Source organism: Oncorhynchus nerka, linkage group LG21 (genome assembly GCF_034236695.1).
Source record: "Oncorhynchus nerka isolate Pitt River linkage group LG21, Oner_Uvic_2.0, whole genome shotgun sequence".
Taxonomy (NCBI): Eukaryota; Metazoa; Chordata; class Actinopteri; order Salmoniformes; family Salmonidae; genus Oncorhynchus; species Oncorhynchus nerka.
In genome coordinates this window covers 31,042,334-31,114,422 of record NC_088416.1, presented here as the reverse complement: position 1 = coordinate 31,114,422, position 72,089 = coordinate 31,042,334, and the positions used below count along the sequence as shown (strand labels likewise).

The window sequence follows — 72,089 nt, the reverse complement described above, 5'->3', positions numbered from 1 at the left end:
GGGTTGTAGAGTTGGGTCAACAGAGGCTACCTCCTCATATCTCCTCTCTGCACATCAAACAATGAGTATAGAGTACAATAGCAGTATAGAGTACATCAAATCCAAATCAAATGTTATTAGTCACGTGCCGAATACAATAGGTAGACCTTACAGTGAAATGCTTACTTACGAGCGCCTAACCGACAGTGCAGTTTAAAAAAATACAGATAAGAATAAGAGATAAAAGTAACAAGTAATTAAAGAGGAGCAGTATAAAATAACAATATATACAAGGGGGTGCCAGTACAGAGTCAATGTGCGGGGGCAGCGGTTAGTTGATGTAGTATGTACATGTACAGTAGGTAGAGTTCATTAAAGAGACTATGCATAGATGACAACAGAGAGTGTCAGTGGTGTGGAGAGGGGGGGGGGGGCAATGTGAATAGTCTGGGTAGCCATTTGACTAGATGTTCAGGAGTCTTATTTCTTGGGGGTAGAAGCTGTTTAGAAGCCTCTTGTATCTAGACTTGGTGCACCGGTACCGCTTGCCGTGTGGTAGCAGAGAGATAGGTCTATGACTAGGGTGGCTGGAGTCTTTGACAATTTTCAGGGCCTTCCTCTGACACTGCCTGGTTTAGAGGTCCTGGATGGCAGGAAGCTTGGCTCCAGTGATGTACTGGGCCGTTAGCACTACCCTCTGTAGTGCCTTGCGGTCAGAGGCCGAGCAGTTGCCATACCAGACAGTGATGCAATCAGTCAGCTCTCAATGGTGCAGCTCTAGAACCTTCTGAGGATCTAAGGACCCATGCCAAATCTTTTCAGTCTCCTGAGGGGGAATAGGTTTTGTCATGCCTGCTTTACAACTGTCATGGTGTGCTTGGAGCGTGTTAGTTTGTTGGTGATAGGGACACCAAGGAACTTGAAGCTCTCAACTTGCTCCTCTGCAAACCGGTCGATGAGAATAGGGTCATGCTCGGTCCTATTCTTCCTGTAGTCCACAATCATCTCCTTTGTCTTGATCACGTGGAGGGATAGGTTGTTGTCCTGGCACCACATGGCCAGGTCTCTGACCTCCTCCCTATAGGCTGTATCGTTGTTGTCGGTGATCAGGCCTACCACTGTTGTGTCATCGGCAAATTAAATGATTGTGTTGGAGTCGTGCCTGGCCGTGCAGTCATGAGTGAACAGGGAGTACAGGATGGGGCTGAGCACGCACCCCTGAGGGGTCCCTGTATTGAGGGTCAGCGTGGCGGATGTGTTGTTACCTACCCTTACCACCAGGGGGCGGCCCGTCAGGATGTCCAGGATCCAGTTGCAGAGGGAGGCGTTTAGTCCCAGGGTCCTTAGCTTATTGATGAGCTTTGATGGCACAATGGTGTTGAACGCTGAACTGTAGTCAATGATTAGCATTCTCACATAGGTGTTCCTTCTGTCCAGGTGGGAAAGGGCAGTGTGGAGTGCAATAGAGACTGCATCATCTGTGAATCTGTTGGGGCGGTATGCAAATTGGACCTGTCCACAACTTCAAACAGTCACACTCCAAACTCCACTATGGCCAAGAACAAAGAGCTGTCAAAGGACACCAGAAACAAAATTGTAGACCTGCACCAGGCTGGGAAGACTGAATCTGCAATAGGTAAGCAGCTTGGTTTGAAGAAATCAACTGTGGGAGCAATTATTAGGAAATGGAAGACATACAAGACCACTGATAATCTCCCTCAATCTGGGGCTCCACGCAAGATCTCACCCCATGGGGTCAAAATGATCACAAGAACGGTGAGCAAAAATCCCATAACCACACGGGGGGACCTAGCGAATGACCTGCAGAGAGCTGGGACCAAAGTAACAAAGCCTACCATCAGTAACACACTACGCCACCAGGGACTCAAATCCTGCAGTGCCAGACGTGTCCCCCTGCTTAAGCCAGTACATTTCCAGGCCCATCTGAAGTTTGCTTGAGAGCATTTGGATGATCCAGAAGAAGATTGGGAGAATGTCATATGGTCAGATGAAACCAAAATATAACTTTTTGGTAAAAACTCAACTTGTCGTGTTTTGAGGGCAAAGAATGCTGAGTTGTATCCAAAGAACACCATACCTACTGTGAAGCATGGGGGTGGAAACATCATGCTTTGGGGCTGTTTTTCTGCAAAGGGATGAGGACGACTGATCCGTGTAAAGGAAAGAATGAATGGGCCATGTATCGTGAGATTTTGAGTGAAAACCTCCTTCCATCAGCATTGAAGATTCAAGGGCATTGAAGATTAAACGTGGCTGTGTCTTTCAGCATGACAATGATCCCAAACACACCGCCCGGGCAACAAAGGAGTGGCTTCGTAAGAAGAATTTCAAGGTCCTGGAGTGGCCTAGCCAGTCTCCAGATCTCAACCCCATAGAAAATCCCAGCAACAGCCCCAAAACATCACTGCTCTAGAGGAGATCTGCATGGAGGAATGGGCCAAAATACCAGCAACAGTGTGTGAAAACCTTGTGAAGACTTACAGAAAAAGTTTGACTTCTGTCATTGCCAACAAAGGGTATTTAACAAAGTATTGAGATAAACTTTTGTTATTGACCAAATACTTATTTTCCACCATAATTTGCAAATAAATTCATAAAAAATCCTACAATGTGATTTTCTGGATTTCTTTCTCTCATTTTGTCTGTCATAGTTGAAGTATACCTATGATGACAATTACAGGCCTCTCTCATCTTTTTAAGTGGGAGAACTTGCACAATTGGTGGCTGACTAAAGACTTTTTTGCCCCACTGTATTTTTACAGTGGAGATTTCCACACATTTTTCTTTTTCTGCCTTTCTGTTTTTCTTCACACCCCACTGGTGGTAAATCTAGTGTGTGGGATATAATATTCCCTGAAACACAAAATATAAAACCACATAGATGTTATTTAAACATCATGTCTGTGAGGTTAAAATCATCTTTAATGTGTTCCCATTGTGAACATTGTGAACATCCATTTCTAACAGCAGGAATGGAGAGAGTGGGTTTTACACATAGAGATCCTAATTGTAATTCCTAATTATATGGTTCTACATACATCCCTATAGAGTAACACTACTGTAGTGTAATGTGATTTTAAGTGTATTGATGATTCATTTATATGTCGTTTAGAAGCAATCATGTTTTCATGAAGAATAGAAATCGACTCTAAGATCTGTTGAAAGGACAGGAAGAGAAAGAGACCCTAATCACCAGACATCTGAAGATGTCTCAGGCCACAATAGATAGTCTGACTCACGCCACTCCTGATCAATTGTTTTTACAGCATCATCAATCAACTGTTAGTTCAGCAGATTACCTCCTATGTTTATGTGGATCACAATTCTACATACTGCTATACCTCCTTTCTTCTCTAGAGTTCAATTCTCTCACCCCTTTGCCTCATTTTGTGCTTAAAAACAACATCAACCATAATATGTATCATTTATTTCATACATGCAATCTGATGGAAGTGGGGTTGATGGCGCCACAGGGCATCAGCGCTACAGGTGTAGGATCTTAATTTGATCACTATGTTGCAGGAGCACCTTCCTGCAATGCAGGAACTTTTAAAACTTATTTTAGGTTTAAAAAGGCATCTGTACTTTGTCATTTCCACTTTGAAATTTCAGATGACATTTTCCCTTACGAAAAAGGTATCAACCCCGACAAATATTTCCATTAATTATAATCCACATAACAATTCACATTTCCTGTTGCTGAAGGATTATTGTCCTGCTGTAGCAAACTGCAGCAAATTAAGATCCTATACCTGTCCTGTACATGTGCTATGTGGGATGATGATATTTGCAATGTTCCCTGTAGGGATGGCAGCCAATACGCTCAGATGTCGCCATTGACAAGATGTTCAGAACGCCACCCAGCATGATGCCTATTCTGGGAAAGTCCTGATTGTGAAGATTTGCTCAATTGTGTCTTCCACGCCTTTTTCCTCCAGGTCTCGTCTGCATCCACATCCATTTTAATTGCTGTCTGGGGCTCGACCACACGGGACACCATCTTTTGTTTCTAGGCTGGGCTTCTTCCTGGCTGTGATTGGAATCAATTAGGTAGTTGAGCCCCATGGTAAGCTGCAGTCTAATGAACTCCTATTGAGACATCATACAGTATCAGTGTTCCAGTTAGATGCTCTTCTCATGAGTCCATGTCTCATTACCTCAACATGCATAATTGATAGTGTTGTATTTAGCAGCTACATTTAGCTGAATGCTGCATTTCAGTGCTTAATTAAATTGCCTGTGAGCAAATTTAAATTGGGGCTGACTATGTTGTTGTCTGTAAGCACTTGTTTTGAGACATTTCACAACCCACTGGGCACAGATGTCAGTTCAATGTCTAGTTTTGATTTATGTTTGGCTGAGTTGTCAACCATTGTGAATTCAACGTGAAATCAACAAAACATGTCACTGTGTCATTGGATTTAGGTTAAAAGTTAGGTTAAAATAAATATTATATGTCCTTATGTTGATGAGTTTTTGCAAATCAATGAGTTTTCCACGTTGACTCAATGTCATCACATTGAGTTTTTGGGTTGAAATGATGTGGAAACAACGTTGATTCAACAAGTTTTTGCCCAGTGGGTAGGCTCAAATCCAATAAATATTTCTGTGGTCACTCACAGTTCGGCATGATTCAGTTGGGACTGTTCTAGTAGGGTTTATTTATGATAGATTTAATGATTTTACTAAATTCTCAACCTAACTCGCCTTTCCTTTTCCAGCCACCTTTGACCCTCATATTACCTCACCACAAAGTTACTCTCATGCGCCTGATTTATTTAATCCCCCACAGGGAAATTCCTCTGCCTCGTTACATTAAAATGTATTGGATTCATCAAGGCCCAAACAGGTTGCTGAAGATATTGAGCCAAACATGTATTCCATGGGCGTGATTCTCTTATTTATTTGACTGAGCCAAATGAGAAGAGTTGTCAGATTTCCGTCATAAAAACATTCTGACTACTGGTACGTCATATGTCGAGGTGTTCCCTGCTCTCACTGACTGACTTAGTCATACATTTGATTTAATATTGGATTAATGTCATTTGTTTGATTGACAGATCATGCCCTGTCTTCGTCTAGTTACAATGTGACATATTTGTGTGTGTTTAATCAAATGATTGAGAAACTGCAGTAACTGCAGTTCTCCCCATCTCCTGCAGAGGATAGTGGGGCCATTGAGGCAGCTGGCAGTCAAATGCAACTAAATAGAGTGAACTAATAGAAGCATTTAGTTTAAAGTAATGATTAAATATAAAAAATGATTTAAAATAACCAGGAATGGCTCAGTATGCAAAGTTGTGCCATGTACTGTATCCTTGGTTGAACTCAAATCTTTCCCTCAGGAAGGAATAAAAGTGAGAATGTATGGAACTTCTGCTAATAACAGACTACGTAAACCTTATTATTCCCTAATGGACTACTGCTACATCACAGTGACACACAGCAGGTGCCTTGGTTGAGACTTTAAACAGGACTGTACAGTTTTAAACACAGAGCGTAAAAATAAAACCAGTACAGTGGGTGATAAAATCTTCGTAAGAGTGCAGTATTTTGGGGTGTTTACTCTATGTTAACACAGAAACATTCCGCACAGATATGTAACACCCAGTCCCTCTACTCTATTACCGTAGCGGAGTCTATTCAGAGAATTTGCGTTGACATTATTCCATCCTATATAGACACTGTAGGTATCTTGATGCATGGTTAAATATAAACTCCCACATTGAAATAGAGGAATGCCAATGGTTGTGAAGTAAGAAGGAATGTGAAAACTGAATCGCTACCTGCCAGCTCATTCACCCAGAGAGATAGAAGATAGTGTTCTGTCACTCATTGTCTTGTGCATAAGACCTTTAGCCTGGTCTATTGGCTAACTGCTGACAGACAGTTGTAATTTAGGTGCAGTCATTGGCAGTCGATGGATCTGAGGAGAGGAAAATGTGTTGTACGTGAGAGATAGGGAACAACACGTGTGGACAGAATAGCCAGCCAAACTTTAAAGACCATTCAATCAAACCCGTGACTAGTCCTATTTAGATTTTCTAAATAGGAACATTTTTCCATTGAGTATTTATATCCTCTTAATTTTGTCATTGTTTTCACATGAATTCTCTTGAATCTTCAGTTACAAAATGACCCAGATGTTGGCCAATGCGTGGTTGTTGATGAATGAAGTCCATATACGGTTGCGCCGGAAAAGTATGATTCTAAATGTCTCTGTTCGTCAGTCCTCCCCCGACTCAGAACACTGTGTGGGATGCAATGTTAGCCTTCTGCTCTCTTTTTTTCCCTTCGTGTGTCGTTGCACAGAAGTCCGTCCTGAATGACACTACCCAGCTGTGTGGATTAGTAGGGCGTCTCTGACCGCTGCCTGACCACAAAAGGACAAGAGGAACACATAGTGAATGTGAGAGGTTGATCACTGCAGATTTAGAGCCAGATTTTAGTGTTATCTGTGGTCTGTTTTGGTCTATACTCATATCAGGAGATCCAAAGATATGGATATACTGTATATAATGACTCCCATGGAGGATAGTAAAGAACAGTGTGGGATTTCCCAAGCCTCCTCTCACTTGAGACTTATCTCCATCCACGACTAAAACACACACACACACACACACACACACACACACACACACACACACACACACACACACACACACACACACACCCACCCACCCAGGAGCGTTGGTGGTCACTATGAACCCATCAATCTCCAGAAAGGCTAGAAGGATGCATTGCACCCCCAAATCCAGATGGTGTCCAAACCTGCCTAATGTTGCCCATCTTTATGTCAGACTTTGTAGACACTATGTACTGTAGAGATATGGTGTATTATTTCCCTCCTCCATGCAAAAATTAGTCTACTTGCTTGCCCATTTACATTTTTTGTTCATTTTTAGTTTCTTTTAGAAGGTGTATCTATTTCAAAGCGATCATTCAATAGGTTTCAGTGCTACTGTATGCCTGAGGTAATGGACTAAAGATTCATTGTTGGCCGTTTTCACTATGACCCAGTAGTAGCCTCTGAACTCCAGATGAGCACATACTCCACTGAATAATTTGACAGGGTGATCTGGTATCATGCAATACTGAGTGAAAAGCTTTACGATGCCATGTTATTTACAAGGGACTTGGACAGCCAATCGTTGAGCTCCTGAACAGACAGGTGGAAGCCTTCCGCTCATAAATCCAAAAGTATTGAAAGCATGAAGTCATTGGGAGTCTTTCAAGTGGAAAATTCTAGTAAAGAATTTGTTTTAAAGTAATACAGAGGGCTTCTTGTGCCCTTTGAGATTTCAGATTGAGATTTCAGGTTTACATGACATAAGAGGTGGTAGGGTGACTTTTTAACAGGTTAGAATAAAACATTCTTAGCGGTTTCTTTGAAGTTGCAACCTTCACTCCCAGCCATATCCTCCACAAACTCCACTTCTACACAGACTCCCCATTCCAGGATCAGCAGGTGCGCCATTCAGAACGTGCCCAGCTTTAACGAGCACAACTCTGCGGCTGAAAACTACAATTTTTGGGGACTTAAAATGGCAACAACTGACACATTCACATTATAGTAACTAGGCAAAACAATTTACCATCATGTTCCGTCGTACCAGAAATGTGTTCCCCGTTAATAACCTTACTCTCTCTGTTCTTTTACTCAAAATAAGGAATAAAACATGTTTCCATTTAGTATTTAGCCTTTATCCAGTGCCAGTCGAGGCGCAGCTCGAGCTGTTGAGTGAAGTGTAGCCTAATGCACAGACCCCTGCTCTGTTTATCGCCATCTTTATCTCTGAACAAGGCTCCCAGGATCAGTGCTGTTATTGCTTCTGAGTGATCACATTACCTGGGTGAGAAGAAAACAACGGAATGAGCAGGTAAAGTAGGCAGTTATGTGTATACTGTAACTTAAGTGCATATTGTCTTCATATGATGTCTATTGTTTCACACTCTCATCCGTTTCCCATAAGGCCTTATGCTTACTAATGGGGTCACTGGGTTATGCAGGGTGAAGTCACATGTTCATTCATAAAGCAGGTGGGAGAGATGAGAATCAGGACGGTTGAATGGTCAACGGTTTGCATGTATTTTCAACATAATCATCAATACTGTTTTTTCCATGACTGGTTTGAACCAATTAAAGACCAATTATACATATCAGCTGGTTTCAGTGGAAGTGCATGTGTCACTGTTTAAAACTGTGTGACACTAACCAGAACTCAGCAATATGCACATTGGATTTTGTGACCTAAATCAAAACAATTTGTTTCTGATAACAGATTTAATGGACAGACACTTGTGCTCTATTGTGAGTGTGCCTGTTTGTTGAAATCAGGGGATCTGGAAGGACAGATGTGGGTCTGGTCCAGAAGCTTAGAGAACAGTCAGTCTGGCCAAAGGGGATGGGCTGCAGAACAGAGCACAAATAAAATGATTCCACCCCTCAGACTTTTGGCTGAATAAAAGGAGCTAAATCCTGCAGGAAATAGTTTGTTATTTGACTTTGTTTAGTTTACTTGATGTCATAATGATGGATGAAATCTATGGGGTCCACATCCTCAGCAGTGTCTTCCATTAGTTACAGTATATGATGTTTGTGTTGTCAGTTGGACTGTGATTTAAGGATTCATTAAGAAGTGTACTCTTTCATCAGGTTGCACTCCTATTATATAACAACAAAAATTGTTGTTAGGACATCTCCGGAACCTCACGAAATGGTCGCCAAAAGTCGTCAAGACGTTGTTTCATGGTCATGTGGAGGTTTTGTCTAGTTCCTGGTTTGTTCCGGGGACGTCCCCAAAGCTCATTTTAGAATGTTCTCAGGACGTTGTGTCATGGTCATCTGGAGGTTTTTGTACAGTACCTGGTTTGTTCCGGGGACGTTCCCAAGAATGTTAATAAGACGCACTTAGAACACTCTGTCATGGTTTTTGTCTAGTTCCCGGCTCGTTCCGTGGATGTCACCTGATGGTTGCAAAGAAAAGTTCTCCCCCCAATAAAAAAACATTCCAAACAGGACACATGTGCACTAGTTTCATTGCACATCACCCCTTGTTACTGTTGTCAAGCCCATCAAGGCCCTGCTGGTGAACCATTGATTCATTCACAGATTTCTGTCTGTTGGAAATGTTAGGGACATCCCCCTCCACACACACACTTTGCTTTTAAAATACATATTTGACACACATGATTGCATTGTTAATGTTCATTTATACACAAATTATTATTTATCATATCGTGACAAGGGATTTGAACTCATAACCTCTTGGATCACAGCATTCTGATCTTGTCACATTCTGACCTTAGTTCTTTTATTATGTCTTTGTTTTAGTATGGTCAGGGTGTGAGTTGGGTGGGTTGTCTATGTTCGTTTTTCTATGTTGTGTTTTGCGTTTGACCTGGTATGGTTCTCAATCAAAGGCAGGTGTCGTTAGTTGTCTCTGATTGAGAATCATACTTAGGTAGCCTTTTTTCACCTGTGTTTCGTGGGTGATTATTTTCTGTTCTGTGTTTAGTATTTCACCGTTCAGGACTGTTTCGTTTCGTTCTCGTTGTTTTTGTTTTGTGTTCATATACAGTGCCTTGCGAAAGTATTCGGCCCCCTTGAACTTTGCGACCTTTTGCCACATTTCAGGCTTCAAACATAAAGATATAAAACTGTATTTGTTTGTGAGGAATCAACAACAAGTGGGACACAATCATGAAGTAGAACGACATTTATTGGATATTTCAAACTTTTTTAACAAATCAAAAACTGAAAAATTGGGCGTGCAAAATTATTCAGCCCCTTTACTTTCAGTGCAGCAAACTCTCTCCAGAAGTTCAGTGAGGATCTCTGAATGAGCCAATGTTGACCTAAATGACTAATGATGATAAATACAATCCACCTGTGTGTAATCAAGTCTCCGTATAAATGCACCTGCACTGTGATAGTCTCAGAGGTCCGTTAAAAGCGCAGAGAGCATCATGAAGAACAAGGAACACACCAGGCAGGTCCGAGATACTGTTGTGAAGAAGTTTAAAGCCGGATTTGGATACAAAAAGATTTCCCAAGCTTTAAACATCCCAAGGAGCACTGTGCAAGCGATAATATTGAAATGGAAGGAGTATCAGACCACTGCAAATCTACCAAGACCTGGCCGTCCCTCTAAACTTTCAGCTCATACAAGGTGAAGACTGATCAGAGATGCAGCCAAGAGGCCCATGATCACTCTGGATGAACTGCAGAGATCTACAGCTGAGGTGGGAGACTCTGTCCATAGGACAACAATCAGTCGTATATTGCACAAATCTGGCCTTTATGGAAGAGTGGCAAGAAGAAAGCCATTTCTTAAAGATATCCATAAAAAGTGTCGTTTAAAGTTTGCCACAAGCCACCTGGGAGACATACCAAACATGTGGAAGAAGGTGCTCTGGTTAGATGAAACCAAAATGGAACTTTTTGGCAACAATGCAAAACGTTCTGTTTGGCGTAAAAGCAACACAGCTCATCACCCTGAACACACCATCCCCACTGTCAAACATGGTGGTGGCAGCATCATGGTTTGGGCCTGCTTTTCTTCAGCAGGGACAGGGAAGATGGTTCAAATTGATGGGAAGATGGATGGAGCCAAATACAGGACCATTCTGGAAGAAAACCTGATGGAGTCTGCAAAAGACCTGAGACTGGGACGGAGATTTGTCTTCCAACAAGACAATGATCCAAAACATAAAGCAAAATCTACAATGGAATGGTTCAAAAATAAACATATCCAGGTGTTAGAATGGCCAAGTCAAAGTCCAGACCTGAATCCAATCGAGAATCTGTGGAAAGAACTGAAAACTGCTGTTCACAAATGCTCTCCATCCAACCTCACTGAGCTCGAGCTGTTTTGCAAGGAGGAATGGGAAAAAATGTCAGTCTCTCGATGTGCAAAACTGATAGAGACATACCCCAAGCGACTTACAGCTGTAATCGCAGCAAAAGGTGGCGCTACAAAGTATTAACATAAGGGGGCTGAATAATTTTGCACGCCCAATTTTTCAGTTTTTGATTTGTTAAAAAAGTTTGAAATATCCAATAAATGTCGTTCCACTTCATGATTGTGTCCCACTTGTTGTTGATTCTTCACCAAAAAATACAGTTTTATATCTTTATGTTTGAAGCCTGAAATGTGGCAAAAGGTCGCAAAGTTCAAGGGGTCCGAATACTTTCGCAAGGCACTGTAATAAATACAATATGGACACTTACCACGCTGCGCATTGGTCCTCAGATCCTTCTTACTAGTCCTCCTCAGAAGAGGAGGACGAGAATCGTTACAGAATCACCCACCACCAAAGGACCAAGCAGCGTGGTAACGGGCAGCAGCAGCAGCAATCTCAGGGCTCCTGGACATGGGAGGAGATTCTGGACGTTAAGGGACCCTGGGCACAGACTGGGGAATATCGCCGCCCCAAGGCAGAGTTGGAGGCAGCGAAAGCTGAGAGGCGGTGGTATGAGGTGGCAGCACGGCAGCGCGGCTGGAAGCCTGAGAGGCAGCCCCAAAAAATTATTGGGGGGGGGGGGGACACGGGGAGTGTGGCGAAGTCAGGTAGGAGACCTGAGCCAACTCCCCGTGCTTACCATGGAGAGAGAGGGACTGGGCAGGCACTGTGTTATGCTGTGAGGCGCACGGTGTCCCCGGTGCCCCTGCTGCGCGTGCATAGCCCGGTGCTGTACATAGCAGCGCCTCGTATCGACCGGGCTAGAGTGGGCATCGAGCCAGGTGCCATGAAGCCTCAGCGCATCTGGTCTCCCGTCTGTCCTGAGCTGCCAGGGTCTCCCGTCTGTCCTGAGCTGCCAGAGTCTCCCGTCTGTTCTGAGCTGCCAGAGTCTCCCGTCTGTCCTGAGCTGCCAGAGTCTCTCGTCTGTCCTGAGCTGCCAGGGTCTCCTGTCTGTCCTGAGCTGCCAGAGTCTCCCGTCTGTCCTGAGCTGCCAGTCTCCCGTCTGTCCTGAGCTGCCAGAGTCTCCCGTCTGTCCTGAGCTGCCAGAGTCTCCCGTCTGTCCTGAGCTGCCAGTGTCCCGTCTGTCCTGAGCTGCCAGTTTCCCGTCTGTCCTGAGCTGCCAGTTTCCCGTCTGTCCTGAGCTGCCAGAGTCTCCCGTCTGTCCTGAGCTGCCAGAGTCTCCCATCTGTCCTGAGCCGCCAGAGTCTCCCGTCTGTCCTGAGCCGCCAGAGTCGCCCGTATGTCAGGAGCTGTCAGAGACGCCCGCCAGTCAGGAGCTGCCAGAGACGCCGGTCAGTCAGGAGCTGCAAGAGACGCCGGTCAGTCAGGAGCTGCCAGAGCCGCCAGTCAGCCAGGAGCTGCCAGAGCCGCCAGTCAGCCAGGAGCTGCCAGAATCGCCTGTCACACCGGCGCTGCCGGAATCGCCCATCACTCCGGAGCTGCCGGAGTCTCCCGCCTGTCCGGTGCTGCCGGAATCTCCCGTCCATTCGGGACCCGTGGCTTGGGTCCCCAGTCCAAGGTCGGCGGTGAGGGTCGCCACGTTAAAGAGGCCACGGAGGCGGGTAAAGAGGTGGAGAAGGACTATGGTGGAGTGCGGTCCACGTCCCGCGCCAGAGCCGCCACCGCGGACAGACACCCACTCAGACCCTCCCCTATAGGTTTAGGTTTTGCGGCCGGAGTCCGCACCTTTGGGGGGGTACTGTCACGTTCTGACCTTAGTTCTTTTATTATGTCTTTGTTTTAGTATGGTCAAGGCGTGAGTTGGGTGGGTTGCATATGTTCGTTTTTCTATGTTGTGTTTTGCGTTTGGCCTGGTATGGTTCTCAATCAGAGGCAGGTGTCGTTGGTTGTCTCTGATTGAGAATCATACTTAGGTAGCCTTTTTTCACCTGTGTTTCGTGGGTGATTATTTTCTGTTCTGGGTTTTATGTATGCCCCGTACAGGACTGTTTCAGTTTCATTTCGTTCTCTTTGTTGTTTTATTATTATTATTATTATTATTATTATTATTATTTAGTGTTCTGAGTTATAAATAAATATAATGGACACTTACCACACTGCACATTGGTCCTCCGATCCTTCTTACTACTCCTCCTCAGAAGAGGAGGACGAGAATCGGTACAGATCTTCCTGCTATGCCACCATGTCTGCTTCGATTACTGAGTTCACCTGTATTCCTACACGTTGCACTTCATAGTAAATCTCAGTTAAAAATACACCCAAGAAAGCCTATTACATTTATCATAGGGATTCAGGAGTAACATTAAAACAAAATCATATGCCTCACCAATACTAAACAACTATACAGAAACTCCCAAATTGCTGAAATAAGTCAATTCAATCAATGACGAGAGAATAGTCTGATTAACTGATAACTAAAATAGCAGTGCAGATAGCACTCTCCTGCTAAGTGCAGAGATGTATTATTAGTATTGAATATGTAGGAGCCTTCTGGGAATACTCCAGACATTGTGGTGCTTTGTTGAAAAGTCAGTACTAAGTGATCATGTTAAATGTTATTATTTTGTCATTGATTCAAGCTTTTTCACACTATTTTAGTTGAACAGCATACCACTTACCTTAAAACCCCCATACATTTTCCTTACTTTATTTATAATGGTTTGGGACACCTGGGACCATCACGTGACATCCTGAAGACTAGTAAAATGAAAGTTCTGAGAACATCCTAAAAAGGTCCTGACATGGTCCTCAATGACGTCGTGGTAACTTACAGGGAACTAAACCATAATTCCCGTCACGGTCGTCCTCCTCTTCATCTGAAGAGGAGAGGCGAGAAGGATCGGAGGACCAAAATGCAGCGTGATATGTGTTTATGTTGAATGTTTAATTAAAGAAAGAACTGAACACTGAAACACTATACACAAACAGTAAACAAAATAACAACCGTGAAGCTAATGCGAGCTGTGCTGAAACAAGCCATCAACATAGACAATCACCCACAAACAAACAGTGCAACCCAGGCTACCTAAGTATGATTCTCAATCAGAGACAACTAATGACACCTGCCTCTGATTGAGAACCATACTAGGCCGAAACATAGAAATACCCAAATCATAGAAAAACAAACATAGACTGCCCACCCAACTCACGCCCTGACCATACTAAATAAATACAAAACAAAGGAAATAAAGGTCAGAACGTGACAATTCCCCATGGACCATCATGTGATGTCCCCTTGACCATAAGGAAATGTCCCATGGATAACGTCCTATCAGACCCAAATAGGAAACTTTTTGTAACGTTCCCTAATGGACATCGAAATACCTTATTATAATGTTATACCGCAACATAACGGGGACCTGTACTGAACGTCGTCTCATGGTCCAGAGGTTAATGTCATGTTTTAATGTTCCTAGAACGTTCTCAGAACGTCAGAGGGATGATGTCTCCCCAAAACTCTTAAAGGGACATAATGGGAACGGTGCATAATGTCTTTGTTTGCTGGGTCCTCTCTGGTCACAAGACAGTCTGAGGGTGACTAACTCCAAACACTTAAGTCAAGAGACTGTCAAAGCAAACAGTGTCTCACTTCACATCCAAAACCTTTTCAACTCTCCTGTCAAGTTGTTGGCCGGCTTACCCATCATCTCATAGGTACAGTATTTATTCTGGTGCCGCTTTGCTTCGAACGCTGTGCATGGGCCTATCCTTCCAATACTGCATCTGCAGCAATCCTGACAACAGAGCATCATGATGACATGCCCTATGATGATGTTGCAGATTGAAGCATTAGTTACTTACCTCACCCAAGTGGTACAGGGCAAATGAGCTCATCATCATACTCTGATCGTCTCTCAGCCGTTAGGTGATTTACTGCATCGCCGCTAAATGCCAAGGCATCTGGATGCATGACCAGTTCCCCATAGGAAAAATAGGCTCACGCCATGACGTGTTCCTCAGACCTAGTTAAAAGTGCAAGGCTGTGAGCCCCACCAGTATTTTTGCAAAAAAATTACTCAGATACGCATTCCAATAGGGGAGATTTGTCAGAAGTTCTCTGTAAGATAAATGGGATGGGACTGATGGTAAAGGAGCTGTTATATTCATTGGTGTTTTACAAGGGTTAAGTTAGTGGGGTAACTTAGAGATTTATGGGTATTTAGAACGTGCCTTAAGAAAGATCCCATCATGGTTAGCAACACACCAAGGAACTGTGACTGATACACCCGCTGAGCAGTGGGTAGTCAGACTATGTTTCCCCAAAGGACCTGCTCACACATTATGCTCAATGCTAATGACATTAATAAGTTATGTGTTTTCAGTTTGAGGTGTTTGATTGCAGAGGGGTGAAAATCTTCTGAAGTGGTATTGACATCTGCAGTCACTCAGTTAGATAAGCGCCTTGAATGTAAACACTCTCTCACTCTGAGGCCTAAGTGTATTTAAGAGATGGGCACCGGATGCAGAACAGGGTTCTATATGTTCAGTATGATGGCCTTCACTGCTGTAGACAAACCATATTTGATTGGTGGCATTAGCTCTCAAGGCGTTTCTGAATGGACCCTGTAGTTGATTACACCTCTGATTACTTGTGCACTTGTTGCACAAGAGTCCTCCAGCTCCAGGTACCACACAGAGTTTGTGGAGGGTGTCAGAACACTGTGATTGATCAATCAATCCTCGTTTGCTGTTGACAGCCCTGTTTACAGCAGATTCCCAGGGACAGTGAATCAATCAGAGGAGCTGCTGTTTGTTTGGGCTGGTTACCCCTTCACAGGCGTCCCGGAGGCTGCTGTGCAGCCAGCATAATGTATTTCCCCCTGCTCTTGTTTTGATACAGCATTAGCCAACTGGAATAAACAAAGATTTAGCTTGCGTCCCTTGATACACAAACCCATGCAAATAGGATGTCCTGGAAGCTCCCAAATTGTCCCATGATTGCGGCGCAGGATGAGTTGTTTACCCCCAATGGGGACGGACCATTAACCTCGGATTGAGAAGAAATGCCACTGCTAGATCCAATGAAAGATTATATTACATAGAAATGGGGAGTGACTGTTAATCAGACTTAGTGGCATTACAAGGAAAGTGAACTGTACCCTTCCCTTGCTTGTTTAGATATGCATTTGTTGTGCATTGTTCAAGCACTGAGGTTGAGCCAAAAATAGCCTTACAGGATGGGGGGTAATTGCACTTATCAAGCCAGGAAAACAGTCTGACTACCTCAACTATATCTGAACCTTGAAATCATAGAATTGTCTCTGACCAATTTCATAGTACAATTTCATATGCTAATATTATGTCTTAGGCATATATGACAATTTATTTGGGTACATGATGACTTGTGTGGACTTAAAGCAGGAATGAATAACCATGAAGATGTATCGCTGATTCATTGATGTATCATTGAACACATAATTTAGAAATGCTATAGGACCCAGCTTTCCTCTGGGGACTGAGGAAGTATCTATGTATGCACAGTGTTCAATCACTCTACAATCAGGCACAACTTTGATAGACTGCAACACTCAGGACACGCCATCAAATGGTAAAAACCAGACAGTGATTATTTTGCCATTACATCTCTCTGGCATAGTTTTGGCTAACCCCAAAACCCCCTCAGGTGCAGCCTCGATGTTGACCCAGCATTTTCATTCATTGTAAGGTGCTGCAGAGAGTGATCCAATCACAAGGGATAAAGGGAAAATAACAGGCATGTGGAAAACACTTCAGAGTAGATGAGAGTGGATCAGGGGAAGTTTTACATGGATGCACAGTGCAGGGGAGGAGCCAGAGCATCTGGTTTGAGTTCAGTCTGTCCCAGGGACCCTGCAGTCAGGAGAGGGATGGAAACCTGATGAATGGGGCTATTAATGGAGGCTTGGACTCAGCACAGCACAAACACCCAGTTCAAGCCACACTCTGATACGTACAAATAAGCACGTTACCATTAACACGCATGCACTGTGCACACAGACACACACATACAGTACAAAATATATATAAATGCAACATGCAACAATTTCTAAGATTTTACTGAGTTACAGTTAATATAAGGAAATCAGTAAATTGAAATAAATGAATTAGGCTCTAGTCTATGGATTTCACATGACTGGGAAAACAGATATGCATCTGTTGGTCACGGCTACCTTAAAAAAAAGGTATGGGCATTGGACCAACATGGGACCAACACGTATATTTTTGTTCAGTGTAACGTTACATGTGTTATACACTCAAGCACGCTACATTCCCAACAACAGGGCCAATGATGGTAGTGGGAAATGTAGGCTGCAGTGTATATTCTACAGACTGGAGATGAAATGAGATATTATGGCCCATTGTGTGGTGATGTGTAAATGTGCTCCTTTCTGTCGGTCATTAAGTGTGTTTTTGTTGGGCTGAATCCACAGTTCCGGTAATAGTCCAGTACACCCCTTGACCCTCACTCCCCTCCACTCATCAATCAATGCTAAAGCCAGATTTCTATTATGTTTCGACAAATGTATTTGCCTCATGGGGTTATCAAAGACCACCTACACAGTGCATAGAGCATTATTCCAAAAAATTACATGAGCGATGCATTGTGCACCGAACAAGCAGGACTGTGTGCACACCTGTGGTTTTTAATATCCTGTATGGACGCAGTGTCACACAAGGGAGTCAAGAAGAGGACTTGCTGGGAAATGCTGTCAAAATAGAGACTTTAGAGCCATAATCCTTCCTGCAGTCAAATACTCATCTGCAGTCTCTGTTAGTAAGATACCTAACTTGAATGTCTTGGTTGGTTTTAGGTTCAGTTCCAGCATTGTATGGCATTGGACATTGTATGGCAATGTAATGGCGCTAATCAGAGGTTAAATTGGGAATTCAGATGCGGAGGAGCCGCATTTGGAGGGGTTAGGGTTAAGGTTGAGCCAGGGTTGAACATACGGTTAGGGTTAGGGTTATACCAAGATTAAGATTAAGGTTAGGGTTAGTACTTTTGGGTTAGTACCTCTTTGGTGTCCGCCTGACTCTGTTTTTGACCCAAAGTGCAGGAGCCTGACTCTGTTTTTGACCCAAAGTGCAGGAGCCTGGCTCTGTTTTTGACCCAAAGTGCAGGAGCCTGGCTCTGTTTTTGACCCAAAGTGCAGTAGCCTGACTCTGTTTTTGACCCAAAGTGCAGGAGCCTGGCTCTGTTTTTGACCCAAAGTGCAGGAGCCTGGCTCTGTTTTTGACCCAAAGTGCAGGAGCCTGGCTCTGTTTTTGACCCAAAGTGCAGGAGCCTGGCTCTGTTTTTGACCCAAAGTGCAGGAGCCTGGCTCTGTTTTTGACCCAAAGTGCAGGAGCCTGGCTCTGGGTAGCTCTGGCTCCATTTCACCTCTGGTGCTAATAGATGATTTAACCAGAACCACTAATACCACATAATATCCATGTGAAATAAAACCACAGGGACCAATGCTCTGTGATGACCCAGGGTTACCACAGCGCACCAGATTATGTTGCCTTGAGAATCCAGGTTAATTTAACTACTGTCCACAATGAGCATAGTTACAGTCAGTAGATAACCCAGAGGCGAACAATAGGACGACTTCCTATGACATCAACATATTATCAATAGAGCCCAATAACTTGGCAAGAAAGCACTTTATGCAAGGAATCTGTTCAAACTGAGAAAACATTTTGGAAAAATAAATAAATTGTGGAGTTTCACAGATCTCATTTGATTACAGTGTGTCCAGGGTCAACTTTGTTTCTGCTGTTCTCTGGCTCCTGTTTTTGTATGTGAAACATAACAGCTATTTACACACATTTATTCACAGACTAACACAATTATCTGGCTTTCAGATATACAGATACTAAGAATCTGGCACAAATAAACTGTGGAAAGGTGGCTAGTCTGGAGTTGTTGATTCAAAGTTTGTTTTCACTTCAGCAAAGATTAGATTTTTTTGTTGTTGTATTTATCCAGGCATGTCAATTAAGAACAAATGTACAATGACGGCCTGGCACTTCTCCTTTTTGAGAAGTTATTAAGCCCTGACTCATATCACAGGCATTTACAGCAAATTATCCAGCAGCGGATGGAATGGAAAGGAGGCCTGTCTAGCTGATGGAGAAAGAGAGAGAGAGAGAGAGAGAGAGAGAGAGAGAGAGAGAGAGAGAGAGAATGAGAGAGAGAGAGAGAGAGAGAGAGAGAGAGAGAGAGAGAGAGAGAGAGCGAGAGAAGAGAGAGAGAGAGAGAGAAAGAGAGAGAGAGAGAGAGAGAGAGAGAGAGAGAGAGAGAGAGAGAGAGAGAGAGAGAGAGAGAGAGAGAGAGAGAGAGAGAGAGAGAGAGAGAGAGAATGAGAGAAAAGGTTTTAGGGAGGACTCTGGGGAGGTGGAGAGGAAGAACAGAGTGCCAGGGCAGAAGAGTAGTGCGTCTAACTCCCAGAACAGTCACACAGACTAAGTGAACTCTGTGAGATGTCATCTCCTCCAGGATAGATGGATAGAAAGGATCCTATAACATAACACAATGGGAGGCTGAAGTACCACTTCTATTGAAATATCCCAACTCCTTTTATATGTATCATAACACAGCTGAGTGAGAAGCAGCACTTTCATTTCTATAATCAATGCCCTTTAATGTGTCCCCACAAGTCATCCTTATAACAGTAAACCATTTTAAGGCCTGAGAGGTATATTACAAAACAGAAGCAATGAGTTAGCCAGCTAAATTGCCTAAATATCCTGAAATAACTTTTTTTTAAGAAGGATAATGGGCGTGGTCCAATTGACTCCACAACCAAAAACACATATTTAAGTTTAGCTTAAATAATCAGAAAATCTATAGTTACTTCTGGTTGTTTATCTAAGTCAGCTGGGTAACTCTTTGATCCTGCTTTGTAGTATACCCTTCTGTAATATCCGTCCTGGGATTTCATGTGCAGTGTAATTCATGTCCCTATCTCTTCTGAAGCTGATTAACATTTTGAAAGAACAGCACACAATGTGACCATTTGTACAGTATCAAGAGAAAGTTCGACAGGCGAAGAGATACATGGATCCCATTACAACAAGCCAAAACACAGAATGTTTACAGATCACTGCAGATGAAAATGCACCCATCCTGACATGTCTTCTGGTCCCGTAATTATTTATTTATTTTTTATTTCACCTTTATTTAACCAGGTAGGCTAGTTGAGAACAAGTTCTCATTTGCAACTGAGACCTGGCCAAGATAAAGCAAAGCAGTTCGACACATACAACAACACAGGGTTACACATGGAATAAACAAACATACAGTCAATAATACAGTAGAAAAAGTCTATATACAGTATGTGCAAATGTCACATTCGTGTGGAGAGACGGACCAAGGCGCAGCGTGTGTAGAGTTCCACATCTTTATTTAACGTGAAACTTCTTCAACCAAAACAATAAACAAGCAACACAACGTGACTACGTGGTGCAACAAGCACCAACTCAAACAAACAATATCCCACAAACACAGGTGGGAAAAACGGCTACCTAAATATGATCCCCAATTAGAGGCAATGATTACCAGCTGCCTCTAATTGGGAACCATACAAAAACACCAACATAGAAAAATAAACTAGTCACGCCCTGACCTACCACACCATAGAGAACCAAAAGGCTCTCTATGGTCAGGGCGTGACAGCAAATGAGGTTGGATAAGGGAAGTAAAGGCAATAAATAGGCCATGATGGTGAAGTAATTACAATATAGCAATTAAACACTGGAATGTTAGATGTGCAGAATATATATATATGTGTGTATATATATATGTGTATATATGAATGTGCAAGTAGAGATATTGTGGGGTAAAGGAGCAAGATAAAAAAATAGATACAGTATGGGGATGAGGTGTCACGGGATACTAGGAGTGGTGGGTTGGAATCAGGCGCAGAGAGCAGGGTTCAGTATATTGTGATTTATTCTCCAGCCAAAAAACGGTCACGCCAACATACAGGGCGCATAGAACAGACCAGCCCAAACACAGGACCAAACAGTCCAGAGAATACACACATGAAAACCACAATCCAACAAAGTAACAAAAACAATCCCGCACAAAACAAGGGCGGGACAACCTACTACATATAGGGAAGCTAATTAAACTAAAATACACACAGGTGAAACTAATAAGACAAAACCAACAGACAAACGAAAAAGGGATCGGTAGCGGCTAGTAGGACGATGACGACGACCGCCGAGCACCACCCGAACAGGCAGGGGAGCCAACTTCGGCGGAAGTCGTCACATGAGGTAGTTGGATGGGCTATTTACAGATGGGCTATGTACAGGTGCAGTGATCTGTGAGCTGCTCTGACAGCTTGTGCTTAAAGCTAGTGAGGGAGATGTGAGTCTCCAGCTTCAGTGATTCTTGCAGTTCATTCCAGTCATTGGCAGCAGAGAACTGGAAGGAAAGGCGGCCAAAGGAAGAATTGGCTTTGGGGGTGACCAGTGAGATATACCTGCTGGAGCGCGTGCTACAGGTGGGTGCTGCTATGGTGATCAGTGAGCTGAGGTAAGGTGGGTCTTTACCTAGCAGAGACTTGTAGATGACCTGGAGCCAGTGGGTTTGGCGACGAGTATGTAACGAGGGCCAGCCAACAAGAGCATACAGGTTGCAGTGGTGGGTAGTATATGGGGCTTTGGTGAGAAAACGGATGGCACTGTGATAGACTGCATACAATTTGTTGAGTAGAGTGTTGGAGGCTATTTTGTAAATGACATCGCCGAAGTCATGGATCGGCAGGGTGGTCAGTTTTACGAGGGTATGTTTGGCAGCATGAGTGAAGGATGCTTTGATGCGAAATAGGAAGCTGATTCTAGATGTAATTTTGAATTGGAGATGCTTAATGTAAGTCTGGAAGGAGAGTTTACAGACTAACCAGACACCTAGGTATTTGTAGTTGTGCTGCTGGACTGGCAGGTGCGGGCAGCGATCAGTTGAAGAGCATGCATTTAGTTTTACTTACATTTAAGAGCAGTTGGAGGCCACGGAAGGAGAGTTTTATGGCATTGAAGCTCGTCTAGAGGTTTGTTAACACAGTGTCCAAAGAAGGGCCAGAGGTGTACAGAATGGTGTATTCTGCGTAGAGGTGGATCAGAGAATCACGAGCAGTAAGAGAGACATCATTGATAAATACAAAGAAGAGAGTCGGCCTGAGAATTGAACCCTGTGGCACCCCCATAGAGACTGCCAGAGGTCCGGACAACCGGACAACAGGCCCTCTGATTTGACACACTGAACTCTATCAGAGAAGTAGTTGGTGAACCATGATAGGCAGTCATTTGAGAAATAAGGCTGTTGAGTCTGCCGATAAGAATGTGGTGATTGACAGAGTCAAAAGCCTTGGCCAGGTCGATGAACACGGCTGCACAGTAATGTCTCTAATTGATGGCGGTATCGTTTAGAACCTTGAGCGTGGCTGAGGTGTACCCATGACCAGCTCTGAAACCAGATTGCATAGTGGAGAAGGTACGGTGGGATTCGAAATGGTCGGTGATCTGTTTGTTAACTTGGCTTCTGAAGACCTTAGAAAGGCAGGGTAGATATAGGTCTGTAGCAGTTTGGGTCTAGAGTGTCTCCCCCTGTAGAGGGGGATGACCGTGGCAGCTTTCCAATCTTTAGGGATCTCAGACGATACGAAAGAGAGGTTGAACAGGCTAGTGATAGGGGTTGCAACAATTTCGGCAGATCATTTTAGAAAGAGAGGGTCCAGATTGTCTAGCCCGGCTGATTTGTAGGGGTCCAGATTTTGCAGCTCTTTCAGAACATTAGCTATCTGGATTTGGGTGAAGGAAAAATGGGGGAGGCTTGGGCGAGTTGCTGTGGGGAGTGGAGGGCTGTTGATCGGGGTAGGGGTAACCAGGTGGGAAGCATGGCCAGCCGTAGAAAAATTCTTATTGAAATTCTCAATTATAGTGGATTTATCGGTGGTGTCGTGACTTTAGCAATGCCGGATTAAGCTTTTCTATAAAATCATTTCTCCGTAATTAATATTACCTGATTGAGCTAATCATGTAAATGTAATTAACTAGTGAGTCAGGGCACCAAAAAAATAATATTTATAGAGCTGTTATCTTCCGAATAAACTCTTAAAGACCTAGTAATATTTTACATCAATAGCAGTCAATATTAATCGTCACCTTAATTCAGTCTCTTCTGAAAGTTGTAAATTCTTGGTTATTTTCACGAACCCTGTTTAACAAGTTGAATCAGCAATACAAAATTGGGTTTCATTATTTATTTACTAAATACCTAACTAATCACACAGAATTACACATACACATAATTAATCATAACTTGATTACAAATGACGTCATAAAGGAAAACATTCCTAGCGGACGGAACAGATATGACAGCTTTTTACACAAAAGAAAAGGGGCTGGGTTTGAGTAAAAGAGCGGGAAGACTGAGGAACAAAGGAAGAAGCTGTGCTGTCGTAAATACAGTATCTTATACATTCTAAATTACCGCCCATTTGGAAAAGGAAAATGCAATAAATATTTACTCTGAGCTGCGCTTCAGTAGGTTGGTGGTAGATGGAAGGCCGTGTTGCCAAACCAAGTCCTTTGTCCTTTGAAGAATGTCTCTGGTGGTCAATTGGATACGTTGTAGTAACGTCGTTGTGTGATAGACGGGATACTCTGTCTGTTCCTTCCTAACCCTCGTTTGCAGCTGCTGTTGCTACTCAACGGCTAGGAGGTATCACTTCTGTAGTGAATAAGAGTTCATACCATTCGCAACCAAAGCTCACGCTGATGTTGGCTTCGTTCTGTAGTTATTATCTGAACCATTCTGACATCGGACCGTCGTCCTCATATCCTCGGAACAGGAGGTTATATTGTCATCAAGGCTTTATATAGGAAGGGAGAGTAGGGCGTGTTTGAAAAGATTTATAACCCATGTCCCTTCACAGGGGCGGGCCACTGATTGAGCAGAGCCCTAGCCTTATGAAAACCCATATCTCTCATTTGGAAGCTAAAATTACATTTCATCCCAACACGAATAATTTCATATTCAAACATTTAAATTGAACAACTATTCCATGTGAATCCGACAAAATCTGATGTGTAGACTTTACACTGTAGAGTTTATGTCATCGTATCATTAATGAGAATGTCTCAGATGACAACCAAACTGACATCATATTCATTAAGTACCACCGCATATGTTCAATTGGTCGGATTACCAGAATATAGTTCATTTCCCCCCACCTTCTGATGTTCCCAGAATCTCTATGTTAACCAAGGGGTTTGCAAATGTAACATCAGTAGGGTAGAGAGAGGAAAAAGGGGGGAAGAGGTATTTATGACGGTCATAAACCTACCCCCCAGGCCAACGTCATGACAGTGGTGACAGTGTTTCCTAGCCTCAGTGCAGTGGGCAGCTGGGAGGAGGTGCTCTTATTTCCCATGGACTTTACAGTGTCCCAGAACTTTTTTGAGTTTGCACTACAGGATGCAAATTTCTGCTTGAAAAAGCTAGCCTTAGCTTTCCTAACTGCCTGTGTATATTGGTTTCTAACTTCCCTTCATTTGCATGAAGACCATTTAAATCTCATTTCTATCAATCAGACACAAGATTCCTTCATGTTGGAATGTTGTTCTCTGAAGGTATTTATAAAGGTATGTAGTGTCTGGGAAAAAATTACACCAATAAAAAGCAAGTAAGTCAGCTTCAGAGACACAGTATGTTTTAGTGTTTTAGGGGGTAGGGATTAGAGGACGGAGTTTGTAAACGTACAGTTTCTTAATCATCTCCCATGAGTGTGTTTATTTGCTAAAAATAAATCAATGAATGACTAATAAGTTGTTAATATGGACAGAAACAATGGAACCATGCATACGATTTGGAATTAAACAAGCAGCATCTGTGTGCCTCTCCTAACTGAGATCTAGCCACTGATTGGTTGGGTGGTGTACACAAGCTCAGTGTCTTTCCACCAGAAATGAATGGCCAGAAATATTTCAGAACTAAAATGCAGGAAAGGGGTTTATTACCTCACTGGTACAGACTGAGTTGAGGTTTGTATTATTTTTATTTTACCCCTCGTCTCTAAACCAGCCGTTACTTCCCAAAAAACCCTATTATGCACACCATCGCCTGGCTCGAAGTTCAGTATGAACAACAACCATTTCTAGCCCGTACAGCCAGACCTCCCCCAGTTCTGTTACTGGCACAGTTTAGAGACATGGAATAATTTAACACTGCATCATGATGCCAGTGTTCTAAACTAAACTTTCCAGAATTTAAAATATCCTGGCAGACCATAATGGGCCTGTAACTGAACCTCACTCTCAAGCAACTGCTAAGTTAGATTTCTGGTCAAACCTCACTAGTTAATACCATTGCATGAGGCATCTCAAATAGAGCTATCCACAATTTCCCCCATTTTTGAAATGTTTGCAAATGGTATATATTCAGGTGGATACAATGCTCCTACCCAAGTCTCTTTTGCCCTAAAAAGTGAAGGTATATATTTATGTACCCACAATTCACAGGCCTATCTCTTGGGAACGGATGCAGGCATATGTGTGTCAACATGTCACTGCAGAGATTCCTCACAGGCTCATTATTGCAATGGGACTTTATGAGTCCTGTGGAGCGCTGCACTACCCTGCCTCTGCCAGCATATTGGGCTATCTGGCTGAGTGTGTGCACTGTCTGTCATTAAGTTCCAAGCTTATATGGATTATTAGCCTTGGATAGTGACTCAACGCCTTTATGAGTTATCCACTCAGATCGTTGGCCTACAGGGCACTTCACTTCTGATGGCTCATTGTGGAAGAGAGAAAAACTATTATTACACAGACTGTTCTCTCTGATCCCGCATGGCAAGTGGTACTAGAGCGCCAAGTCTAGGTCCAAAAGGCTTCTTAACAGTTTCTACCCTCATGCCATAAGACTCTTGAAAGTTAACCAAAGGGCTACCCAGACCCCTCTTTACGCTGCTGCTACTCTGTTTATTATCTATGCATGGTCACTTTAACTCATATTACCTCAATTACCTCGACTAACGGTGCTCCCGCACATTGACTCTGTACCGGGACCCACTGTATATAGCCTGCACATTGACTCTGTACCGGGACCCACTGTATATAGCCTGCACATTGACTCTGTACCGGGACCCCTGTATATAGCCTGCACATTGACTCTGTACCGGGACCCACTGTATATAGCCTGCACATTGACTCTGTACCGGGACCCACTGTATATAGCCTGCACATTGACTCTGTACCGGTAGCCCCTGTATATAGCCTGCACATTGACTCTGTACCGGTAGCCCCTGTATATAGCCTGCACATTGACTCTGTACCGGTAGCCCCTGTATATAGCCTGCACATTGACTCTGTACCGGTAGCCCCTGTATATAGCCTGCACATTGACTCTGTACCGGTACCCCTGTATATAGCCTGCACATTGACTCTGTACCGGTAGCCCCTGTATATAGCCTGCACATTGACTCTGTACCGGTAGCCCCTGTATATAGCCTGCACATTGACTCTGTACCGGTAGCCCCTGTATATAGCCTGCACATTGACTCTGTACCGGTACCCCCTGTATATAGCCTGCACATTGACTCTGTACCGGTAGCCCCTGTATATAGCCTGCACATTGACTCTGTACCGGTACCCCCTGTATATAGCCTGCACATTGACTCTGTACCGGTAGCCCCTGTATATAGCCTGCACATTGACTCTGTACCGGTAGCCCCTGTATATAGCCTCCACATTGACTCTGTACCGGTAGCCCCTGTATATAGCCTCCACATTGACTCTGTACCGGTATCCCCTGTATATAGCCTCCACATTGACTCTGTACCGGTAGCCCCTGTATATAGCCTGCACATTGACTCTGTACCGGTAGCCCCTGTATATAGCCTCCACATTGACTCTGTACCGGTAGCCCCTGTATATAGCCTCCACATTGACTCTGTACCGGTAGCCCCTGTATATAGCCTCCACATTGACTCTGTACCGGTAGCCCCTGTATATAGCCTCCACATTGACTCTGTACCGGTAGCCCCTGTATATAGCCTCCACATTGACTCTGTACCGGTAGCCCCTGTATATAGCCTGCACATTGACTCTGTACCGGTAGCCCCTGTATATAGCCTCCACATTGACTCTGTACCGGTAGCCCCTGTATATAGCCTCCACATTGACTCTGTACCGGTACCCCTGTATATAGCCTCCACATTGACTCTGTACCGGTAGCCCCTGTATATAGCCTCCACATTGACTCTGTACCGGTAGCCCCTGTATATAGCCTCCACATTGACTCTGTACCGGTATCCCCTGTATATAGTCTCCACATTGACTCTGTACCGGTAGCCCCTGTATAAAGCCTCCACATTGACTCTGTACTGGTATCCCCTGTATATAGCCTCCACATTGACTCTGTACCGGTAGCCCCTGTATAAAGCCTCCACATTGACTCTGTACCGGTAGCCCCTGTATATAGTCTCCACATTGACTCTGTACCGGTAGCCCCTGTATATAGCCTCCACATTGACTCTGTACTGGTACCCCTTGTATATAGCCTCCACATTGACTCTGTACCGGTAGCCCCTGTATATAGCCTCCACATTGACTCTGTACCGGTAGCCCCTGTATATAGCCTCCACATTGACTCTGTACCGGTAGCCCCTGTATATAGCCTCCACATTGACTCTGTACCGGTAGCCCCTGTATATAGCCTCCACATTGACTCTGTACCGGTAGCCCCTGTATATAGCCTCCACATTGACTCTGTACCGGTAGCCCCTGTATATAGCCTGCACATTGACTCTGTACCGGTACCCCTGTATATAGCCTCCACATTGACTCTGTACCGGTAGCCCCTGTATATAGCCTCCACATTGACTCTGTACCGGTAGCCCCTGTATATAGCCTGCACATTGACTCTGTACCGGTACTCCCCTGTATATAGCCTCCACATTGACTCTGTACCGGTACCCCCTGTATATAGCCTCCACATTGACTCTGTACCGGTAGCCCCTGTATATAGCCTGCACATTGACTCTGTACCGGTAGCCCCTGTATATAGCCTCCACATTGACTCTGTACCGGTACCCCTGTATATAGCCTCCACATTGACTCTGTACCGGTAGCCCCTGTATATAGCCTCCACATTGACTCTGTACCGGTAGCCCCTGTATATAGCCTCCACATTGACTCTGTACCGGTAGCCCCTGTATATAGCCTATAGCCACATTGACTCTGTACCGGTAGCCCCTGTATATAGCCTCCACATTGACTCTGTACCGGTAGCCCCTGTATATAGCCTCCACATTGACTCTGTACCGGTAGCCCCTGTATATAGCCTCCACATTGACTCTGTACCGGTAGCCCCTGTATATAGCCTCCACATTGACTCTGTACCGGTAGCCCCTGTATATAGCCTGCACATTGACTCTGTACCGGTAGCCCCTGTATATAGCCTCCACATTGACTCTGTACCGGTAGCCCCTGTATATAGCCTGCACATTGACTCTGTACCGGTAGCCCCTGTATATAGCCTCCACATTGACTCTGTACCGGTACCCCCTGTATATAGCCTCCACATTGACTCTGTACCGGTACCCCCTGTATATAACCTCCACATTGACTCTGTACCGGTACCCCCTGTATATAGCCTCCACATTGACTCTGTACCGGTACCCCCTGTATATAGCCTCCACATTGACTCTGTACCGGTACCCTCTGTATATAGCCTCCACATTGACTCTGTACCGGTAGCCCCTGTATATAGCCTGCACATTGACTCTGTACCGGTAGCCCCTGTATATAGCCTCCACATTGACTCTGTACCGGTAGCCCCTGTATATAGCCTCCACATTGACTCTGTACCGGTAGCCCCTGTATATAGCCTCCACATTGACTCTGTACCGGTACCCTCTGTATATAGCCTGCACATTGACTCTGTACCGGTACACCCTGTATAGAGCCTCCACATTGACTCTGTACCGGTAGCCCCTGTATATAGCCTCCACATTGACTCTGTACCGGTAGCCCCTGTATATAGCCTCCACATTGACTCTGTACCGGTAGCCCCTGTATATAGCCTCCACATTGACTCTGTACCGGTACCCCCTGTATATAGCCTCCACATTGACTCTGTACCGGTAGCCCCTGTATATAGCCTCCACATTGACTCTGTACCGGTAGCCCCTGTATATAGCCTCCACATTGACTCTGTACCGGTACCCCCTGTATATAGCCTCCACATTGACTCTGTACCGGTAGCCCCTGTATATAGCCTCCACATTGACTCTGTACCGGTAGCCCCTGTATATAGCCTCCACATTGACTCTGTACCGGTAGCCTCTGTATATAGCCTCCACATTGACTCTGTACCGGTAGCCCCTGTATATAGCCTCCACATTGACTCTGTACCGGTACCCCCTGTATATAGCCTCCACATTGACTCTGTACCGGTACCCCTGTATATAGCCTCCACATTGACTCTGTACCGGTAGCCTCTGTATATAGCCTCCACATTGACTCTGTACCGTTACCCCCTGTATATAGCCTCCACATTGACTCTGTACTGGTACCCCCTGTATATAGCCTCCACATTGACTCTGTACCGTTACCCCCTGTATATAGCCTCCACATTGACTCTGTACTGGTACCCCCTGTATATAGCCTCCACATTGACTCTGTACCGTTACCCCTGTATATAGCCTGCACATTGACTCTGTACTGGTACCCCCTGTATATAGCCTCCACATTGACTCTGTACCGTTACCCCCTGTATATAGCCTCCACATTGACTCTGTACCGGTAGCCCCTGTATATAGCCTCCACATTGACTCTGTACCGTTACCCCTGTATATAGCCTGCACATTGACTCTGTACTGGTACCCCCTGTATATAGCCTCCACATTGACTCTGTACCGTTACCCCTGTATATAGCCTCCACATTGACTCTGTACCGGTAGCCCCTGTATATAGCCTGCACATTGACTCTGTACCGGTACCCCCTGTATATAGCCTCCACATTGACTCTGTACCGGTACCCCCTGTATATAGCCTCCACATTGACTCTGTACCGGTAGCCCCTGTATATAGCCTCCACATTGACTCTGTACCGGTAGCCCCTGTATATAGCCTCCACATTGACTCTGTACCGGTACCCCTGTATATAGCCTCCACATTGACTCTGTACCGGTAGCCCCTGTATATAGCCTCCACATTGACTCTGTACCGGTAGCCCCTGTATATAGCCTCCACATTGACTCTGTACCGGTAGCCCCTGTATATAGCCTCCACATTGACTCTGTACCGGTACCCCCTGTATATAGCCTCCACATTGACTCTGTACCGGTACCCCCTGTATATAGCCTCCACATTGACTCTGTACCGGTAGCCTCTGTATATAGCCTCCACATTGACTCTGTACCGTTACCCCCTGTATATAGCCTCCACATTGACTCTGTACTGGTACCCCCTGTATATAGCCTCCACATTGACTCTGTACCGTTACCCCCTGTATATAGCCTCCACATTGACTCTGTACTGGTACCCCCTGTATATAGCCTCCACATTGACTCTGTACCGTTACCCCTGTATATAGCCTGCACATTGACTCTGTACTGGTACCCCCTGTATATAGCCTCCACATTGACTCTGTACCGTTACCCCCTGTATATAGCCTCCACATTGACTCTGTACCGGTACCCCCTGTATATAGTCTCCACATTGACTCTGTACCGGTACCCCCTGTATATAGCCTCCACATTGACTCTGTACCGGTACCCCCTGTATATAGCCTCCACATTGACTCTGTACCGGTAGCCCCTGTATATAGCCTCCACATTGACTCTGTACCGTTACCCCTGTATATAGCCTCCACATTGACTCTGTACCAGTAGCCCCTGTATATAGCCTCCACATTGACTCTGTACCGTTACCCCCTGTATATAGCCTCCACATTGACTCTGTACCAGTAGCCCCTGTATATAGCCTCCACATTGACTCTGTACCAGTAGCCCCTGTATATAGCCTGCACATTGACTCTGTACTGGTACCCCCTGTATATAGCCTCCACATTGACTCTGTACCGTTACCCCCTGTATAGCCTCACTATTGTTATTTTACTGCTGCTGTTTAATTATCTGTTACTCTTTCTATTTTTTTTAAACTTATCTATTTTTTTTACTTAAAATCTTTTTCTTAACTTCTTAAAGCATTGTTGGCTTGTAAGTAAGCATTTCACTGTAATGTCCACTACACCTGTTGTATTCGGTGCATGTGACAAATAAAATTTGATTTGATCACATATGCGCTCTAAGTGTGGGTAATTCCTCCCAGGGGCCTCATCCACATATGGTCCATCTCACACTAAACTTTAGCAGGGTTATTATTCCTTAATGTTTCATGACAAGTGTCATGACTGTCCTGTAAGGATCCAAATAGGTCAGATCAGCTTTGCAATAAATAACTTCAACCAGACCCTCTCTCACCCGCAGAGGGGGGGGAAGGGAACTGGTGGGGGGTTGACAGCTTACGCTCTGTGGTAAATCAAGGACAGAACATTCAACTATCTCCCTCTCCAAATTCACCGAAGGAATGAGTCTTTGTTTCAACAGACATTTTCCCGACGAAACTCTAACACGTTCTAAAGCGATTACTGGAACAATATTTCGAACATAGAATGTGGGGAATGGGAAGAGGTGACCTAAAAGATCACTGATGTTGGTTTGGTTGTTATTTTGTGATGTTATTAAAAATGTTATAAAGGAAATACTATAACTTGAAAAGTATGCACACTTTATGTGTGAAGTGTCCATCCAATGCGTGCATGAAATATGAAAAATGATGACAGTGATTTCATTAAGAGAGGGATGTGATTTTAGAAACTATAGGAAATTGTTTCTATAACTTTGTACAAATAAGTAGTCGCCACCCCCTTGAGTGAGGTCAGAGAGCGTGTCAGCCGGACGGAACCACCCGTTTTGAAGAACTGTTTAAAATGATGGGTTAAGAATTAACATATCAGACCAGAAAGACGTTGAGCTGCAGTTCACATTTAAAGTGGTTTAAACTTTGAATCTCAACACGAGGTAGAGACAATAAAGTTACTTCCCGTACAATCACTGGTACGGCTGATTAGCTGTCCTAAGTAAGGTATGTAGAAAAGCGAATTTAAGTGGGACCATTCTACTACTCTCATCACCCCATTGGGAACCATCGACACGGCTGGCTAGCCTATCTTCAAAGAAGCATTTCCAGAGCAAATAGAAGTAGAATAAACTCTGTAATTCTGTTCAGGACTACACAACAATTCACCGGATACCAGATGACAGCATAGGAGAACAACAGTAGAAGATGGGTGGGGACACCTTTTGGACAATCGGAGCCTTACAAGCATGCCGCAAAAAGGCCCAACACCTGTGCAAAGTATATGTATACTGTGCAAAGTATATGATTACTGTGAGAGTCGTTTCTAAACTGTACCAAGGTATTATGTCTCTGTCCCTCTGTCCTCCCCCTCTCCATCTCTTTTGTAACAAGCCGCCATATTGTATCAGTCCGCTAGGGACCCGTTTCTAATGTATTAAGTGTGTATGTTTATCCTGTGTTACCATTTAGTTAGCTAATAAATAAATAATTCAACCAATTTGTGTAGTACTGAAGGCTGTGGTTTTGGCAGATGCAGGAGGTTACGACTGTTCAGAATGATGATATGATAAGAAGTTATGATTACTAAGTTGACTGTTTATAGATGTGATAGGTTAAACAAATGTGGTTTCTAATGACAATTGAAATGTACAAACTATGGCATAAGGGAACAATGAGCGGATAAGAGGCAATTCGTAATTTCGATTAAGACATTAATTAATGAGCAATCTAAAAAAGGACATAGTCAATATAACTAATTGTTCAGCACTTTTAAAATGTACAGCGACAGAATTGAGAACATGGGCCGTTCTTACAGTATTCCCCCTGTACAACAAGTCAGAACCATAGGATAAATAAAGGGGCATATAAGCAGACAATGAAAGCTCTTACAATATTCAATGATGATATTTCTCTAAAACAGGCTATTGGCTATATGTGCACCACCAAGTCAGAACAGTAGGCTAAGTTATACATTTACATTTACATTTAAGTCATTTAGCAGACGCTCTTATCCAGAGCGACTTACAAATTGGTGCATTCACCTTATGACATCCAGTGGAACAGTAGTGCATCTAAATCTTTTAAGGGGGGGGTTGAGAGGGATTACTTTATCCTATCCTAGGTATTCCTTAAAGAGGTGGGGTTTCAGGTGTCTCCGGAAGGTGGTGATTGACTCCGCTGTCCTGGCGTCGTGAGGGAGTTTGTTCCACCATTGGGGGGCCAGAGCAGCGAACAGTTTTGACTGGGCTGAGCGGGAACTGTACTTCCTCAGTGGTAGGGAGGCGAGCAGGCCAGAGGTGGATGAACGCAGTGCCCTTGTTTGGGTGTAGGGCCTGATCAGAGCCTGGAGGTACTGAGGTGCCGTTCCCCTCACAGCTCCGTAGGCAAGCACCATGGTCTTGTAGCGGATGCGAGCTTCAACTGGAAGCCAGTGGAGAGAGCGGAGGAGCGGGGTGACGTGAGAGAACTTGGGAAGGTTGAACACCAGACGGGCTGCGGCGTTCTGGAGGAGTTGTAGGGGTTTAATGGCACAGGCAGGGAGCCCAGCCAACAGCGAGTTGCAGTAATCCAGACGGGAGATGACAAGTGCCTGGATTAGGACCTGCGCCGCTTCCTGTGTGAGGCAGGGTCGTACTCTGCGGATGTTGTAGAGCATGAACCTACAGGAACGGGCCACCGCCTTGATGTTAGTTGAGAACGACAGGGTGTTGTCCAGGATCACGCCAAGGTTCTTAGCGCTCTGGGAGGAGGACACAATGGAGTTGTCAACCGTGATGGCGAGATCATGGAACGGGCAGTCCTTCCCCGGGAGGAAGAACAGCTCCGTCTTGCCGAGGTTCAGCTTGAGGTGGTGATCCGTCATCCACACTGATATATCTGCCAGACATGCAGAGATGCGATTCGCCTCCTGGTCATCAGAAGGGGGAAAGGAGAAGATTAATTGTGTGTCGTCTGCATAGCAATGATAGGAGAGACCATGTGAGGTTATGACAGAGCCAAGTGACTTGGTGTATAGCGAGAATAGGAGAGGGCCTAGAACAGAGCCCTGGGGGACACCAGTGGTGAGAGCACGTGGTGTGGAGACGGATTCTCGCCACGCCACCTGGTAGGAGCGACCTGTCAGGTAGGACGCAACCAAGCGTGGGCCGCGCCGGAGATGCCCAACTCGGAGAGGGTGGAGAGGAGGATCTGATGGTTCACAGTATCGAAGGCAGCCGATAGGTCTAGAAGGATGAGAGCAGAGGAGAGAGAGTTAGCTTTAGCAGTGCGGAGCGCCTCCGTGATACAGAGAAGAGCAGTCTCAGTTGAATGACTAGTCTTGAAACCTGACTGATTTGGATCAAGAAGGTCATTCTGAGAGAGATAGCGGGAGAGCTGGCCAAGGACGGCACGTTCAAGAGTTTTGGAGAGAAAAGAAAGAAGGGATACTGGTCTGTAGTTGTTGACATCGGAGGGATCGAGTGTAGGTTTTTTCAGAAGGGGTGCAACTCTCGCTCTCTTGAAGACGGAAGGGACGTAGCCAGCGGTCAGGGATGAGTTGATGAGCGAGGTGAGGTAAGGGAGAAGGTCTCCGGAAATGGTCTGGAGAAGAGAGGAGGGGATAGGGTTCAAGCGGGCAGGTTGTTGGGCGGCCGGCCGTCACAAGACGCGAGATTTCATCTGGAGAGAGAGGGGAGAAAGAGGTCAGAGCACAGGGTAGGGCAGTGAGCAGAACCAGCGGTGTCGTTTGACTTAGCAAACGAGGATCGGATGTCGTCGACCTTCTTTTCAAAATGGTTGACGAAGTCATCTGCAGAGAGGGAGAAGGGGGGGGGGAGGATTCAGGAGGGAGGAGAAGGTTGCAAAGAGCTTCCTAGGGTTAGAGGCAGATGCTTGGAATTTAGAGTGGTAGAAAGTGGCTTTAGCAGCAGAGAGAGAAGAGGAAAATGTAGAGAGGAGGGAGTGAAAGGATGTCTGGTCCGCAGGGAGGCGAGTTTTCCTCCATTTCCGCTCGGCTGCCCGGAGCCCTGTTATGAGGGGGAAAGGGACAAAGTTATTAGGGTGAGGCATATGGGCTACTAACAGTTACTACACAACATATACTTAGTATTACTTTCTTAGCTAGAGTATACGTATCTCCCTGGAAAATTACATAATTTATGCAGCAGCATATTAGACATTTCTGGTCTCACCTTGTTGTGCTGTGCTCACTTGAACAGGAAGGTGGCACGGCAGTCCTTCCTGGCATTCTCTGGATTTATGATGCTTTCAAGACAACTGGGAACTCGGGAAAAAACAAGGTTGAATCATGACATCTTCAGGTCAGAGCTCTAGAAAGAGGCCTGAGTTCCTAATGTGGAATTTCGAGCCGGATGACTGTTCAAAACTTGATTTCCCAGTTGTCTTGAACTCACTGAAGTCTGAGATTTCCCAGTTCAGAGTTTCCATGTGTTTTGAATGCAGCAGAAGTCATGTCATGCTGGTTGATAACATGGCCAATGTATTCAACCTTTTCTGGCCCATGGTGTTGCATGTGAATGTTTATCCTTTTACGCTTGGAAAAGAGACACTTAAACCCAGACTTGGACCACACACCTTCTCCATTGAATAGCAGGCTATTGATTGCTTTGCAACACTTGCAGTTAGCCACTGATTCCTTCCACTTCCAACTTGTTGTGTAATGTTTATGTCCAATGGTCGATGAGCACCGATACACTTTATCTGTAATTTCTCGTCATATGACAAGGATAGAAAAGGATTTTCCAGTAGATTGTCAACTTTATTCATGATTATGACTGCTTGTCTAGCTTGCTAGCTAAGGTTTTGTAAGTATGACCAATGAAAGCTACGGTAGCTATAACGTGATTTGACATAATTTTATCAGTGGACAATGACCTTGAGCCTTCTTGGATGGGCACTTCTAATGTAAATATGTGGCAGCACACAAGAGGCTTGTATTTTCGAGCTCTTCTGTAGTTTTTGCGGTGCCATAGTGTCCCAATGAGTGACAGAACACTGAGTCAATCAAGGCACATCTAGAGAACACTACCAACGTGTAACAGTATAACTTTAGACCGTCCCCTCGCCCATACCCGGGCGCGAACCGGGGACCCTCTGCACACATCAACAACAGTCACCCTCGAAGCATCGTTACCCATCGCTCCACAAAAGCCCTTACAGAGCAAGGGGAACCACTACTTCAAGGTCTCAGAGCAAGTGATGTCACCGATTGAAACGCTATTTAGCTATTTAGCTACTACATCAAGCTTGTGACTTTACAAACTTGTTGGACGCACATTTGCAGTTTATTCTGGTCGTGTTTCGGATTATGTTGTGCCCAATAAAAATGAATGGTAAATAATGTATTGGGACATTTGGAGTTACTTTTATTGTAAATAAGAACAGAAAATGGCTGTGTATGAAATCTGGCTTGCCTACTGCTTACTTAAACTGCATGGGCCTACTGTGTACTAGTCGCACTACTTACTATTTAGAACGTACTGTTTAGTAAAAATGTATGTAGTGATTAACAAATATCATATAATGCTCAATTGCGTTGATTTCTGCCATTCGTTAATTTTGTCCATGTCGTCAACAATCTAAGCCTCTGTTTACCCCATAGTTGCACACGCGTCAGCATTGACTGATTATGTTGAATGAAGGTCCCCAGTCCCCCTCTCTAACTTCCCGTTAATCTGTTTTCCTGCTGTAAAATAAATAAGGAGAAGGAAGGGGTGGTGTGTGAGAAAACAAAAATGACCAATGAGCGTTCATGTTTTTGGGATACTTTAATTCCTCATCTTTCTTCGGCTGGTTCCCAAGCCGGGTTGTGTTCATACCAAAGGGTACCTTCTTAAATCTTTGCAATCCTAACATACTCACTAATTCTCCATTAGCAATGACCTCATATGAGCGGTGTAGTGTGGCCCCTTATCACCATTTAAGGTTGGTTAAAAAAAAAGGTCACTACCCATTTCCAATGTATCATGAATGCATTCATAGGGGTTTATGAATTTTTATGTAGCCACAATCTTTTGTGAATGCTGACAGCAAGTGATAATGAATGAAAAGATCATTACAACACAAGGTCAGGGATGAATGCCACTATGGAGTATTGATTAGAGAGATCGATAAACACATATTGAAAGATTATTGGAATCTGTGTGGGTAGCTGGACAGGTAGGATGACAGACAATGAAGGTGAACAGGTGTCACGGGTCAGGTGACAGAGGAATGGATGAGACTGAGGCAGGAATTCCTTTAACCATAAAGTGGTATATTTACTGGGTAGTCTGTCTGTGCTACATAACAAAGGAAACAGAATAACATGTATCCGATCAAATTCATAATCACAAAGGTCAAATCATAACAATCATTTTAATTTGGTAATTCAATTAGGTAATTCAGCAATTCAGTTCAATAAGAAGTCAATGGGAATCATCATTGAGTCATTTAGGCTCATAATTATTCATCGTAATCAGGAGAATAATAATACAATAATCAGTGATCGGTATTCAATCTATAATCTCCATCAGTTCGATATCAGAATTGATCAGTTCAGCAAACAATAATGACGTTTCATATTTCACCATTTCAAGTTTGTGTTCATATGTACATGTAATTACATTACATATGACAATATATCAATGGCATAATTGGCCTGTGATGATCTGTAGGGCCGTGATCATTAAGCAATAGGTTTGAAGCATGCTCTCCATGCCGCGCCCTGCAGTAATAACTATAAACAATAACTGATGGCCCGCTCTCCCGATCACAACAGATAGTTCAGATGAAAGGTTCAGATTCGGTGGATTCATGGACGCACAGAACTTCTGGATTAGACGGAGTTAAGGAAGAGACAGCAGCGTGATCGGGCGATGGCGATTTCCTCCTGAAGTTGAGATCTGTTGGACATTTCCACCTGACCTAATTAAAGCGCCCCTGGCCCAGCTGAGTAGGTGGCCATGAATTAAATAATTATTCCATGGGCCTTTTCTACATATACACTATAATATCTCTGACATGAGGAAAAATATGTCATTGAGGCAGACCCTTGGATGTGTTGCACATACAGAACATACAGTATCTTTCCCATGGCCCTTGATACCTTATAGGTTCTGAATGGTTGATGTCACAAAACACTATCATGGATTGGTTTATGGAACCAGCGATAAACAATGTTATTACTCATCTCTATCAGTATAGCTACCAGAGCGAGGCTGAGCCCCAACTACAAAGAGAGATGCCTGGGACTGAAGGGACTATTATTCATCACAGCTTTATGCCACAGGCCACTTCTCTCTGGCTGACCTTTAGCAGTTTCCCCGTCTCTTATTCAGCCTAAGTTTATTTTCATCCACATTCAAATCCCCTGCTAATGACATTTTCAGCTGATTTATGTCCTAATGATTGCAGGGTCTTTGCTCTGGGTTCCGGCTATTTCACACTCCAGTGAGTCAGTGGAAAAGGTTGTTCATGACAGGTTGGGGAAAGACAGGAATGATAATGTTGTCATCTCAATAACTGTGGTTCATTCAGGCACCTCAGACTACATTGCCGACATGCCAAGCTGGCAAGGTGGACAGGGACAGAGTGGAGGGAGGAGATAGGAGCAGAATAATTTATATACAGGGCACTGTACCATGACTTTTCATATTGGTTCTAACCATGCACGTTGAGATTACTAATATTGGAGAGTTGAGTTTGAACCGTGAGGATATGTATTGACTTCTGAGAGCTGCTATCTGTCTTCTCCTGGGCAGCCTCAAAGAGAGATTACATTAGGCAGTTTCTGCTTAGCGGGGCACATTTATCTATGGATGAAAAATTGATCTTGTGGTTAATAAGAGAACTGAAAAACACAAATCTGTATTAGAGCCCTATCTCCATACAGGATGTTTAGTTTTTTATGGAAATCATATACAGTATAAGGCTGCCTGCCCTCCCTGACTGAGCATTGATCATGCAGAATGCAATGCATTAGATATGACATTAAAGAGATTCTCTGGTACTTTTGTATACTTTTTAGACCAGGGATGGGCACCTTTAATGGGGGTGGGTGCCACAAAAAAACTGAATTCATTATGAGGGGGCGCAGTGGCTCGTGGGTCTGCGTACTCACACCAAAACTATTATTGGTCCGCGGGCCTACAAAAGGGGGGCCAGTTTCCCATCACTGTTTTAGACAGTAGTTCTGGCCCAAGTGGACCAGAGAAACAGTTTCTTTCAAACTAGGGATTTCAAGGCTAATTGAGGTAAGACAGTAATTCTGCTCATAGATTATGCATGTATGAACTACACATTGACACATCCAGACCAAAAAATACTTAGTAGTCGCCAACGTTCTGGAGCATGTCTTGAAAAGGCTCCTGTCCTGCTTCAGAGAACAGGATGGAACTTAGCATGGTATAGATCAGAATAAGGATTGACATGATAAAGGAAAGGCATCCATCATTCATGGAACATTGCTGTCGAATAGAAAACCAAAAAGAAGTCCATGCAGCGTGACTAAGGTTATGTTTGATTTGACGCCTATATGTACAGTTACCAAGACCTATGCAAGCACAATCTCTATAAAATGGCCTGACCTTATCTGGGCAATCACTCCATACAGACAGAATTCATTTAGGCCAAATGCTCTTCCTGCCTTCCGGGGCTCAGTCGAGAGCCTCAGGGACAGAGGTTTCTTTTCGATGTGCTAGTTTGGCTGGTTAGAAGAGACTTGTAACTTTTCAAAGCAATCATGCAACCCTAAGTACAGGGAAATGGAAATGGCTTCTGAAGAAACACACACATGCTCCTAACTCCTGGGCTTCTGTTGATAAGTGGGGGAAATCAGAAGGCTAATCTCAGTGCTCAGTTGCTGATTGCAGTTTTCATAAGCTGTTATTTCTTCCAATACGGGAGATGGGAGGAGGGAGGAAAGACACTTACATTGGAATTGGTGACCCCTTCAACAGTGACTTCTAAACTTCCTGGCACATCTTGTATTTTTCATCCTATCCTTAGGTCCTCCCTTCTAACTCTGTTTATCTTTCTCTGTGACAATGTGCTATCTTGGTGACAGACATAGACACCCTGAATCACCCTTCATTTATGAGCGGAATTATCATTCCAACAACTACAGAGTCACTGGATCCTTCTATGAATAGAACTTCAATAGAACTTCAACTTCTTCCCATTACTTCAAGAGAACTATTTTAGTCACCCCTGACTTTCTGACCAGTTCTGCAGATCTAAACAGCACTCATCTCCTGTTATCCCACCCAGACAGTGTTCTCCAGAAGCATCCAACCCTTCCCTCCATCACCCCTCTTTTCCAGACCCCACAACCACTTTGGCTCCCTGTCTTGGGCCCAGAATGGGAAGGCTTTTTTGTTGTTGTTGCGTGTGGTAAACCGACGGGTGGTTAGGGGAGCTTAAGTGCAACTGTCAGGAATCTGTGGGGAGGAGAAACAGCAGTCATTTGAGCTTTCTGTTAATTATGTCTCCAAGAAATGACTACAGCACCTCCTGCTCAATCCTATATCTCAAGTGGATCCTTTGTGTCAAAAAAGGTGTTCTGTGAGATGACAGTATGCACTCGTTTAAATGCACACAAGAAGTTGAAGAGTCTACAGACATCATGGCCTGAATGTCACAGTGGACGCCCACTGAACTACAGACTAAATGTCTGACTCATTTTCTTATCCAGGCACAGCAGAATCTTCATCAGATAGTTGAAATTCGGGTGAGAGGAAATCACAGTCATTTCTAGAGATAATTGTTGTTCCTTTTATCCCAAATCAAGGCGTTTCAGTGTCCGGGTCCAGATTGCATTGACCAAATTCCCCAAAGTGAGTGAGTATGAGTGGCATGAAGGTCCATGAGCCAGACATGCAGCTATAAAGTGTCTGTTGTCAAAGGGTCATGACTAATTTAGTTGATTAACCATATATTTTATCTGACACCATAAAGAGATACTGACACCATGAGATACTGCAACCACGGAGGCTCATCAAGCAGTGTCATACTTGGCGGCCAAACTGCCTGTCTTTCTTCTGCCCTCAGGAAGTGGACATTGTGACACTCAGGAAGTGTTGTCACAACAGTATATTACTGGATAAAATTGTGACAGTGCAAAAAGTGGAATATGAGCTTACAGGCTTAAAAGGGAGTGAGATTAATTGGAGATGAAATACTTTCAAGAACATATGGCTTTGTTCCAATGCTGCTCCGCTACCAGTTGGATCCCCAGGGCCAGAGATACTGTTGGACACTTGGGTGTTTCACTAAGCAATAGGACTTGTTCCACTGCTCGGTTTCTGTTTAACGATTGCTGCAGATGAGATGCCATACTGCGTCGTCGCCAACAACCAGGTGAGTCATTCAGCTCCAAAACCTAAAACATGTGGCCCTGATCTTGGCCTTCTGCTTCTCAGTCTGAGGTCTTGAAATGAGGACAAGGCAGCGCTTCAGATGACAAAATAAGTCATTCTGTTAAAAACACAGCCATGTTTATAATGTGTTTCTCTTACAAATGTGGAGTTACACAGTTTACATTACAAGTTTACAAGTTGTTTCTGATTTTGGCACAGCATATGAAAATAACTGTGTCAAGAGTGTTGATGTTGTGATAGCATTATGGTCCTGTACATCATACACATCACAGAGGCAAAACTCAAGTCCGCCTCTATTAGGGATTTGAGCCTCATGCCAAAAAATGACCGCACCTCTCAATGGCGAAACAGCAATCTAGGATCTGTGCCTGCAAGACCACAATCAAAGGGACCATTTTTTGGTCCAATTTATTTCAATACCACTTCAAAAGGATTGAAGAACAATCTGAATCACTTTGACCATCCTCTCTTATATGTCTTATATGTTAGCAGGTTGAGGTCCTGAAAGAAACAGAGAGTTGCACTGCATGTATTAGTGGTTGGTGAATGGGACAGGGTGAGAGAAGTTAGGTTACAAGGCTTAGACGTGCTGTTGGAGGACCCTGGGGTTATTGGTGCCAAATGGCAATCTTTTCAATCGCTAATTATGGTGAGAGATGGAACAATGACGTCCACTACAAAACAAGGCAGTGGAAAATGTTGTCTGAGGCCCAGTAATTCAGACTACAGCATAAGTTTATCCTAAACTGCTGGAGTAAAGTTACTGGGTTAAAAAGTGGCTTTGGGACTTGTGATTGAAGACCACAAACATTGAAACCCGCAATGTTTCATAGGGTTCTCTGCTTAGGGTTCAATGTCAACAACGAAAAGCACCCAGTGGTGTTCCGAGGGTAACCTCTCAGTGATGATGGTCCTGGTAAATGTGTGATGCGATATCTGTCTTCGCTATCAGATTCTGGCCTGCACCAAACAAATCCTCTCCTACCAATCAAAGTCAAGCACTACCAGTGCCCAAGATGCTTTCTTTGCAAGTGTGCCAGCCAGTTCTAGTGCAAAGAAACATTAATTGGGACATAATACAGCAGAGCATTTGCTCAGTTGCAGTCAAGGCCCTGTCATAGCAGATTTATCTGGGCTACCACCTAAAGAAAGTAAGGTAATAGCTGTTAGCCTTTTCCCACCTGTCTTTGGAGTCTCAGCTGTGGTAGTGGTGATTATGTTGCTCTAGCTGTGTAAATATAACATTAAACACCCAATAAGCACACCTTGTACTTGAACTAAAGTTTTTCTTGTACATTTTTGGAGTAGAGCACTTTTGCAGGGTGAAAAGGCCTCTGCTTTCTGCTCCCTCTCTTTCCACTACTCTTTCCTCCATGACCACAGAGTTAATACCCTGCCTATAGGGTGTTGATCTTAGCTGCCCTCCAGGTTCCATACTGATTTAACCTGTCAGTGTCTGGGCCTGATTAAGCCAAGCAAATAGCCTCACCTGTCTCTGATGTTGGTCTGTGAAGTGTGCAGGCTGGCTGGCGGACTCACACAACCTGATAGATTCCATTGCTTGCTTCATTAGGCTGTCAGTCAAGGACAATGTTTTTTCTGTCTGATTTTGTAGTAGCTGAAAGAATATACTGTAGATTAAGATATCTTATATACCATAGACCTCTGCTGTTTTGACATAGGATGGCATGTCAAAACCAAATGTTGTTTTTCTGCGGAATTCTGATTTGGTAGAAAAGGAATAGTTAATTGTTGATGAAGGGGACACGGGGTATCTAGGGCATTCCCCTGCTACTCAAAAAGAGCACACATAGTACTGTGTATAGGACTATGTCTGATGGTCTTATAGGTTCACTGTCAGCCCGTGGCTCATTATGAAATTATATTGTTCTTACTTGCTTATACACAGTAACATCTTGAAAAGGAAGTGTGATACATTGAAATGTAGAATATTTATTGGAGATGCTTTTTCATCCAAGACAAGGCTTAATCTCTGTCCCAGAAAATGTGTATTATGTGGTACCTTATGTTACTTATGTTACTATAATGTTGCTCAACATAACACCTGGCAGACATCTGTGAGAGACATCTGTAAAATGTTATTATTTTCATTTTATTGAAAATATACTGTACTTTGCATACCTCTTATTTACCATAATTCCCAATAATGTTTTGCATGAACATGAAAAGTTATTCAGGCTATGTTTTGATTACCAAGAGCATAACCAATAGGCTAGTAAATCCAGAAAATGTCATGTTTGTATACACTAAAGGTGCTTGGACCAACCACTTTGAATATTTTCACTCGAGGAATTGAATCCCTTTAAAATAGATAGTATAGACATGATGGATATTTGCATGTGGAAACTTGACTGCACCTTTAAATGGCAACTCCACAACTTTTGCCGACAGCACAATACCAGTGTCAACATACACTACATGACCAAAGTATGTGGTCATCTGCTCATCGAACAGGCTTCCCACTAGATGTTGTAACATTGCTGCGGGGACTTGCTTCCATTCAGCCACAAGAGCATTAGTGAGGTCGGCACTGATGTTGGGCGATTAGGCCTGGCTTGCAGTCGGCATTGCAATTCATCCCAAAGGTTCTCGATGAGGTTGAGGTCAGGGCTCTGTACAGACCAGTCAAGTTCTTCCACATCAACATCGACAAACAATTTTGTGCACAGCGGCATTGTCATGCTGAAACAGGAAAGGGCCTTCCCCAAACTGTTGCCACAAAGTTGGAAGCACAGAACAGTCTAGAATGCCATTGTATGGTGTAGTGTTAAGATTTCCCTTCACTAGCCCGTACCATGAAAAACAGCCTGGGATCATTATTCCTCTTCCACCAAACGTTACAGTTGGGACTACGCATTCGGACAAGTAGCTTTCTCCTGGCATCTGCCAAACCCAGATTCGTCTGTCGGACTGCCAGATGGTGAAGCGTGATTCATCACTCCAGAGAACGCGTTTCCACTGCTCCAGAGTCCAATGGCGGAGAGTTTTATACCACTTCAGCCGACACTTGGCATTGTGCATGGTGATCTTAGGCTTGTGTGCAATTTTATACAGCTGTCAGCAACGGGTGTGGCTGAAATAGCCAAATCCACTCATTTGAAGGGGTGCCCACATACTTTTGTATATAAAGTGTATGTGAATAATTCTGCCCTGTGACATCATCAAAACTTTAAACATTTTAAAAACTGGGATTTTCAAACAATATGAGATCTGCAGTGATTTGGGGAGCAAGAAAATATAAACTTTTAAAACTTTTAATGCTACCCTGTGTTGCCACAGAGAAGCATTTTTAAAGATTTTTCTTCCTATCTTTTTAACCACAAATCATAGAAACCCACTGTTTTCACATATGTAGACACTGGTTTGGTGCTGGAGATTATGAATATGAGGTTGAAAAGTGGCAGAATTGCCCTTTAATAACGCTGTTATAACAAAACATTTGTCAAACTCCTGCCAGCTGTTTTGTTTGAACACTGTAAGATACTGTACTTTCACATGACTTGATCTTAGGAAGTTATAGTTACATGTTAACGTGTAAAGTTGGTTGTTAAATAAAATGGCTGCATTAATAGAATATCTAATTAGTTTCCAATAAGTTATTGGGTAGCACTCCCAGTTCCCTTTCACTGAACTACTGTAATAAGGATACATGCATTCCTCTCGCGGACTCAAGAAGCCCTGGGGCTGCGTCGAAGCGGTACAAGTCTATAAAGAGGGCTGAGCAACGAAACAAACGTTGAATAGTAAATGGTTGGCTGTGCAACCTTTTGGAGACTGGGTCTTGATCTTGGTGACGGACTTCTCATGCGGTTGCTCGTTTTATTTTCTTTAGGAGAGAATGAGGCACTCCTCCGAATACATGACTTCACTATCAGCTCAGGTGAACCATTGTTGATAATAAGTAACATTCTCGTGGATGAATCTCTGAGTTTCAGGAACTTTAGAATTTCATGGTTCACAGTGAAATGATTTAACATCTGAAAACCAAAGGAATAAATCTGAATTTGTTTCTATGGATTCACTGTTTGGTCAGGTAATATCATTAATAATTATTTCACACCATTAATGATCTTCGGATTGAAAAAATTAACTGCAATTTATCTTTTAGCTAGGTCTTTTTCATTTTCCGAAATTTGTACTAAGAATGGCATAATCAAGTTACTGATTTACAGCAAGTAGCCTATGCTGCCGAACTAGCTATGCACATAAATAAATTCCGTTTTGACAAGTAGCCTATGCTGCCGAACTAGCTATGCACATAAATAAATTCCGTTTTGACAAGTAGCCTATGCTGCCGAACTAGTTATTTACATAAATAAATTCCGTTTTGACAAGTAGCCTATGCTGCCGAACTAGCTATGCACATAAATAAATTCCGTTTTGACAAGTAGCCTATGCTGCCGAACTAGTTATTTACATAAATAAATTCCGTTTTGACAATGCACACAGATCCCTTTTAATTTGGATATGGCAAATTAATTGAATAGAACATAAATCATTCAGGAAATTTACAATGATGAATTATTAGTATTTATTTTACGAAATGGGTCAAAGAAATGGGTAAGAGTAGGGGGAAAGAATTGTTTGCCTGGTCAAACGTTACACTCCAGTAGTTAGTCGTTACATACACTGTTCATCTTAATAAGGCTTTTTAGAAGAACCATACATGCTTTTTGTTTTACCAATAGTGAGTGCACATGTACTGGGCTGAATTAGTATGATTTCATTTCGATTTTAAACCTGCAAATGTTTTCAACTCTCTCATTCATCAATGTCTTTGGGTGCGTTCGTAAATTGCCTCCAGTATGTCAGAGTGGCTATGTGTCGATTGTAAATTCAGAGCGTTGGCAGATTGTCTTGTTCATAAATTCAGAGGCTTTGCTCTCGGAGTGTTCAGAGCGCACACTGGACGCTCTGGCGGAGGAGTAGGGTTGATCCGAGCGTTCTGACCTCACGACAGCAGTCAAGCACCAAAGCTAACTGGCTAAAATTGGCTAGTTTGCTTGATACTTTTTTTGTTTTACTTTTATTTAACTAGGCAAGTCAGTTAAGAACAAATTCTTATTTTCAATGACGGCCTAGGAACTGTTCAGGAACTGTTCAGGGCAGAACGACAGATTTGTACCTTGTCAGCTCGGGGGTTTGAATTTGCAACCTTCCGGTTACTAGTCCAACGCTCTAACCACTAGGCTACCCTGCCGCCCCACTTACAGAAAAAAATTAGAGAACACCTCACTCAGACCATACACTCGATTAGGCTGTTTTCGTGTTATCTAGAGCGTTAGTGACTGTAACTGTTCTGCTTGCAACAATTTAATAACGTTTTTTTGCCGACGTTCACTAACACCGGTCATATTCACCGGGTGTTGCACGTTCGTAAATTAATCAGTTATTCTGTGCTCTGGCACACTCAGACAAGAGTGCTCTGAAATCGGAGTAGATAGACAGAGTGAATTTACAAACGCACCCTTTTTTAGACATTTTTGTTTTAGATTAGAAAAGTAAACGGGACAAGGACTGCAAATGCACCCTACAAAACTGTAGAAGCTATGTCATGTTTGGGCAGGTGCATTCCATTTGTGTGTGTGTGTTTCCCATGAACAATGGGATGGTCTCTCTGCTACAAATCGCCATTGCTAGATCGATTCTGAGTAACTCATGAGAAAACACATTATACAGACTAGGCACAGTATAGGATTTTATGTATACCTAATTTTGGAAGAAGTATTGTGACTCTGTTATGTTATTCTGTATTGAATGGTGTGAAGAAGAAGGGACAAAGTGATTTGATTGGCATCGTATAGCTACTGCATAGGGACTACGCCTATGGGTCTGCTATCATGATATAGCACCTTTCACAGAATGTGTGCTGTGTCACTGTCAGACACGGTCAAGACTTGAAGGAGCACCTTTCACAAGAACTGCCTTGACTTGTCCTACATTCTTAGGTTGCAGAGTACCATGAGGGGGAAACTGTTTGGCCTTTGTCTACAATAGGCTATTTAAAGGACACTCGCTAGGTTTCCATTGAATGCCGGTCAATTGGCAACATAATATTCTTAAATACGAATAAAAACAATAGCCTATGCGCATTTTCCCACCAGAGATGTGTTCCATCAAATGCATTTGTTGAGGGAAAAGGCAGTGCGTGATGACGTAGTGCACTCGAAAACAACTTTTGCGGTTAATCTCCCATGTACCCGAATAAAAAATACAAGCTAAATGGGTTTCCATCGCACTTTCAACCCCCCAGAAAGACCTACAATGTGCCCACTCTTGTCTTGGTATGTGTGCTCTAGCGAACAGCTCCCAGAAAGACCTACAGTCCGGCTGGACTACCTACATGATGCAATTATTTATGGAGAAGAGCGAGATTATTTTTATTTGTCAAATGGCAGCCAAGCATCATGATCATGTCACCAAAATAAAATATTTATTGGAAAGGAGCATCAAGCTCATCATCGTGCACTTTCACCATGTGAAGTTCACCATAATTCATTTCATGTGTAGCCTAATGAACTGTATGCTAACTGTCATAAAAAGGTTAGATGGAAACCTGGTTAGTGTCCTTTAAATAGCCTATTGTAGACAAAGGCCAAACAGCTTCTCCCTCGTGGTACTCTGCAACCTGAGAATGTAGGACAAGTCAAGGCAGTTCTTGTGAAAGGTGCTCCGTCAAATCTAGACGGTGTCTGACAGTGACACAGCACACATTTTGGTGCCCTATCAAGGTGCCCTATCATGATAGCAGACCCATAGGCAGTAGCATAAGGATGACAATTGTGTGGTCCGACTCCGGAAAGCATACCGTTTTTTAGGCTACACGTTAAATCAATTATGATGAACTTCACAGGGTGGTGAAGGTGCAAAGTGATGAGCTTGATGCTCCTTTCCAATAAATATCTTATTTTGGTGACATGATCGTGATGCTTGTCTGCCGTTTGACAAATACAAATAATCTCGCTATTTTGTCGATAATAATCTCATTGTATAGCTCAATATCCGCCCTGCACTCAACGCGCCAATGTCAGTGGTACCAAAGTGGTAGCTACTAGGGTTCCATCCAATAGGCAACCGATTTTCATGAGAATATTCTAAAATCTGCATATGCACATTTTCCCACAAGATATGTGTTTCCAGCAAATGTACTTTCTGCGGATGAAAGGCTGTCTGTGATGAAGTAGTGCACATAAAATAACTTTTGCGGTTACATTCCCATGTACCAAACACAAAATACAAGTTAAATGTGTTTCCTTCGCATGTTCAACTCTACTGATGGCTATGTCACAAACAATGTTGAGTTATATAGCGAATGTGCACTGGTCTTGGCAAGTGCGCTCTAGCCAACAGTTAGCAGATAAAGTGCGGGTAGGCTACTTACATGATGAGATTATTATGGACAAAAGAGCGATATTATTTGTATTTGGCAAACGATAGCCAAGCACGATCATCATGTCATCAGAATAAGACTATCGATATTTATTGGAAAGGAACATCAAGCTCATCCCCTTCCACTTTCACCACCATGTGAAGTTCATCATCTGTAGCCTAATAAACTGCATGCTTTCCCGATTCCTAGTGGCAAGACATCACACCATATCATCGCGTGACTCCCAAGTTTATTTCGATATGATGATTATTATATCATTATATTTACCAACTCAAAAAGTTACCAATTTATCTAGCTTATTTTGTTTTGTCCACATTTTGACATTTTAAGACACTTTAAGCCATCAGACCTGTCATGACATTTTTTATCCAACTTAAATATACAGTGCATTTGGAAAGTATTCAGACAGATCCCTTGACTTTTTACAGTCTTATTCTAAAATAGATGAAAGAGTTCCCCCCCTCCTAAATCTACACACCATACCCCATAGAGACAAAGAAAAAACTGGATTTTAGAAATTGTTGCAAATGTATTAAAATAAGGGAAATATGACATTTACATAAGTATTAAGACCCTCAAGGACATTCAGAGACCTGTCCCGAAGCCACTCCTGCGTTGTCTTAGCTGTGTGCTTAGGGTCGTTGTCCTGCTGGAAGGTGAACCTTCACCCCAGTCTGAGGTCCTGAGCGCTCTGGAGCAGGGTTTCATCAAGGATCTCTCTGTATTTTGCTCCGTTCATCTTTACCTTGATCCTGACTAGTCTCCCAGTCCCTGCAACTAAAAAACATCCCCATATCATGATGCTGCCACCACTGTGCTTCACCGTAGGGCTGGTGCCAGGTTTCCTCCAGACGCTTGGTATTCAGGCCAAAGAGTTCAATCTTGGTTTCATCAGACCAGAGAATCTTGTTTCTCATGGTCTGAGAGTCTATAGGTGCCTTTTGACACCAGTGACTTCCACCTGGCCACTCTACCATAAAGGCCTGATTGGTGGAGAGTTGCATAGATGCTTGTCCTTCTGGAAGGTTCTCCCATCTCCACAGAGGAACTCTGAAGCTCTGTCAGAGTGACCATAGAGTTCTTGGTCACCTCCCTGACCAAGGCTCTTCTCCCTCTATTGCTCAGTTTGACTGGGCAGCCAGCTCTAGGAATAGTATTGGTGGTTCCAAGCTTCTTCCATTTTAGAATGATGGAGAACACTGTGTTCTTGGGGACCTTCAATGCTACAGACATGATTTGGTATCCTTCCCCAGATCTGTGCCTCGACACAATCCTGTCTCGGAGCTCTACTGACAATTCCTTCGACCTCATGGCTTGGTTTTTTCTCTGACATGCACTGTCAACTGTGGGACCTTATATAGACAGGTGTGTGCCTTTCCAAATCATGTCCAATCAATTAAATTTACCACAGGTGGACTCCAATCAAGTTGTAGAAACATGTCAAGGATGATCAATGGAAACAGGGTGAACCTGAGCTCAATTTGAGTCTCATAGCAAAGGGTCTGAATACTTACATAAATAAGGTATTTCTGTTTTTGTTTTTTTAATAAATTAGCAAAAATCGCTTTGTCATTATGGGGTATTGTGTATAGATTGATGAGGAAAATTTTGTATTTAATCCATTTTAGAATAAGGCTGTAACATAACAAAATGTGGATAGAGTCAAGGGGTCTAAATATTTTCCAAATGCACCGTACTTTTCTCGCATAATAAGGTTGGATGGAACCTGGTTTATGACGGAAAAAAATCCTTACATAATGCAGGATAAGATTTATTGTTGTTAAGTAATAACTGAATACTGAATGAGTTTTCGTTTCACTAGTAAAATTGGTGTTTATTCTGTATCGTAGGCTATTGGTGACTTTGCAAGTTTGGTTATGGTAGTCCTTTATATTAGTGAGGTTAGGAGTTCTTCCTGGTCAACCGGTCAGTGTATTAATCATAACACCTTTCCTATTTTCAGTGCCCTCCCACTCTGAGGACCCCGATGACTCCCAGAGGCCAGTGATGTTGGCCATGCAGCACTACAACTCCTCAGGCCTGGCTGCCCCCCATCTCCTCCCCAACCAGACCTGGTTGGCCATGTCCTGGAGGGCAAACATCACCACAGAGAGGCCCATGTCTCCCCCCAGTAACCCCACGGCAGCTGGCCTCTCCATGACCCTGGGCATCCTGTCCAACATTGTGGCCCTGGTCATCCTGGCGAAAGCTCACGCCCGCCTGCGCCGCCGCTCCAAGGCCACCTTCCTGCTCTTCGCCAGTTCCCTGGTTGCCACAGACTTTGCCGGCCACGTCATCCCCGGTGCCCTGGTGTTGAGGCTGTACTCAGCTGGGGCTGCGACTGGGCCTTTAGCTCGCCCTGCCACCGATGCCCCCTGCCAGTTCCTAGGAGGTTGCATGGTGTTCTTTGGCTTGTGCCCATTGTTCCTGGGCTGTGCCATGGCTGCTGAGCGCTGCCTGGGTGTCACACAGCCCCTGCTCCATGCCTCACTGGTCACCACGGCTCGGACCAAGATGGCACTGGCTCTCATCTGGCTGCTGGCTCTGTTTGTTGCCCTCCTGCCCTTCTTCAGGCTGGGGGCCTACACCTACCAGTACCCCGGGACCTGGTGCTTCATCAGGGTCCTGGGAGAGACTCAGGAGATGGACGTGGCCTTTGTCATGCTGTTCTCTGGACTGGGCCTGGCCTCTCTGACTGTGGCCCTGGTGTGTAATACCATCAGTGGGGTCACGCTGGTGCTTGCCAGACTGCGTAAGAAGTGTAAGACCTGCTACCGTCGCTCAGCCAAGTCCCACGACATTGAGATGGTGGCCCAGCTGGTGGGCATTATGATCACCTCTTGCATCTGCTGGAGCCCCCTGCTGGTAAGTTGAAAAAGTTCAGTTCACTGAAACAACTCTACATGAATCAGGTTAGGGATCAAAACTGTCTTTATTGTGTTTCATTCGGGAATTAAGGTCTCTTTTCAATCCTTATCATGGAAATTCAGCGCTACAGCGTGATTGAAAGGCAATGCTCCCACGTTAGCGGCTACTGCATTCACGGTAAATGTTTCATATGTCTGCTCAATCGGAAAATCCCACATGAAAAAATACTAGTATACTATGATATAAATCAGGGCTCTCCAACACTGTTCCTGGAAAGCTGCCTTCCTGTAGGTTTTTGCTCCAATCCCAATCTAGCGCACCTGATTCTAATAAGTAGCTGGTTGATAAACTGAATCAGGTTAGTTACCACTAGAGTTGGAATGAAAACCTACAGGAATGTAGCTCTCCAGGAACAGGTTTGGAGAGCCCTGGTATAAATACTATAGTATTCACTGTAGTGTTTTTTCAGACTTCACTGTAGTATTCACTGTAGTGCTTTTGCAGACATTCATGTAGTACTTACTACAGTGTTTTTGTTTTATTATTTTTGACATAGATGTAGAGGCTTTCTCCTTCGTGAAACCTACTAAATGAGCACAATTTCCATAACCTGTAGTTAAATCAGTCAGCTTGAACTCTTAACAGATAATTCAGCTCTTCTGCTGTTTTCTATTACCTGCAGGGAACATAATATATTCTATACTTGGCATGTAGGTTTCTCACTTATGGGTGGCACAAAGTGGGATTGGGGAGGGGAATGGGCAGGGTATATGCAAATTATGCAATCGTCTTTACTATAGTAAAAAAGGTTAGTGTTTGTGCGGACTGTATTGTTTTTACGGACATTACTGTAGTATTTACTACAGTGTTCTTTTGTGGATCATACTGTAATATTAACTGTAGTATTCTACAGTATACTACAACATTCTATAGTAAGTACTACACATGATTGAGGGATACTACCGTGTGTAGTATAGTGTACAGTATACTACAGTTTACTATAGAATTCTATAGTAAACTGTAGTAGTTTTGCGCTTCAGCGATACAGATTGAATAGAGCCCTTAATCTTCATTCACTGAGATACTGAAATGGATTTGACTTCAACTATGGAAACGAGAGTTAGAGCTCAATAATCTGAACTGATACGAGTCATCACCTACCAATGACCTGTGATAGGAATGACATGCTCTTCTGAATGTTCATGCATCCCATTCTCAGGCTGTGTGAAAGTGCAATGGTGGTTTACCATCAAATAAGAATGTTGTTCATCCAAACTTCAAGTAATCCTTATAAATAATAGTAATGTTCATAATTGTTTGTTGCTCGGAGGAATATAAATATATATAAGATATATATAAGATATTCTGACCTATAATTGTTTATTGATTTTTTTCAATTGAACCCTTATTTTACCAGGTAAGTTGACTGAGAACACATTCTGATTTATAGCAACGACCTGGACAAAAGTTACAGGGGAGAAGAGGGGGGATGAATGAGCCAATTGGAAGCTTAAGAGACAAGCCCGTAGTGAGATGCAGGGTGGTAAAAGCATAAAATAATACTGTAAAAATTATCAGCTAACAAAAGTAATTCAACCTCTCAGTAAATCTCCAAGATATTCTGCCCCATAAACTCAAAGGCCTGAAATAATATAGAAAATCTCTGTTAACAATCCAGTACTATTTCATTCTCTTTTTGTTCACCTTCTGAAATAGACACATTCCAGTTCCCAGTCACAAACACTATGATTCAGAATACTGCACCTAAAACAGATGGATAGACATGGTGCACTGCACTATTCATTGACTAGATGGAATAAATTATAAATGATTTAAGGGCATGCCATTATGAAGGGCTTGAATAACCCTGGCCTTGCTGGGCATCATCCTATTTCAGATTGGGTGACATTGAGAATGTTTGTCACGCCCTGACCATAGAGAGTCCTCGGTTCTCTATGGTGTTTAGGTCAGAGCGTGACTAGGGGGGTGTTCTAGTTATTTATTTTCTATGTTGCTGGTTTGTATGGTTCCCAATTAGAGGCAGCTGGTAACCGTGGCCTCTAATTGGGGATCATATTTAGGAAGCCCTTTCTCCCACCTGCTTTGTGGGACATTGTTTTGTTGAGTGCTGATGTGTGCGCTGTTATTCACGGTCCTTATATGTTTATATGTTTGTTCTAGGTTCACGGTAATAAATATGTGGAACCCAACACACGCTGCGCCTTGGTCCGTCATTCATAACGATCGTGACAATGTTACAGCTTCTCTCCTTTTCCAGTCTTCTGGGAAAAAGCAATATTAGTCAACTAAAATCATTTCATACGAACACATGATGGTTTGATGATTTTTTTTATCATGGAGATTGTTTTTTACAATTCCAATACTAAGAATTTTGCATAAACTGTTAATATGTCATATCAATTATTCAAGTCCAATATAAAAGTAACCATTCATTTTGACACAAACTGTGAGGAGTGAAAGAAGACAGAATATAAACCATGCTTCACTTAGAATAGCATTGAGCTATTAAATCTCTTAATAAGCTGTGGCCAATTGTTATAAAAATTGTAAATACAATTTATCAGGCTACAATTTTGATTTTAGAGCCTGTGATTTCTAACATCAATACAACTATTCATAGGAACACGTTGTGAAGATGCATTTTGACTGCTCCATTTATGTTTTTTGTTTGTTAATATGTGTCATTCTACAGTGTTGGGTAATGTAGATAAATTACTAGCAGTGTATGCAGATTGATGCAAACATATATACACCGGCTGAACATCTCTATATCCTGCACAACCACTGTAAAACTAACCCAGGTATCTGTGTTCCTTGCAGATCTTTGGTCTGATGTCAGTCACACGGTCCTACAGCGGTTCCATAGGCAGTGACCAGGACACATACAGGAGGTTGATGGTGATGGGCGTCCGGCTGGCCTCCTGGAACCAGATCCTGGACCCCTGGGTCTACATCCTGCTGCGCCGGGCCGTGCTGAGGAAGATCTACCGCATCACAAAGAGCCGGGCCAGCTTCAAGAACAGCACCTTCCGCCATTGGGACATCAGCTCCTTCCAGAACTCTGAGAAAATAAACACTGTCAACAGGATCTGAGGAAGAAGAAAAGACACAGATAGAAAGAAACATCTTATCAAAGTCCTTTGTTGTCCTGGGTGCTTTATTTGCCACCCAACCCAACATGCTGGATTGAGGAGAAGACTGAACATCCAGCAGTAGGATCTAACAGCAGTGTTGGTGTATCACACAAAAGGAAATACCTATTGCCTATAACACCTATATTCCTTTATTGAGAACTGTGTGGGTCTGCCTGACTGTGAAAGTCTATGGGGTTTGGGATTGAAATCATCATCCTCCAGATCTTGGATCTCTTTCAGATTCATTTGATTGGCCAGTAAAGACCTGCTTTTGACTGACTGTGGTGTGGAGAAGTCTCATTGTTTTATGGGAAACAGACAAGCCAGACTATACTCAAAGAAATTAAATGTCATAAACGGATGTATAACAGAAAAATCTGACCAAGTAAGGACAGTATGCCTCACCTGGATACTGGAGACATATAATTCTGCCCAAGAAAAAAGGTTTGTTGTAAAAGTGTCTGGCAGGTGATGCTTTCTCTGTATACATAACAGTACATGAAATGAAGCTGCCTATAAGATCTCAACAACAAACATCTCAAAGTGTGTGTGTGTGTGTGTGTGTGTGTGTGTGTGTGTGTGTGTGTGTGTGTTACTGTCAGTGTTTTTTGGAGTTCATACTTTGTTTGTTTGTGGAAATGTCAAAGTGCCACTGCAAAGTCAGTGGCACTATGCCAAAGCAAAGTAAAGGCTGTCCTTTTACCTGTGCTTGAAGATGTGAACGACATACAGTATGTGTCAAACTTGTAATGCTATTAATGTGTGAATTGTGTGTATGTATTTATTGCTTATATTGTTTTCCCAATTGTCTGGGGACCTAAATGAAGCTAAGTGTTGCAAAAGCTATAGAATTGAATGTTGTCTAATAAAGTTTATGTTGCCTGTTACCCCGTCCCCACAGGTCTTTTGCCTTTTGATAGGCCGTCATTGTAACTAATAATTTGTTCTTAACTGACTTGCCTAGTTAAATAAAGGTTAAATAAAAATAAAATAAAATAAACCACAAAATGGCCTGTCAGGGTCATAGAACCATGGTGCTCATCCCAGGAGAGAACAGAGGTGTGGAAAATATCCTCTGACAGGAGGAAGTAGAACAGAAATGATCTCAGTATAGGTATGAATTGATACAAGTTTTCATTACTCCTTCAATTGCAATGGTTGTAATGAATGTTAATTATTACTGAGTAAAGTGGTCTGTAATGGTTCATATTGATGAACTACCACAAGTAATTTCCTACAATACATTCAATGTCTTACAATTGCATACATCTTCTCTGGGGTCTATGGAATTCTATGAACTCAATAAGAAATTTGAAAATAAGACAGCTCTACATCACAGTGTCTCTTGAAAATGCAGAAACACAAAGGAATTTTCAAACAACAGTTTGTCACACCGGGCCAAACCCCCCCCCCATGAATGAACCATTTGGTCCAGTCCATTTCTTGGAACAGACTTTTATTTTCCCATTCTAATCGCCACTGACAAGCAGCACCCGGCCGGACACAAGTCATTAGGCACTAGAATGCTTATGATATTCATTAAGCCAATCAACATGGAGGTAAATTGAGATGACTACTGCTTTCAGAGACATACTTAGACTTTGGCAAGCAAATCGGGGAATACATACTGTACATGTGACAAGAAAGCCAAGGATAGCACACAACTGAACTCTCAGTGTGACTGTATATTATGATGTGCTGTGGTTCATTTCAAGAGGCAAAGTGAATATCAGAGCAGCAAGCATGTATACCTTACTATGGGAGAACGGCCCCCATTCAATATCAGCTGTCTGTAAAACCCTGCATCTTGATTTCAGGAGTCGTACTCATACGCAATAGACTCTTCATTATACTACAGTGACACCTAGTTAATCTGGGGGGGAGAGCAATAGCATAGATATCACATTCTCAAGAGCTACAGAGAAATCCAGAAAAATACAACAAACTTTCCTATATAGTCTCCTAATCTACATTTTATCTTCATCATGGAAATGAATATTTATTAGTTCCAATGACTGTTCCGGAAGCACCAGCATACTTGCTAATCTGATTCTAGGCCCATTTATAGGGATATTGTCTGAGACAGATATGAAAACAACAAGCAGTCTATTAATGGCTCAAGGTTTAGGTTTGCTTGTATGGTAGTAGGTAACAGTACAAAAGACATTGACACAAGTACACAAATGGAGTCTTAGATCTTTGCTCCTTTCTAAAGTGCAACAGTGCTTTTACAGGATTAGATATGTTGCTGACAGTTATACAAAACCGACAAAAAACAATTACAAACAATGTGTCACGCCCTGACCGTAGAGATCATTTAATTCTCTATGTTTGTTTGGTCAGGGTGTGACTCGGGAGGGAAAGTCTATGCTTTCTGGTTCTTTGTTTTTGGCCCGTATGATTCTCAACCAGGGACATTTGTCTATCGTTGTCTCTGATTGGGAATCATACTTAGGCAGCCTATTTCCCTTTTCTCATTTGTGGGTTGTTGTCTTTGTAAGTGACAGGTATAGCCTTACAGAGCTTCACGTTCGTTTGGTTGTTTATTGTTTTGTTGGCGACATTTAAAATAAAAGAATGTACGCTTACCACGCTGCACCTTGGTCCGGTCATTTCCTTGATGACGATCGTGGCAGAACAACCCACCACAAGCGGACCAAGCAGCGTGGCCAGGAAGGGCAGGCAGAGTGGAGGATATCATGGACCTGGGAGGAGGTGATGTCAGGACACGAGAACCTGCCGTGGAAGCAGGCAGAGGCAGCGAGGAAGGCGGAAGCAGAGAGAAAGGTGGACCAGCGTTACACAGGGTCACGGCTGGCAAGGAAGACAGGGAATCCAGGGAATCCAGGAAGACAGGGGGCACACGGAGAGGTTGACGGAGCTAACTCCCCGTGCTCACGGTAGGGAGTGTGGTACTGGTCAGGCACAGTGTTATGCGGTGAAGCGCACAGTGTCTCCAGTGCGCTTTCACAGCCCGGTGCGTGTGTGTTGTGCTAGAGTGGGCATCCAGCCAGGACGGATTGTGCCAGCATAGCGCTCCTGGTCTCCGGTGCGCCTCTTCGGCCCAGGGTATCCTGCGCCGGCTCTGCGCACTGTGTCTCCGGTGCGCTATCACAGCCCAGTGCGTCCTGTTCCTGCGCTCCGCACGTGCAGGGCCAAAGTTGTCATTCAGCCAAGACGAGTGGTGTCAGCTTTAAGCACCAGATCTCCAGTGCTCCCCCATAGCCCGGTTCGACCTGTGCCTGCTCCACAGACCAGGCATCCAGTATGTCTCCCAAGCCTGGTGAGTCCTGTGCCTGCTTCAAGAACCAGGCCTCCAGTATGTCTCCCCAGCCTGGTAGGTCCTGTGCCTGCTCCACGGGCTAGTCCGGGGCCTGCAGTGAGGGTCCCCAGTCCGGGACCTGCGTCGAGGTTCCCCAGTCCGGGGCCTGTGGCGAGGGTCCCCAGTCCGGGGCCTGCGGCGAGGGTTCCCAGTCCGGGGCCTGCGGCGAGGGTTCCCAGTCCGGGGCATGCGACGAAGGTCCCCAGTCCGGGGCCTGCTGCGAGGGTCCCCGGTCCGGGGCCTGTAGCGAGGGTCTCCAGTCCGGGGCCTGCAGAGAGTGTCCCCAGTCCGGGGTCGGCGACGAGGGCCCCCGCACCAGAGGCGCCACCAAAGTGGGGGGAGCCAGAGGTGGAGCCGGGTCTGCGGCCCGCACCGGAGCCTCCCCTATAGTGTCAGGTTTGCGGCCAGAGTCCACACCTTTCGGGGGGGGGGTACTTGTTGGCGACATTTAAAATGTACGCTTACCACGCTGCACCTTGGTCCGGTCATTTCCTTGACAGCGATCGTGACACAATGCTTCTTTGTGAAAGAAAAGAAAGATCACTTAGCCACTGCATTCAAACATAAACAGTAAATATTTTAGAAACACAAATATAATGAACAAAACTATAAAAGCAACATTGAAAGTGTTGGTCCCATGTTTCATGAGCGGAAATAAAAGATCACATAAGTGTTCCATATGCACAAAAAGCAAATTTCTCTCAAATTTTGTGCACAAATTTGTTTACATCCCTGTTAGTGAGTGCTTCTCCTTTGCCAAGATAATACATCCACCTGACAGGTCTGGAAAATCAAGAAGCTGATAAAACAGCATGATCATCATGATCATGATCAGCCTCGAACTCAGGTCCTGTGTGTACCTAACTGACCCGCTCTGCCATTTACCTGATCAACACTGTGATTTCTTTATGCCTCACTCTAATGTCAATATGCTTTGTCTACTGCTGTCCTGGCTAGTTTTTTTGTTTTATTTCACTGTAGAGCCCTCAGTCCCGCTCAAAATGCCTTAGATAGCTCTTTCGTCCCACCCCACACAGATGCGGAGACCTCATCTACGTTAATTGACGCCTCCAGAGACGAAACCTCTCTCATCATCAAGCAACGCATAGGTTTACCTCCACTGAACTCACATCCTACCATACCCTTGTCTGTACATTATGCCTTGAATCTATTCTACCACTCCCAGAAATCTGATCCTTTTATTCTCTGTCCCCAACGCACTAGAAGACCAGTTTTTATAGCCTTTAGCCGTACACTTATCCTACTCCTTCTCTGTTCCTCTGGTGATGTAGAGGTTAACCCAGGCCCTGTAGCCCCCAGTTCCACTCCTATTCCCCAGGCGCTATCATTTGTTGACTTCTGTAACCGTAAAAGCCTTGGTTTCATACATGTTAACATCAGAAACCTCCTCCCTAAGTTGATTTTTTTCACTGCTTTAGCACACTCCGCCAACCCTGATGTCCTAGCCGTGTCTAAATCCTGGCTTAGGAAGGCCACCAAAAATTCTGAAATTTCCATCCCCAACTACAACATTTTCCGCCAAGATAGAACTACCAAAGTTGCAATCCACTGCAGAGACAGCCTGCAGAGTTCTGTCATGCTATCCAGGTCTGTGCCCAAACAGTTTGAGCTTCTGCTTTTAAAAATGTACCTTTCCAGAAATAAGTCTCTCACTGTTGTTACAGACCCCCCTCAGCCCCCAGCTGTGCCCTGGACACCATACGTGAATGAATTGCCCCTCATTTATCTTCAGAGTTTGTGCTATTAGGTGACCTAAACTGGGATATGCTTAACACCCCAGCCTTCCTACAATCTAAACTAGATTCCCTCAATCTCACCCAAACTATCATGGAACCTACCAGGTACAACCCCAAATCCGTAAACATGGGCACCCTCATAGATATCATCCTGACCAACCTGCCCTCTAAATACACCTCTGCTGTCTTCAACCAGGATCTCAGCAATCACTGCCTCATTGCCTGTGTCCATAATGGGTCCGCGGTCAAACAACCACCCCTCATCACTATCAAAAGCTCCCTAAAACTCTTCAACGAGCAGGCCTTTATAATCAACCTGGCCCGGGTATCCTGGAAGGATATTGACCTCATTCCGTCAGTAGAGGATGCCTGGTTATTCTTTAAAAGTCCTTTCCTCACCATCTTAAACAAGCATGCCCCATTCAAAAAAATTGAACCAGGAACAGATATAGCCCCTGGTTCACTCCAGACCGGACTGCCCTTAACCAGCACAAAAACATCCTGTGGCGTACTGCATTAGCATCGAATAGCCCTCGCGATATGCAACTTTTCAGGGAAGTTAGGAACCAACATACACAGGCAGTTAGGAGAGCTATAGCTAGCTTTTTTCAAACTGAAATTTGCATCCTGTAGCACAAACTCCAAAAAGTTCTGGGACACTGTGAAGTCCATGGAGAATAGGAGCATCTCCTCCCAGCAGCTGCCCACTGCACTGAGGCTAGGAAACACTGTGACCACCGATAAATCCACGATAATTGAGAATTTCAATAAGCATTTTTCTACAGCTGGCCATGCTTTCCACCTGGCTACCCCTACCCCGGTCAACAGCTTTGCACCCCACACAGCAACTTGCCCAAGCCTCTCTCATTTCTCCTTCACCCAAATTCAGATAGCTGATGTTCTGAAAGAGCTGCAAAATCTGGACCCCTACAAATCAGCTGGGCAAGACAATCTGGACCCTCTCTTTCTAAAATTATCCACTGCAATTGTTTCAATCCCTATCACTAGCCTGTTCAACGTCTCTTTCGTATCGTCTGAGATCCCCAAAATTGGAAAGCTGCCGCGGTCATCCCCCTCTTCAAAGGGGGAGACACTCTAGACCCACACTGCTACAGACCTATATCTACCCTGCCTTTCTAAGGTCTTCGAAAGCCAAGTTAACAAACAGATCACCGACCATTTAGAATCCCACCTTACCATCTCCGCTATGCAATCTGGTTTCCGAGCTGGTCATGGGTGCACCTCAGCCACACTCAAGGTCCTAAAGGATATCATAACCGCCATCGATAAAAGACATTACTGTGCAGCCGTGTTCATCGACCTGGTCAAGGCTTTAGATTCTGTCAATCACCGCATTCTTATCCGCAGACTCAAAAGCCTTATTTCTCAAATGACTGCCTCGCCTGGTTCACCAACTACATCTCAGACAGAGTTCAGTGTGTCAAATCGGAGGGCCTGTTGTCCAGACCTCTGGCAGTCTCTATGGGGGTGCCACAGGTTCAATTCTCAAGCCGACTCTCTTCTCTGTATACATCAATTACGTCGCTCTTGCTGTTCGTGATTCTCTGATCCATCTCTACGCAGATGACACCATTCTGTATACTTCTGGCCCTTCTTTTGACACTGTGTTAACTAACTTCCAGACGAGCTTCAATGCCATACAACTCTCCTTCCGTGGCCTCCAACTACTCTTAAATGCAAGTAAAACTAAATGCCCGCACCCACCCGCCTGTCTAGCATCACTAATCTGGACTGTTCTGATTTAGAAAATGTGGACAACTACAAATACCTAGGTGATTGGTTAGACTGTAAACTCTCCTTCCAGACTTACATTAAGCATATCCAATCCAAAATTAAATCTAGAATCAGCTTCCTATTTCGCAACAAAGCATCCTTCACTCATGCTGCCAAACATACCCTCGTAAAACTGACTATGCTACCGATCCTTGACTTCGGCGATGTCATTTACAAAATAGCCTCCAACACTCTACTCAACAAATTGTATGCAGTATATCACAGTGCCATCCGTTTTCTCACCAAAGCCCCATATACTACCCACCACTGCGACCTGTATGCTCTTGTTGGCTGGACCTCGCTTCATACTCGTCGCCAAACCCACTGACTCCAGGTAATCTATAAGTCTTTGCTAGGTAAAGCCCCGCCTTATCTCAGCTCACTGGTCACCATAGCAGCACCCACCCGTAGCACGCGCTCCAGCAGGTATATTTCACTGATCACCCCCAAAGCCAATTCCTCATTTGACCGCCTTTCCTTACAGTTCCGCTGCCAATGACTGGAACGAATTGCAAAAATCACTGAAGCTGGAGAAGCATTTCTCCCTCACTAACTTTAAGCATCAGCTGTCAGAGCAGCTTACAGATCACTGCACCTGTACATAGCTCATCTGTAAAAAGCCCACCCAACAACCTCATCCCCATATATATATATTTTTTTTTCCTTTGCACCCCAGTATCTCTACTTGCACATTCATCTTCTGCACATCTATCACTTCAGTGTTTAATTGCTAAATTGTAATCATTTTGCCACTATGGCCTATTTATTGCCTCACCTCCCTCATCTTCCCTCATTTACACACACTGTATATGGATTTTCCTATTGTGTTATTGACTGTACGTTTGTTTATTCCATGTGTAACTCTGTGTTGTTGTTTGTGTCGCACTGCTTTGCTTTATCTTGGCCAGGTCGCAGTTGTAAATGAGAACTTGTTCTCAACAGGCCTACCTGGTTAATTAAAGGTTAAATAAATAAATAAATAAATGACACAGGTGCAGCTTGTGCTGGGCTGCACCTTTTGCAGTTTTGTAACACAACACAATGCCACAGATGTCTCAAGTTTTGAGGGAGCGTGCAATTGGCATGCTGACTGCAGGAATGTCCACCAGAGCTTTTGCCAGAAAATGTCATGTTTATTTCTCTACCATAAACCAGCCGCCTCCAACTTCATTTCAGAGAATTTGGCAGTATGTCCAACCGGCCTCACAACCGCAGACCACGTGTATGGCGTCGTGTGGTTGAGCGGTTTGCTAATGTAAACGTTGTGAACAGAGTGCCCCATGCTAGTGGTGGCGTTATAGTATGGGCAGGCATAAGCTATGGACAACCAACACAATTGCATTTTATCGATGGCAATTTGCACAGAGATACCGTGACAAGATCCTGAGGTCCATTGTCATCAAATCAAATTGTATTGGTCACATACACATATTTATCAGATGTTATTGCGGGTGTAGCGAAATGCTTGTGTTCCTAGCTCGAAACAGTACACACAAATCTAAAGTAGAAGAATGAGTTAAGAAATATATAAATATTAGGACTAGCAATGTCGGAGTGGCATTGACTAAAATACGGTAGAATAGAATACAGTATATATATATGAAATTAGTAAATCAGTACGTAAACAGTAAAGCAGTGTGTCATGCCATTCGTCCGCCCCCATCATCTCATGTTTCAACATGATAATGCACAGCCCCATGTCGCAAGGATCTGTACACTATTCCTGGAAGCTGAACATTTCCCAGGTCTTCCATGGCCTGCATACTCACCACACATTGAGCATGTTTAAGGATGCTCTGGATCGACGTGTACAACAGCATATTCCATTTCCCGCCGATATCCAGCAACTTCTCACAGCTATTGAAGAGGAGAGGGACAACATTCCACAGGCCACAATCAACAGCATGATCAACTCTATGCATGAGCCAAATGGTGGTCACACCAGATGCTGACTGGTTTTCAGATCCACGCCACTACCTTTTTTAAAGATATCTGTGACCAACAGATGCATATCTGTTTTCCCAGTCATGTGAAATCCATAGATAGGGCCTAATGAATTTATTTAAATTGACTGATTTCCTTATAAGAACTGTAACACAGTAACATATTTCAAATTGTTGCATGTTGCGTTCATATTTTTGTTCAGGTAACTTTAAGTCACCTTAATGGAGTGCGGTTGAAAACATAGTACATTAAAACACACCTAAAAATCTTGTCATGATTCTTGCATTTTCACAGACCCTTGGAATGATTCGCTCCTCTTGTGCATGGAAATTCATTAACAGCTAAATTTTTAAAAATCAAATCAAATCAATTGTATTTGTCACATACACATGGTTAGCAGATGTTAATGCGAGTGTAGCGAAATGCTTGTGCTTCTAGTTCCAACCATGCAGTAATATCTAACAAGTAATCTAACAATTTCACAACAACTACCTTATGCATGTAAAGGAATTAATAAGAATATGTACATAAAAATATATATGGATGAGCGAGGGCCGAACGGCATAGGCAAGATGCAGTAGACGGTATAGAGTACAGTGTATACATATGAGATGAGTAGTGTAGGGTATGTAAACATTATATAAAGTGGCATAGTTTAAAGTGAATAGTGATACATTTATTACATCCAATTTTTTATTATTAAAGTGGCTAGAGATTGAGTCAGTATGTTGGCAGCAGCCACTCAATGTTAGTGGTGGCTGTTTAATAGTCCGATTGCCTTGAGATATAAGCTGTTTTTCAGTCTCTCGGTCCCAGCTTTGATGCACCTGTACTGACCTTGCCTTCTGGATGATAGCGGTGTAAACAGGCAGTGGCTCGGGTGGTTGTTGTTCTTGATGATCTTTTTGGCCTTCCTGTGACATCGGGTGGTGTAGGTGTCCTGGAGAGCAGGTAGTTTGCCCCCTGTGATGCGTTGTGCAGACCTCACTACCCTCTGGAGAGCCTTACGGTTATGGGTGGAGCAGTTGCCGTACCAGGCGGTGCTCCAGCCCGACAGGATGCTCTCGATTGTGCATCTGTAAACGTTTGTGAGTGTTTTTGGTGACAAGCCGAATTTCTTCAGCCTCCTGAGGTTGAAGAGGCACTGTTGCGCCTTCTTCACCACTCTGTCTGTGTGCGTGGACCATTTCAGTTTGTCCGTGATGTGTACGCAGAGGAACTTAAAACTTTCCACCTGCTCCACTACTGTCCCGTCAATGTGGATGGGGGGTGCTCCCTCTGCTGTTTCCTGAAGTCCACGATCATCTCCTTTGTTTTGTTGACGTTGAGTGTGACGTTATTTTCCTGACACCACACTCCGAGGGCCTTCACCTCCTCCTTGTAGGCCGTCTCTGGTAATCAAGCCTACCACTTTCTGCAAACTTGATGATTGAGTTGGAGGCATGCATGGCCACGTAGTCATGGATGAACAGGGAGTACAGGAGAGGGCTGAGAACGCACGCACCCTTGTGGGGCCCCAGTGTTGAGGATCAGCTGGGTGGAGATGTTGTTTCCTACCCTCACCACCTGGGGGCAGCCCGTCAGGAAGTCCAGGACCCATTTGCACAGGGAGGGATCGAGACCCAGGGTCTTAATGACGAGTTTGGAGGGTACTATGGTGTTAAATGCTGAGCTGTAGTCGATGACCAGCATTCTTACATAGGTATTCCTTTTGTCCAGATTGGTTAGGGCGGTGTGCAGTGTTATTGCGATTGCGTCGTCTGTGGACCTGTTGGGGCGGTAAGCAAATTGGAGTGGGTCTAGGGTGTCAGGTAGGGTGGAGGTGATTCTTTATCCCTTTACACTTGTGTGTATAAGGTAGTAGTTGTGGAATTGTTAGGTTAGATTACTCGTTGGTTATTACTGCATTGTCGGAACTAGAAGCACAAGCATTTCGCTACACTCGCATTAACATCTGCTAACCATGTGTATGTGACAAATAAAATTTGATTTGATTTGATATGATCCTTGACTAGTCTGTCAAAGCACTTCATGATGACGGCGGTGAGTGCTACGGGGCGATAGTCATTTAGCTCAATTACCTTAGCTTTCTTGGGAACTGGAACGATGGTGTCTCTCTTGAAGCATGTGGGAACAGCAGACTGGGATAAGGATTGATTGAATATGTCCGTAAACACACCAGCCAGCTGGTCTGCACATGCTCTGAGGACGCGGCTAGGGATGCAGTCTGGGCCGGCAGCCTTGCGAGGGTTAACACATTTAAATGCTTTACTCACGTTGGCTATGGTGAAGCAGGTTTTGGTAGCGGGACGTGCCGTTGGCACTGTATTGTCCAAAAAGCGAGCAAAGAAGTTGTTTAGTTTGTCTGGGAGCAGGACATCATGGTCCGCGACGGGGCTGGTTTTCTTTTTGTAGTCCGTGATTGACTGTAGACCCTGCCACATACCTCTCATGTCTGAGCCGTTGAATTGCGACTCTACTTTGTCTCTATACTGACGCTTAGCTTGTTTGATTACCTTGCGGAGGGAATAGCTACACTGTTTGTATTCAGTCATGTTTCTGGTCGCCTTGCCCTGATTAAAAGCAGTGGTTTTCGCTTTCAGTTTTGCACGAATGCTGCCATCAATCCACGGTTTCTGGTTTGGGAAGGTTTTAATAGTTGCTGTGGGTACAACATCACTGATGCACTTGCTAATAAACTTGCTCACTGAATCAGCGTATTCATCAATGTTATTGTCCGACGCTATGCAGAATATATCCCAGTCCACGTGATCAAATAAATCTTGAAGCGTGGAATCAGATTGATCGGACCAGCGTTGAACAGATCTGAGCACGGGCGTTTCCTGATTTAGTTTCTGTCTATAGGCTGCGAGCAACAAAATGGAGTAGTGGTCAGATTTTCCGAAAGGAGGGCGGGGCAGGGCTTTGTATGCATCGCGAAAGTTAGAATAACAATGGTCCAGGATTTTTTCCGGCCGGGTAGCACATTCGATATGCTGATAAAATTTAGGGAGTCTTGTTTTCAGATTAGCCTTGTTAAAAAACCCAGCTACAATGAATGCAGCCTCAGGATATGTGGTTTCCACATATCCGGCTGTGATATACGGCTGTGATTATAATCGAAGAGAATTCTCTTGGTAGATAAAGTGGTCGACATTTGATTGATTTAAAACCCCTTTCCCTTCCAAATGTGCCAATTACCCACTGATATGTATAAAGGGGCCTTCAAGAAAGTGGTAAATAAGAGGTCTGTTTGAAAGGGGTTTATATAAACATTGCCTCATATTTTTAACAGGTATTATAAACTGGGGGGTTCGAGCCCTGAATGCTGATTGGCTGACAGCCATGGTATATCAGACCGTATACCACGGGTATGACAAAACATGTATTTTTACTGCTTCAATTACATTGGTAACCAGTTTATAATATAAATAAGGCACCTCTGGGGTTTGTGATATATGGCCAATATACCATGGCTAAGGGCTGTCCAGGCACTCCGCCAATGCGTTGTGGGTAAGAACAGTCCTTTGCCGTGGTATATTGGCCATATACCACACCTCCTCAGGCATTATTGTTTAAATATACCACATTTTATGTCTGAAATGTGTGTGTTTAGTCACATACTTTAATGGAATCCCCAGATATCAAATCATAACTACTGTGTATCCTGGGTAAACAGGGCATGGTGTATAGAGTTAATAATTAAATAATGATATACAGTAGCTATGTAATTTGGGGAAATTGGCTGGTGATTATCCTACAGTACGGTAATGACTCATGAACTAGCTATTTTGTAATTTACATTTCAGATTATACATCGAAAGGTGAAACGGGATTGGCTACTTCTTTAGTCACATGCTACTTTCGCCCAATTAGCTTTCAGAATTTGCTGTTCAGGTAGTCATTTCTGCTCCTCCGCGAAGAGAGTTGGAGCGAAGCGTTGCAGAATTGGTAAGTTTAGAAGGATGTTTCATAAAGATGCACATTATATTCAGATTTATGAAATGATTACCACCGTCCCTATGAACACGAATTAAGCAACTATATTACCGTTGACACTCATTTGCCGTTGTATGAATTACGTCTCGCAAGCTAACGTTAGCCTAGCAGCAGCCCTCTTTGTTCAGAACGCTCCCTCAGCTCGAACCACAATTTTAATTTTTAATTTTACCTTTATTTTACTAGGCAAGTCAGTTAAGAACAAATTCTTATTTTCAATGACGGCCTAGGAACAGTGGGTTAACTGCCTGTTCAGGGGCAGAACGACAGCATGCTAGCTACCTAACGTTATATTATGGAGAAAAAATATTAGTAAGATAGGCGAATAGGAATTGAAAGCGAATGCAGGATTTTGGCCATCGTTATGTTTGATTGCCTACGTAGCTATGGCTAGTTAACGTTAGCTACAATGCGAGGACACGACCATCTTGTGTTTACCACGCTAGATAATCTCATGAAACGTTATCTAGCTAACTGGCTAGTTATCACAATATCATGGCGATCGCATATGGCATTTTATATGTAACTATCTAGCTATACCCACATAGTTAGCAGTCTAATTGTGGTGTGATTTGTGCAGGGGGCATATTCCAGACTACCGCACTGAATTGAGGTTTGAAATTAAAATGGCGACTGGAAGAATTCTATTAGCCAGCAGGTCCTACCCACTTGCTTACAGTAACACTGACTAGGGTTAGACAGCGTTCATGTGTAGATAAAGACACCACAGAGCCTGCGCAAAATATAGCTCTGTATGCTGAATTGTCACATTATTTATCAACTGGTAGTTTTTTTTTAGAAAAAGTGTATTTTTCCTCGGGTTAGGTAGCATAAGCCACAACAGCCATTTTGGAATATCAGTGTCAGCCAATTGGCTCCTTTGTTGTTCAGGTGACATGCAAATCCATAATGGCTACTGCTAGCTAACATTAGGACAAACATCAGTTTACTTAAAATCAAGCAGTCATTCGGTCTTCTTGGTGTAACAGTTGGGATAATGGGACAGTTTGTGGTACAACCAGTTATCATCCCAGGATTGAGGTGTTTTCCCAAGCCATATTTTGTGCCGGTTCCACAGTGTCTTAATCTAGACAGGAAGCCTGTCCGACCCTAGTGCCACTAAACAAGTGGGTCGGATCTGCTGGCTAGGCCCTGGGTAGCAAATGATTATGTAAATGTTCCTGACAGGCCACAATGTTGAATACAATTACATATACACTTTACCGACAAACCACCGTCAGAGTGGTTTGTCCTTCAGCTGCTTGAAATTTGAGACAAAATATCCACAGGAAAGTACTGTTTACCCAACTTTAGATTGAGCAGTAGGTATATGGTTCGTTCAGCACCAATGTAAAATTAGTTTTGTATTGGATTATTCGGTTTGCTCTCCTCAATAGGGTTTGCAAAAGGTGGCTTAAAGTACTTGAATTTGGTACTCTGGAAAACCACTGGAATTTCTCAAGTTGGTACTTGGATAAGTACTTTCAATTAAAATAATAGAACAGAAGATGCTCATGTTTATGAAATGCCAAAATGGCAGGTAAATTTAGATCTAATCCTGCCTTTTGCGCATTGCTGGATTTTTGCTATCTTTTATTTCATGTAATGAAACATGGGACCAACAATTGACCTTTTTTTTTTTTACATCACTGGACCCAACCAACCCACACTGTAAAGTGCAACAAATGCATCACTGACATTGCGAGCATGGGTGAATGAGCCCTGAAGGGGGAAAGGGCACACGCTGCATCCTGCACTGGCGCCAGTTCTACATTGTGATGTTTTCCTCTGCAACAACCTCCAGACCTTTTGTTGCCAATCGCCTCATTCACAGGCTCCTGCCGTTCGCATGCCGTTTTCCTCACACAGCCATTCCAAATAGCGACACTAAAGCAGCCAGTCAGAAGCAAGACACTTCTTCGTAGCCATTAATTAGTAGATGCCCAATAAAAATACAATAGTCATTAAGCTGGAATTGTGTAGTAAATTATGCCATTAGGCATGTCAAACCCTGCTCATCACTACTCAAGTTACATTTCTACTCACTTACCACCATGTATGTAGTGAAACAACACTGAGTAGAACTTCTAAGGTAGTAAGCTGCAGGTTTTTTTTTTTCATGAGGTTGTGGAGATACACGGTTATCTGGTGGCGACTAGAAATGATTGCATAATAGGAACTATTACAAGTTGATGGTCATTGAAAATAAATATTAGTGCTTAAAGTACTTAAGTCCTTTTAATTTGGCTTTTCACTGTCTATGAACCCTGCATCAATAGCTATTGAACCAAGCGTGCCATGAAAATGGTATATGCTGAATTGGGGGATGATGGGAAAACAATCAAAACCTTTTTGAGTAAATATTGTTTTTCTGAAATTTAACAAATAAAACTCCAAAAAAGGCGTCTTGTTCTCCATCCTTCAAATGTTTCTCCTGCAACTAGCGATGGGTTTGGAGAAGACTGGTAAGTTGAGAATTGGGGAAGTTATCGCTTTGTAAATGTTAGTTGAAAAATTGCTCCTGCTGTTTTACACTAGCTAAGGTGTAACGGCTCTATGGAAGCATTCACATATCGCTGCCGTTACGATGTGTAGCTAGTTTCCTGAATGGAGGGATTTGACACATGATAGAAATGGTCAGTTTGGTTGTGTACCTTGGATGACTTCTCAGCCAGGTTTACTGTCAGAACTGAGCGGCTCAAGCCGTGGGGTACTGTCAGTTTATAATTGATGTCAACTGCAATGAACCGTTCATAGATTTTAACTGCAGTGTGCTCATGTGTTAAATGCATTTTGGCTTTAGGACTGCATGTACTGCAGGTCTGTCTGGTAATTGATACCCATATCATTCCAGACTGTACATGGGCTCTGAAATTTTCATTTCAAACTCAACGGCCAATTGAAGAACCATGTTTTTTTTAGGTCGTTATTGCTCTCGGAGTCATACTGGTATACAGGGGCAGTAGCCCAATTTATCTTCCTTGGTAGAGCTACGTTTTAGTCACTAACATATCTGGCATCTGCTCCTGCAGAACTGATTCTTAATCAAACTGATTGAATCAGTGTTTTGAAAGCTGCTGTTGGTGCCCCTAAGGATTGTGCTACAGTTGTCCTGGCACTGCTTCAGCCCTGGTCCAACTTCTCCCATCTTTTATTTTTGGGAGGAAGAATGCGACAGGTGTCCTGCTCATCTGTAGGCCTACAATGATGGAGCTGCCCATTTTTAAATCAACACCTTTGGCGCTTTATACAGTGAGGCTCAAATGGGAGAAACATTTTGACGCAGAGGCGCAACCTTGTCCAATAACAGTGCTCATTGAGTCCTATTTCTTCCCCTCCCTCATTCCGTGCCTACTGAACACAACCCAGGTTTGCAACAGGCTGCAGTAGGAACACCCATGTTACTGCCGGATCAGCACACTTAGCCTATGGGCAATTCCATGGTATCTGAATTATGCTGAGACTCCTACTGTGTAAATTGTTTAAAGCAGTTAATGTGCATAGCTGTTGGTTTGTTAAACTTAGAATTCAATGGTTTGTTTGGTATACATTTTAAAGTGAAAAATTGGTGTCTCCGTGTAATTCCGTTAGCATGGAATTTCCCTTGTCATGCAAAGCCACCCTTCACTTTAGGAAGGCGCATCCTTAGGGATTTCTTTGAACAGACCTATGTTCTGTTACCCTTAAATACCATGTTTTTATATTATCAATAAAATGACATTGCTATTCCAGGGGAATCTGGCCTTTTTATTGCTTTGCTAATTTTAAACATGTCCCTTTTGTTGTCAGCAGAACGAAGCAGCAGTGTTGGTGTTCTGTCTCAGGAAGGACCTGTTCTTGTATCACTGTCATATACACAGGATCGAAGACTCTAAAGCAACTATGGTACCGCTTTTCTTATACACTCATTTTTAGGAAGGCTATTTTGTGTTAACCGTTTCTCTTTGGTAGTGAACATGGAGCGCTTACATTTTACTAGCCTCACCACCATAATAATTTGCCTCTGCAAACATTCGACTGTATTTTTTGACATAATTGATTGAGAAGATTATTTGTAAGTTAACAAGGACGTGGTATATAAGTAGACCTAAAAAAAATCAGTTCCATCAAATGTCCACTAAGGGTAATTCAGGTTGCTGCCTGTCAAAACTGCCCTGGGCATTTGGAACGCATGCTCTTGATTGCACTCTTCTAATTGGGCATGACTCTCACCCAGCAGTAGTCCATGGATGTGTATGTAAGCACAGTGAAAGCTGACAAAGTGAAATAGTCCTTGTTAGTCATTACTGTATTTTGAGCATTAAAGGGGGGGTGGGTTTATCTCATTGACTGTTTCTTCCTATCAAAGCCACTTACTGCCTACAATTGTGAACTGCTGAAGGTAATTCATTAAAATAACTCCTCTTTTCCCATCCAGCCTCCTCCCCTGCGCCA

At 43.6% G+C, this 72,089-nt stretch overlaps 2 protein-coding genes across 6 annotated transcripts in view; both read left to right on the top strand.

Annotated features, from left to right (window-relative positions):
- Window positions 1-41,139: 41,139 nt before the first annotated feature.
- LOC115110578 (prostaglandin E2 receptor EP1 subtype-like) lies at window positions 41,140-55,726 on the top strand. Of its 3 annotated transcripts, none has more exons than XM_029636352.2 (3): window positions 41,140-41,385; window positions 50,780-51,681; window positions 54,526-55,726. In XM_029636352.2, the coding sequence occupies exons 2-3, from the start codon at window positions 50,824-50,826 to the stop codon at window positions 54,796-54,798; spliced, it is 1,131 nt and encodes a 376-aa protein (XP_029492212.2). In that variant the 5' UTR covers window positions 41,140-41,385; window positions 50,780-50,823; the 3' UTR covers window positions 54,799-55,726. The 3 variants fall into 3 exon arrangements, with proteins under 3 accessions (XP_029492212.2, XP_029492211.2, XP_029492213.2); XM_029636351.2 differs by lacking the exon at window positions 41,140-41,385 and adding an exon at window positions 45,134-45,306; XM_029636353.2 differs by lacking the exon at window positions 41,140-41,385 and adding an exon at window positions 45,313-45,459.
- Window positions 55,727-67,518: 11,792 nt separating this feature from the next.
- Window positions 67,519-72,089, top strand: part of LOC115110577 (interleukin enhancer-binding factor 3 homolog) — a 20,774-nt gene continuing 16,203 nt past the window's right edge. For 2 of the 3 annotated variants that reach the window (XM_029636349.2, XM_065006588.1), the window contains exons 1-3: window positions 67,523-67,607; window positions 71,448-71,540; window positions 72,073-72,089. The exon at window positions 72,073-72,089 is cut by the window's right edge and continues 204 nt beyond it. In XM_029636349.2, the coding sequence (XP_029492209.2) occupies window positions 71,538-71,540; window positions 72,073-72,089 (20 nt within the window). In that variant the 5' untranslated portion in view covers window positions 67,523-67,607; window positions 71,448-71,537. Of the gene's footprint in view, window positions 67,608-71,444; window positions 71,541-72,072 lie in introns of all 3 variants that reach the window. The other variant, XM_029636347.2, reaches the window with a different exon arrangement.

Coding starts and splice junctions, on each gene's coding strand:
- LOC115110578 (XM_029636351.2), top strand. CDS start 45,174: ATGGTTGGCTGTGCAACCTTTTGGAGACTGGGTCTTGATCTTGGTGAC. Junction 45,307..50,779: donor TGACTTCACTATCAGCTCAG/GTGAACCATTGT, acceptor TCCTATTTTCAG/TGCCCTCCCACTCTGAGGAC. Junction 51,682..54,525: donor TCTGCTGGAGCCCCCTGCTG/GTAAGTTGAAAA, acceptor TGTTCCTTGCAG/ATCTTTGGTCTGATGTCAGT.